Source organism: Phodopus roborovskii, unplaced genomic scaffold, assembly GCF_943737965.1.
Source record: "Phodopus roborovskii unplaced genomic scaffold, PHOROB, whole genome shotgun sequence".
Taxonomy (NCBI): Eukaryota; Metazoa; Chordata; class Mammalia; order Rodentia; family Cricetidae; genus Phodopus; species Phodopus roborovskii.
This window is the reverse complement of record NW_026125295.1, coordinates 19,109,448-19,181,232: the sequence shown is the minus strand read 5'-3', so window position 1 is coordinate 19,181,232 and position 71,785 is coordinate 19,109,448. Positions and strand designations below refer to the sequence as shown.

General features: G+C 48.3%; 1 protein-coding gene across 1 annotated transcript; it reads left to right on the top strand.

Moving 5' to 3' along the window:
* The first annotated feature begins 21,811 nt into the window (after nt 1–21,811).
* On the top strand, nt 21,812–53,587 carry Ky (kyphoscoliosis peptidase). The gene is made up of 11 exons (XM_051206211.1): nt 21,812–22,215; nt 24,654–24,716; nt 28,032–28,094; nt 34,202–34,276; nt 35,783–35,845; nt 37,840–37,922; nt 39,070–39,178; nt 40,445–40,562; nt 48,660–48,848; nt 49,836–50,026; nt 52,446–53,587. Exons 1-11 carry the CDS (start codon nt 22,080–22,082, stop codon nt 53,339–53,341), a joined length of 1,986 nt encoding a protein of 661 aa, XP_051062168.1. The 5' UTR covers nt 21,812–22,079; the 3' UTR covers nt 53,342–53,587.
* Nucleotides 53,588–71,785: the final 18,198 nt, after the last annotated feature.

Below are 71,785 nucleotides of genomic sequence, written 5' to 3'. Positions count from 1 at the left end.
TCAAGACCATCTTGGGTTTTTTAAATTTCCCAGTAGATCTTTGTCCTACTTATATGATACTGGTTGCTTTCCTTGTATTGAACTAACCTTGCATTCCTAGAATAAATCACATTTGGTCCTAATGCTTCATCCTTTCTCTATATGACTAGATTTGATTTGTCTGACTTTGTTGTTATTTGCCAGCACAAGCTGTCTATAGCAAACAAGATTTTTCCAGTGAGAAAGAAACATTATAGCAAAAGTCAGAAACTGACTCATATTGACCCTAAATTATGTATTATCTCACCATAAACCAATTACTGTGCCCAATAGGATGAGGTTTGCTGACTAGTTCAGACCTGGACATAGGATCAGTCCCCATAAAAGCTTGATCAGAGTGAGAGGTGGAATACCAGCCCCCCCCAGAAAAGAATGGTAGAGTTTTATTTAGTTTGCCAAAATGATGATTGATAGATGGTGGTGGCAGAAAGTAATCAGTGTCCACCACAGAATGAAACTAACCAGTTGAAGGGGCATCTTATGGGAGAAACAGAATGCTGGGTCTGTGCAAAAGTCTATGAGTGATAGACATGAGGTCACCTACTGGAGGTTGATGGGGGAAACGTTAAATTGAAAACATAGAAGGAAAGAAAAGAAGTAGCTAGAAGGACACAGAAGGTGGTGGGGTGATCTCAAAAGGTCCTGGACCCAAAAACACTGGACTGTGCCTTGCTGTATTCCCCAGGCTGGCTACAGCACTAGGTCTTCTGGGGATGGTGAAGGGGAGTTTTAATGAATCTTGTGAGCTAGTAAAACAGCCAATCAGATGGGCCAGGAAACACTTTGCAGCCTAAAGGAAGCAGAAACCATGCAGGGCCAATTGGCAGGAAGAGGGTGGGATGTTGGGAGTATTTTATGAGGCCGGGAGACAAATGTGGATGTTGAACTGTACTGGAGTCCTCAGAGAGAGACTGTTCTAAGGAAAAATAAATTGAAACTGCTACAGCTAACAGGGACCAAGAATAATCTAGTACATAATATATTAATAACAGTTACTTAATATTAGACTTTGGGTATGGACGAAGTCAGTGATCTTACTTCCAAAGAACTCCTGAAGAGTTATGGAGGGACATGGTTAGCCTCACTGAGTGGAGCTTAGTCAAAGCACTGGGACAGGGCCTGGAAGGTCCTGCCAAGGATTACAGCATCATCTTAAGAGCAGAGGGGAACTATTAGACCTGTATAAGCCAGGGCATGGCAGATTAGAGCTGCATTGCTAAAACATCCCTTCCTCCCAGGAGAATACATTGGGAAGGAAGCTGCTACATTGTCCTGGCAATGGCCAGTTGGAGACTTGAGCCAAAGAAAGTATAAACTGCAGTCACAGAGAGCTTGAGCAGGTGGGGAGCCAACTCAGGAAAGAATAGAGCGAGATGAAGACTGAGAGCCAGTGCAGGAGAAGGCAAGGGAAGGATGATGTAATGGCTAACATTGACTGTTGATAGGATGAGATATAGAGTCATCCAGAAAACAAACCTCTGGGCATGTCTGCAAAGGCATTTACAGAGGGCTTTAGATGAGGAGAGATAATGGATTCTGAACACAGGCAGCACAATCCCATAGGCTGTGGTCTCTGATTGAACTAAAAGGATAAATCAAGTTGATTATGAGTCTTCCTCTCTCTCTGCTTCCTGACTGTGGATGGAATGTAACCAGCTGCCTCATGTTCCTACTGCCATGACTCACCACTACAATGGACAACACCCCTCCACCAACATGCGTTATCCACCCCCACCACCTCAATGGATTACACAACCCTATCACCATGATGGACTACACCCCTCAACCACCACAATGGACTATTCACCCCCAACCATCACAATGGACTACACACCCCCACCACAATGGATTACACCCCCTACACAACCATGATGGACTACACTCTCGAACCATGAGCCACAGTCAACCCTTCCTTTCTTGTGTTACTTTTATCAGGTGTTTGGTCACAGTAATATGGAAAATAACTAATCCAGGAAGGAAGAAAAGTATCTTAGGCAGTAATTAGAAGCTCCCAAAATAAGGGTGATTCAAAGAAGAGGGGTCTGGTGGTGTAGACAGCCATATTTTACCAGATTTCTAGCGGTCTGCCTTACCACCTTCTTCAAAGGCACAATTCAAAGAGTTGGTACGAATATAACTAGGAAGAAATTGACATAATCACAATTTAGTGGTCACATCCTCCTTGGCCTTAATTTCAAGTCATACCTGTCATAGAATCTGAGCAACCAAAGGTTCCCTGTCATTCAGGGGAACAGCGTTCACAGTCATGGTCAGTCAACCAGGAAAGGCTTGCCCCGCACCAGAGCTGTGCTAAGCATTCCCTGTGTGAAATCTCAGGTGGCCCTCAGAAGTGGGGGGGGGGGGATAATGTCACTCTTACCATTACTTTTTAGAGACAGGAAGATCTCAGATGTGACACAGTAGACAGATGGTAGCAAGTGAATGACAGTATAGATTGACTCTAGTATGCCACAACTTAATCCCTTGTGTATACAGTAGGCTTCGGGCTTAAGGGGGGGGGGGTGATCATTAAAAAAAAAAGCCTTCTCTCTTTCCAATAAACTGCAATGAACTACAGCTGCACAAGGTTCTGAGAAGTGGCAGTTGCATGCACAGGAACTACCGCAGAAGTCTAGAGCTGGGGGCATTGTTAGAACTGGAAGGTAGGGAAAGGGGTGCACGATGCCTCCCTTTGCACAGTCTACAGCCTTTGTGATGAACTCTCTGCATCTGCAGGTGCCAGCACTGGACTGAGTGAGAAAGGGCCATTAGCATCCAGGCAAAGTCGGAGAAGAGGCTCTGGGGCCATATCCCCTATTGCTGAGTTATTTATTTCCTAAGGATAGAGTCACAGAAAGAGGGAGTCTTTGCCTTCAGCTGCGTACCCACTGGTGACCCCACTAGACTCCAATAAATAATCCCAATCTAACCGTCTCACAGAAAGCCTTGGTTAAACTAAATGGACGGCACAACAAAACTAAAAGTCCCAAACCTGGGGGAAGACAAGAAGGAGGAAGGGGAGGTAGACAGAGTTCATAGAAGTGAGTAACAGGAATGCAGTGTGTGAAATTGTCAAGGCACTTAATATAAAACAAAAATCATGTCAATGGTCCACCTACAGTTTTACTCATTTGACAAGTTGTCTATCATTGGAAGTATCCATTTAGTGACATGTCTGACCAGCCAGGTCATCACTGACCTGGGCATATCTGCATTCACACACAACTTTCCTCAGAGGACAACACCCCATTCCACAGATTGCCACCTATGGTAAACAACAGCATAGGGGAACAGGAACCCCCATATCCCAAGAACCAAGGGGAAGGCTCTCAGCTCCACTCTGGAAGCATCTGCAGGCTTGCTGCACACAGGAGACCCATGCTCAGTTTCTGTCTGAAAACTCCCATGAAGTCAGTCTAGATTTTCTTTTTCCTTTGCACAAGTACTATTTTCATTATAAAATATTTCAAACACACCAAGAAGTACAGTTGATAATATAACAAATACCCATGTGCCCGCTGCTGGAATTGAACAAAGGTCAACTTTTTTTTTCAATATTTGCTTCAGATCTTTTTTGGAGAAAGTAAAATATTACAGATGTATTGATGATCTCTATGAATCTCTCTCCAAGTCCTCCCTCTCTGAATTTACCCTCTGAAGTTGTTGTGGGAGATTTTTTTGTGTGTGTTGTTGCTCCAAGACCACCGATGGAGTGGATCATAGAGTTTTCTGGAGGACTCAGAGGAAGGTAGAGGGATACAAAGATAGTAAAGAGGGGCTTAAAGGATGTGAGGGTTTTCTTTGATCCAGGAAAGCAGAGAAGAGGGTCAACTGATTATTTTCCTTCAGTCCATGGATCACTCAGGTTTATTCCCTAATATTTGACTCCTGGTCTTTATTTATTAATAAAACAATAAAGGAAGTCACAATATGAAGTAACAGCTGATTCTACTTATTTGTTTAAACTATTCTACAGACATAAATATCTGTAGACCACAGTATTGTTTTACATGTTTTAAAATGGCTTTCTAAATAATATAACTCTCCAACATCCCTCTAATCCTAGTTTATTCATTCAGTTTTTGTATATTTATGAATATGGGTTCTGCAGACCTGATCCATCCATGGTAACTGCTTTATAGTATTCCCATATGGAAAGACACCATGACTTATATAATCATATGCTGTAATGGCTACTATACTGTTTGGCTTTTTAGCAACTTGTCACAAGAAGAGTAGTCTGGGGAAAGAAACCTCAATTGAGAAAATGTCTCCATCAGATTGCCTATAGGTGAGTCCAGAGGGCATTTTCTTTACTAATAATGATAGTCAAGGCCAAGCTAATTGGAGGTGGTGTCACTCCTGGGCAGATGATCCCAGGGCGCACAAGAAAGCAGGCTGACCAATCCAGTAGACAGCATTCCTCCATGCCTTTGCTTCAGTTCCCGAGGCCATGTTCCTACTTTCAATCTTGGCTTCCTTCCACGGCTGACTGTGAACTGTAAGCCCAACAAGCAAGTGCTTCCTTCCAATTGGATTTTCTCAGTGCATTATTGCAGCAATGGAGGCAAACTAGGACAGTTGTGTTCTAGCTTGTAATCTTCTCAGTTCCAACTCAGTACATGATCTGAGCTGGTCATGGGGTATGAATATTTCAACCTTATTAAATATTACCAAGTTGCTTTCTAAACTGTTGGCAATGTTCTTGTGTTAGTTACTTTTCTCATTGTTTTGACCATATACCTCACAAAAGTAACTTCAGGAAGGAAGGGTTCACGTTGGCCTGTAGTCTGAGAGCATGGTCCATTACAGCCAGGGGCTGGCAGCAGGAGCAGGAAGTGACTGTTCAGTTTGCATCTAGAATCCCAAAGCAGATAGAGAGGAGCGGTGGTACTCCATCCACTTCCTCCCTCTTTATCCAGTCCAGGACCAAAGCTTTGAGATGGGGATAGTGCCACCTACATTCATGGGTTTCCCTCCTCCATTAAACCCCTCTGGACATGCCCACACGGGAACAGGATGTGTCTGTCTATAGCAATCCTGTCGCTGGTAATCACTGAAAACCTTTTCTTGTGATCAGAAATAATCCTACAGATCCCAAATTCCATCTTTTTTAACAAACGCTGGTTCTATTTTTAGCTTAGATTTTTATTCATCCAACTCTCCAGGCAATCTCACCCCACAGAAGCCACGGAACAATGACTAAGGAAACTTACCCTTATTGAAATCATCAGCCTCATCAATAAGTAACACAAAGCTAGTCACAGTTCACCTGGCATAGCGTTTGTGCTATGAGAAACATTTAATATCCACATTACACAGAAGCTGATCAATCAGAACAGCACCTGTCAACTGCCCAGGGTAGCTAAACCATGACAATCTGATGAAATTCTACCTGGCCCGAGGGCCTGCTGGTTATTGCCACGCTGTCACACATTGGGATTGTGTGGCCACAAAGTGTTGAGGTTGAAGTAAGTAGAAAGTCAAGTTAGGGTACCACCCCAATATGGCATTTGACCAGAACCCAAAAAACAGACTGACAAATAAGAGAGAAAGGTACTTCTCCAAACCTGTGACCCTTGGCCTACACCACTCTACATCACTCTTGTTTCTTACTGTTTTGGGATGTAGGACAAATCATTTGATGTGCAATGGTGCGGGTGAGGTGAAGACACTAGAGATGGTACAGGCGAAGGTGATGAAGGCAGTGCTGGTGACTGATGGCAAAGGAGGTAGTGGGGATAACTGTCCTGGATAGTCTTGTCAACTTGACACAAGCTAGAGTCATCTGAGATGAGGGGAGCTCAATTGAGAAAACGCTTCCATAAGACTGGGCTGTAGGCAAGCCTGGAGAGCATTTTCCTAACTGGTGATTGATAACGGAGGGCTCAGCCCATTGTGGGTGGGGCCACCCCTGGGCTGGTGGTCCTGGGTTCTATCAGAAAGTAGATTGAGCAAACCATAATGAGCAAGCCAGTAAGCAGCACTCCTCCATGACCTCCACACCCGCTCCTACATCCAGGTCCCTGCCCTGAGTGAGTTCCTGTCCTGACTTCCTTTGATGATGAACAGTGATGTGGAAGTAGAGGCCAAGTGACCCCTTTCCTCCCCAAGTTGCTTTGGTCCTGGTGTTTCACCGCAGCAATAGTGACCCTAACTAAGACAATGGCAAAAGTGCAGGTGTAAGTGATGCTGGTTATGGAAACGAGGCTGTTGAAGGTGCGAGTGATGGAGATGAAGGTGGTGGAGATGTTGGAGGTCAAGGAAATTATGGGAGTGATGGGAGTGCTACAAGAGGTGGGGGAGGTTATGGAGAAGGAGATCATCGAGATGCTAGAGGTGGTAGAGCTGATGGGTGGAGTGGTTCATGTGACAGCAGGGATAAAGGTGGAGAAACGAGGGTGGAGATGATGGAGGTTATGAGAAAGGAGGTGGTGGAGTTTGGAGGTAGCAGAGACAATGGCTGTTGGGCAGTGAAATAGTGGCCTCTACATGGCAATAATGTACTTTATCAAGGAGAAGCCAACTTTAGGGGAAACAGAGACTATCGCTGTGTCCCTTGGCTACCAGGAGGGACCAGTAACAACATGGAGCCACGGTGTCCTTAATGTCTCCTGGGTAAACATCCACCACTGTTTCAAGGGTAGATGCTTGTCCTGGCTAGTTTTATGTCAACTTGACACAAGCTAAAGTGATCAGAGAGGTGGTAACCTCAACTAAGAATGAGAAAATGCCTCCATAAGATTCAGCTACAGGTAAGTCTATATGACATTTTCTTAATTAGTGATGGATAGGGGAGAGCCCAAATCATTATGTGTGTCGCCATCCCTGGGCTGGTCATCCTGGGTTCTATAAGAAAGCAGGCTGAGCAAGTCATGAGGAGTAAGCCAGTAAGCAACACTTCTCCGTGGCCTCTGCAACAGCTCCTGCCTCCAGGTTCCTGCCCTGCTTGAGTTCCTGTCCTCTCTTCCCTTGATGAACTGTGATGTAGAAGAATAAGTTAAATAAACCCTTTCCTTCTCAAGTTGCTTTGGTCATGGTGTTTTGTCAAAGAAACAGAAACCCAAGCTAAGACAATGCTTCATAAGTTGTGTTTTTTGTTTGTTTGTTTGTTTTCAGGAACCCACCACATGAAGAAGAAACAGCCATCACCCTCGAAGCTGTGGTGCACTTGACCTTGGCATTGTTTCTCCTGCTATGTCTACTCAGTGTGCTCATGCCCACTGAAAGGCAGCCCCCTTCTCTCCCTCCCTCCCTCCTCTTCCTCCTCTCTCCTCTCTTTTTCTCGCCTCTCTCCTATCTCTCTCTCTCCTCTCTCTCTCTTCCAGATCAGCAACCATCCCTCCATTTCTCTCAGAAAGTTAAGCTTTCTGAGGCCCTAGTAAGAAGGACACTTACAAAGTCTATTCTAGCAGCTCACAGAACAACTTTAGTTTGGGGTTAACTGGAAGGTGACTGCCTGGGAAAGCTAGCTGGGTTTTGATTCTTAGCCTGGGGTGGCATGGAGCCCTTTATAGAGGGAAGGTGCACAGGGTTTAGGGTCAGATAGACCTGAATTCTGCTATCCACCTTCTGTGGAATCTTGGACGTGTTACTGGTGATCTCTGGACCTCATTGCTTCACCTCTAAAGTTGGATCAATAACGATCCTCAGTCTGCATAGGAGACTGAAACACAGCAATATTCAGCAGAGGACAGCAAACATGTGCTGTCACTGACCTACTCTGTCTATCAAGGCCCCTCAACTACGTATAGTACTGGACTGAGTCATGACCTCTAAGGTGATACCCCATCCACCTGTCAAAGGGCAGAGAAGGCAACCCCAACCCATTCTGGTGGTTTCAGGTGAATGAAACAAATGATGCAGGAAGCTTCCTGGTGAATAAAGGAAGTTTGCTCAGAGCTGTCTTTGCCCTGGCTCTGTCCTAACACCTCAACTACCCAGGGGCCTCACAGAATGGGATGAGAGGACTGGAGGAAGGAAGAGCCAATCCTGGTGGGCCCGTGAAGTGCTCCTGTGAATGACTGGTGCTACCCTCCTGTAGAACCTTCTGGAAGTGAGTCGGACCCATAGGTTCCTGGCCTCTGCCCGACTAGACAATCAGATCTAGAACACATCCTGGGCATGAGGACCTGCCCCATGGTGACTCTGTGGTCCACTAACACCTGACTGTCACTGCCTGGATGCTGGAGCCGGGGACAGAGGAGCCCCAGGCAGAGGAGCCATGTAACATATTCTCTCAGAGTCAAGCAGAAGCGATTAGGTTCAGGAACACCCTTTCCACCAGAGGGCATGCTGAGAGCAGGGCTTTCACCTAGCCCACCCCAGAAAGCAGCCTATTTTCTGGCCACCTGTCTCAGAGGATGCTTGGCCTCTCTGTCCTCACTGTCTCTGCCCCTTATCTCAAGACCCTCTCCTATCTCCATCTCTGTCTCCATGTCTGGTGCTCTGAGTCTATCTGTCTCTCTCCTTACTCCTGTTTCAGGGGCACTGTCCTTTCTTCCTCCTCCTGTCTGCTCTCTCTCTCTCTCTTTCTCCCTCCCTTCCTCCTTCCCTCCCTCCCCCCTCCCTGGCCCTATCCATGGAACAGCCTCTCTGCTCTGTGTATCTGTCTTTTATCCTGTGTCTCTGAGTCTTGCTGCCCCTGCATCTGCCTCTCTGTCCCTCCGCATCTCCTTCCCTGGAGGTTTCCAGACTGGTAGTTGGGAACAGATAGCTATTAAGCTTTGGCCAGTGGCCCGAGTCATCACTGAGGCTCCTCCCTCGGTGGCAGCTTGTCAGAGACCACCTGGGGAGTGCAAATTGTCCTGCCACAAACAAGTCACTGTCACCAGTGATTCAGGGCCTGGCCCTGTCCAATCTCGGCCTGCCTTGGGTAACCCTGTGAGAGGCCAGCTCCCTGCCTTGCTTGCGCAATGGCTGCTTCTGGGGCCAGAAGCCAGAAGCCAGAAGTGGGCTAAAGAAGGGCAGTGGGGAGACTTGCACCCAGTAGGCCTTGCCAGACCCAGAGGAAGCACCTGGAGGCATTGGTCATCTGTGATCCATGTCACAGTAGTTGAGATGTCCTGGGCCTGTATCCTATTGCCCCTCTCCCTTATCGGAAGATAGAAGTTGAAACCAGGCTGCTCAGTGTAGCCTGGCCCCCTGTTGGATTTCTCCTGGACCTGCATGGTGGAGCCAGAACGGCCTTGTTTAGGTGCACTGAGGGCAAGCCCTAAAGAGCACTCCGGTGTCCAATGAGAAGCCAATATTCCCACACCCCATGGCCCTAACTGTGCCATACCATTCATTCTCCCTTCCTCCTTTTTAGGGTCAGACCCAAGGCAACCTGAGGGCATCTCTGCAGTGGGTGAGGGAAAGGGTGAGGTACCCTGGCAGCCTTCTTTCACTAAGTGGGCCACAATCCGAGTACCATCTACTTTTCTATGAGGAAATGTGGGCCCAGAGAAGCAAAATGACTCTTTCAACATTTCAAGTATCCAAAGGGACCTGAAGTTCAGATAGCCTAACTACACCCATGTAGGTACACACACACCCACGCACGTGCACAAGCACGCGCACGTGCGTGTGCACACACACACACCACAAGCATACGCATGCATGTACATACTCCACAGATGAATGACCATAAACCAACCCCTAATATATACCACAAAGTAGTTCCCTAAAACATAAATAGACAGGATCGCCTTCAGAAGGCTCTCTGCACAAATACCTGGCACACTTCCCGCGCCCTAGTACACCTGAGACACCAAAGTGAGATGCTTGTGTGTGGCCTGCATTCAACCCAGTAGATTCACTGAGAGTGAGTTGAACAGCTAGTCCTGCCCCGGGTGCAGGGACAGTCTGATGCTGCCTGTGCCCTATGCCGTACAGAGTAGATACCCCATTGCCTCATCTGCCACATTCTGTCTAGGCAGTGTGTAAGATGCTCCTGGGCTACATGGGGAGGCTGAGGCTACAACTGGCCTGGAAGTACAGGCATTGCAACCGTGTCATCCCTGGGTAGTCTCTTAGGATACAAACAAAAACTCCAACCAGGAGCCCACCTGATCCAGAGCAGCAAATGGACTAGTCAGGAGAACTGGGCTGACACAGCCTAGCAAGTACAAGCTGCAAGAGGCCAAGCAGGCCAGCATGCAGGTTCCAGAGGGAAGGCTTGAATCCTGCAGTTGCCATGCACCCACACCCTCCAGGCTGCCTACGCTACAGCAGCCAGAGGCGGTTGGGCCTGGGAGCTCTTCCCCAACCCTGTCCTCCCCTGTCCCCACCCAAGCCACCCCTCCTCCTGGTTGGAGGAAGGACAGGATGGCAGGATGCAGTGGGTGAAAACCGGGCTCATGTTTCGCTGCTCTCTTCCTGGCAGGGATTACATGGTGAGCGAGAAGGACAGCTGAGCTGGCAGGTGGGTGGCCGGCCATGCTGAGGGGCAAGCTGGGGAGGAAGGACTGGGCGGTTGAGGTAACTCAGACCTGAAGCAGCTTCTTTCTCCATTGCCACATCTCCCCTCCTGGCTACCCAGAGGGTATGTACATCAGGGATATCCAAAGACCAAGAAACTGCTTAAGCACAGGCACCCCTCTTGTACCTTGAATTCTGCTCGCTGAATGGAGAAATGCAAACTGCATAGTTTTTCTCTTTTTTTTTTTTTTTTTTTTTTTCAATAGACAAAAAGTCTGGCCTCAGAGAAGTGAAGAGCCATGAGTTGGGGATGGGGAATAGCAGACCTGCAGTGGGTGAGACGTATACAATTCTAGAGTCTCTAGTTAGCACTGACCCTCCTACCTCTCCCAGCCTCTACCACTGCTCTGGAAGAACCATCTGTACAGCTATCAAGAGGCATCTGTCTACACAAATGCAGTTGTGCCTCAACCCCACATGGCCTTCACCCTGCTATGGTCCCAAAGCCACTTACCTGACCATTTACAAATGCTCAGCTTTAGGACAGAGATTGTCGATCAATGATTCTTAGATACTTAGTAGGATGACTGGAGACGGTTAGGTAGGATCCAGCAATGAAGAACAGGTGTGGACCTAGAAAACAGAGGAATAGTGTGCCAGCAGAGAGCAGTGACCTGCGCTCGGGTCTGGGCAGAGCCCTGGGGGAGGCCTTAGTGGGTGGGAAGTAGGAGGAAGCCCTTCTCATTCCCACCTCACCCCCAGGAGGGCATCCTAGCAAGGCCCAGGTCTGGCCCAGCGTCAGCTGGTAAATTCCGGCCAGAGAGAGTCTAACTGATCCCTGCAACTGATGCAACCACCAAGGGGCGCTCCAAATCCCTGGGGAACAGGTACAATCTGGCACCAGCCTCCCCCTGCTGTCCCTGCTCTCAAGCCTCCTTCTCACATGGTGGTGTTTGAGCCAGTAGACTCGTGGTTCCTTTCTACATCTACCTCTAGGCAGCACAATCCAGAAGTTCCTACAAAGTGGCATGTTTTCCATCTGCCCTAGAGTCCTTTGTTTCAAACCCTTGTTCTGGTGTCCTGTACTAGCAAGCTGACCAACCCAGTGCTGTTCTCCTTACTTGTGTGTCTATCCCACAGGTGACATCTCTGAGCTCTGGTTCCATGAGGGCAATAAGGTAGCTACGTTGAAAGTTTGTTGACATGACCAAGACCAGTAAAAGCACAGGGCCCAGCATAGAATGGGCCCTGGAGCATGTGTCTCATCTTCTGGTAGCTATAACAAAATACCATTATTGTCTATGCATTAAAAAAAAATCTCATAGTTTTGGAAACTGAGAAGTCATAGATCAAGACCCCAGAAAATTTAGCATCTGGAAGGCCTACTTACTGATTTGGAGCTGGTACTTTCTTCCCACGTCCTTACCTGGTTGTCTGGGGTAGTTTTATAAGGATACTAATACTATCCATAACCTAATCATCTTTCCAAAGACCTACCTGCTATTACTCTCACATTGAAGAATAGGATTTCAATGTTTATTGGGGTGGGAGGAACACAAACGATCAGGTCGTGACTAACACTCTTCCCCAACCTGCCTGCCTGCCTTCCTCCTCCCCCACACCTCAATCCTTCCAGAAAGTCCCAAGCGTCTTAATTGATCCTCACTCATCTCCCTCTGTTTCACTCCATCCAGATTCTCAATGAGCCTCTGAGGTTCCTCTAAACTGTTGCCTTCCTAAGTGGATCTACACGCTATTTTCTAGGTCAACTACAGAGATGGACCCATTCATCCCTGTGCTCCAACACAGGCCTAGAACATGGTGTCTGGTTCCAGATGTAGTAGAAGAGTTATGACTGGATGAGGATGGAGGACAGATGGGTGAATGATGACTGGGCGGGCGAATGGACCTTGTTTGGTAGAATGAATAGCAGGGTGGGACTGGCAGATAGGTTGAGGATCAATGTCTATGTAGAGATGTAGGGATGGGTGAATAAACAGCTAAGTGAAAAGGATCGATGTGAATATGTGGTACTCAAGTATTGGAAAGGATGGATAGGCAGATGTACAGATGGCTGCAGTCACATGCCAAGTTGGCTTGGGGCCAAGGCAAGGTTACAAGGAACTCTCTTCAATACTTTCACCCCAATTATTGTTCACATTCTGTCTGCCATTGCTGTCAAACCACAGCCATGGGTGGTGCAAACTAATGGTAGTGGGTGTTGGAGGCTGCATCCATTTGTAGTTTTACCCAAGCCCTCACTTATTAAGCCCTGCCCCAGGCTCCATGCTCTGCAGAGTGAATGCATGGGTGGAGAGCACACTTGCCTTTCCTATCCACCTGCCCAGCCTCACCCTCAGAAGTTGCCACAGAGAAGGAGGACTGACTGTACCGGCAGAGATTTTGCTGTCCTCACGCTCAACACCGAAGTCTGGATGCCAGCCAACCACTCTCCTCCCAGGGCAAGCTTGTATTCCAACCACATGGTGGTTCAGCTGGGCTGACACTGCTATGTGGCCCTCAGTAAATTCAGAGCTCCTTGACAGCAGGAATGGTATCATCCTCACTGCCCAGTCCACTCATACAGTCCTTGACACGGAGTTGGCAGGGGAAATGTTTGTAGGCTAAAGAAAATGAACAGGCATCCTAGATACAGCTGGCTGTTGCTACGAGAAAGCAGTGGCAGGCACTCATCCACACTAAGAAGGTGCACGCCAGCTCTCCCTCTGTCCAGATGGGTAGACGACCTTACCCAGTCCCTGGACCTCTTTGACCCTCCATCTCTTCATCCTTCATCCGAGAACTCACAGTAATGGATGGTAGCACTCAGCTATTGCCTGATGCTTGTTTGAACCACACAGGGAACTTCTGGTGTTAGTCTTTGGAAGGCTCTTAGCCCGAACCAGTGACCCTCCCCCAATAGTTCCTGCCCCAGCTCTTCCCCACCAGGGCAGAGCAGGGCCTCTATGCATGGACTGATGGGTTGCAGGCAGTGAGTATCCCCCTCCTCCCCCCGTTTCCAGCTTTCTGCAGCCTGGGCTATCTGTAATCACCCTGACCCCAATCTTTCCATGTGAATTATGTAAAGAGAGTTTTCTAAAATACGAGGCCTATGAAAAGTTCCAATATTTCCTTTCCACTCCTCATGTCATCTTTCCCAACTTAATAAGGACCGTGGCTTATTAGCTGTTCCCATCCAGCCCATCCTGTCCTGCGCCTGCACACGTGAGACTAAAAATACCCATGGCTCCTATTAGACACTCTGCTCCAGGGACAGGCCAAGCCTGAGTCTGCACTGACACTCAAAGCTGCCTCTCCCAGCCCTGGGATCCAGGCCACTGGGCTGTTTTTCCCCAGCGGCACCCTCCTGGCTGGCCCCTGGGGGTGGACAGAATTGATCAAAAGGCTGCTGCCTAGGTTTGTTTGGAGCTCTGTGAACTCTCCACAACCTTTGCCTCTGCCTGACTCGTCTGCCTATTAGACAACGTCCCCCTGCCCAGTGAGTGGTTCTTTCTCAAGGAACTATCACCACCCTCAACATCTCATCTCCCCAGGCCCTACTGATGTCAGTCCAAACCTCAGCCTTCCCCTGAAAAAAAACACAGGGGTCTCCTTTAACTAAAAGCATACAACAGCAGGTGTGTTTGGCTTAATGGGAAAACCAGGCTTCTCCAGAAGCTGTGTTTGAGGAGACCCAAGCTTGCCTCTGTGTGTGTGTGTGTGTGTGTGTGTGTGTGTGTGTGTATGCATGATTGTGGAGGTCAGAGGTCAACTCCAGTTGTCTTCCTCATGCTTGTACAGCAAAAACTTGCTGACTTAACCATCTCCCCAGTCTCCCAAGCCAATCTCTTCGACCTTTATTTTTCTCTCAGTAAAATGAACACAAATCCACCAGTCCAAGTGCTAGCTATCGCGAGACAGAATGAGAATATCCACAGAAATAAGAGCACAAGATCTGAGCTCTAACACAGACCTGACGCTGAAACAGGAACAAAGGGTGGATGAGGTCTCTTATCCACAAGGAACATGCAAGGGACATGTCAATAACTTGGTGATGCATGCTTGGCAAAGCTGAAGAGGCAATCTCTCCTTCCCCCAGCTTTCATGAGCTACTGGATCTCTCCCTTGGCATTGGCCAAGATATTTTAGAAAGGGTGGTGAGAGACAAATTGATTTTCATCATCTCTATCCCAGGGAAATGGCCAAGACTGTCACAGAGCAGGACGCCAACAGTCAAAGTACTTGAAGTTTGGATCAGAGTGCTTCCCACATTTGCCCATGAATGTGTGTGACAAGATGGAGCTTTAAAGAGGTATGGACATAAAAAATACAAAGAGCCAATTAAGGGGGTCACGGAAAGTTAGGCTGACATGAGAAATGGCTAAGACAGGCTGGGGAGGCAGACACCAGAAAGGTCTAGAGTGGGAAAAAAAATAGAAAGGGTGGGAATTAAATATATATATATATATATATATATATATATATATATATATATATATATATGCTTTGGCTCTTAGCCACAGCAAGGATGGGGGTGTATGAACAGGACTAAGCAGTTCTCTGAATGAAGCTCTCCCCAATCTGTGCTTCAGAAGGTTCTGCCAGCTGCTCAGGAAGGCACCTTTAGAGACACCTGTCCTCATTTAACCTCACTCTCTGTGCCCTGAAAGTCCATGAGAACAACTCAGAGGAGCAACTGCCCTGAGAGGCTCAGCGATACCACCAAGCTAAAGGGAGATGGCTCATCCTGTTGGAAGCCTTCATTCTGTCCAATTTAACTCAAACATTCACTGAGCACCTCCAGTGTGCAGCATGCAGAGACACAGTGTGTGGGGAAAACAGAAGGCTGGGGAGGGAGTGACGCAATGACTTGGTCCTCAGAAAGTTTAAAGAGGTTTGGCAAGCACTTTGCAGAGAGTTTACTGTAACAGAAGAAAGACCTTGTATAGAAAAAAGAGTGTCCTTCCTTCCAACTAGTGTTTAAATGTCTGCACCATTCCAGTAGGAAACATGTGAGCCTTGAAGTTACACACACACACACACACACACACACACACACACACACACACACACACGTAAAGTTGGGCTGGGGAGGTGGCTCAGTTGGTTAACCTTGCAACAGAGGACTTGAGTTCAATCCTTGGAACCTACATAAAAGAAGCTAAACAACGTGACTCATGTTTGTAATCCCTGCAAAAGAGGGCTTGCTGGCTATCCAGCTTGCCTACTTGGTGAGTTCCAGGCCAGTGGGAGACTATGGCAAAAAAATTAAAAGAAGAAGAAAATAAATGGTCACCCTCTGGCCTCCATATGCATGCCTCTAGGCAAGGGTACACACACATGTACCTGCACATAAACACACACAAATATGCACACACACCAAGTTTATTCTCAGAGGTAATAAAATGTGGATTAAAATCTATAACATGCATTAATTATCCTAATGTTAAAATCATATGTATTGACAGCATTCAGTGCATGTGACCGGAGGTTGACATACACGGCTAGTGAGTTTGTAAGTAGACACAATCTTTTTGGAAAGTCATTTGACAGTGTATGTATCTCAAGCCTTAAAATAGTCATAACCTTTTGAGTCAGTGATCCCACTCCCAGGACTCTATTCTAAGGAAGTAGCCAGCTCTGTGGCCAAAGGTGTAGGCACACAGGCATTTACCATGACATCACTCCGGGTGAGAGGATTATGTGAAACAAGCCCAACTCCTAACGCTGGGCAGAGGAAACAGTTGTAATCACTGATTAGCATTTTAAATTGGCTTTGAGAAGGTTCAGTGTGTCTACTGAAAGAGGAAAAATCATGACACCAAACTACATGTTACCAGCCTGCTGTTATTTTTAAGGGATTTATATTTGGTTTACTATATATTGCAGAGGAAACGGTAAATAACAGAACACATAACTGCGATAGTGCCTAAATGGCAGGACTTAGGTGATGTTTCTTTCTTGTCCAGTCTTCTGAATTTTCCATCCTGCTCATGAGTTTGGAAGAACTCATGGACTTTCTGTTGCTGGAAGAATACCATGACCCATCCAGAGAGGTCACCACGCTCTAAGAACTTGGCCTGGTCACCTTTCCTGTGTCCTCTCACTTCCGGTTGCCCTTCCCTGGTACATCCACGGAGAAAATGTTCCTGCTAAAAGCCCATTCCGTACAGACACACCCCTGACATCTCCAGGAAAGAGAGAAGGTTTCCTCTAGGAAACCCAAGGGAGGAGGGTTCAAATTGGAAGTGCCAAAGAGCTCCTCTTTCTAAGGACAAATAGCAGCAATATGAGGCAGGACACAGGAAACACTCCTCTTAGGTGAGAAAGGATTAGCCAGGCGTAAGCTCCCAGCCCCCACTCCATCTCCAAGGCAGCCCCAGCTCAGGGCCTGGAACTCAGCAGACAACTGACAAATCCACCTTCAAGCAAAGGGGTAGAAGCAGTATGGGGACAGCTGGACAGGCCTGCATGCCAAACTGGGAAGATAAAGTTGACAACAAGGCAACAGCATGCATTGTTTGTCAAGAGCGCTGTGGTCTGAGAAATATAGTAAGTGATTTCATCGTTGTATGAGCATCATGCAGAATATTTAATCAACAGAACTGGGAAAGGCATAACAGGGCTTCTAAACATTTCCCTCTTGTGACACCTTTTCACCCAAAAAAAGTTTAATGCAATCTCAGGTATATAAAATAATGCAAATCAAGCATTTACTGATAATAAACCATAAAGAAATTAACCTGAAAACAATTCATTGTTATATGAATAATTTTGCCATTTATTGAAGACGAAGGCAAAGCTACATACTAATCACATGCCTGTTATTTTTTTACAAAAAATTAAACTGTGTCTGAGCATTTGATACTGCAGAACATATGCCATCTTCAGTGTTTCTTCAGAGTTGACCACTGTTTGGATTTTATAATCATCAGTGCCAAGATCACAGCTTTATTTAAACAAGAAGGACCAAACAGCAGAAAAACATTTAGGGTTAGTTCAGAAATTGTTGGAAGATTCATCCTAATCCCAAACTGAAATTCACTGAATCATTTTTTAAATGAAATTCCTGTCAGCAACTCAAGCAGCAATTTTTCAAATCAAATATTCTGACACCACAATACAGTAGAAAGGTAAACTAATTTGATGCTTATATCCTGGGGGGAAATATTTAAAAGTCTTTATTTTCCATAAATAAACTGTTATGTTTCTATATGTGCTGAAATTTTTGTACATACAGTGAAACACTGTAATTTATACCTTACAATATAGTCTTGGGTCTGAGCCAAGGTCTCTAGAGCAGCACTGGATAGTGTCTCTTGATGTGATGGCACACACGGTGCTAAGTGTGCATGTTGTATATTCAGAACCATGCCTTCAGTGGAGTCCCATAATGCATTAAGGGTGAGCAGAGCCAGAAATACCTCAGACTAATTACATGTTTGATTTTGAGCTAATTTTGGGTCACTGCACATTTAGAAATATCTTATTGTTGCCAAGTTTCTTACAACTCACACATTTGTGGGCTCACCACCCACTTAAGACACTTTGGTGTAGCCTACTACCTATTTCAGCTAGATGATATCAATAAATAGATATGTAAATACATTATTGGTACTTAGAGAGATAGAGATACGGGTACATACATATAGTAGCCTATTGTCTCTAGGGTCATGATGAACAAATAAACACTGGACTGAATCAAACACAAGAAAAAACACAGTAGTGGAGCAAGAATGTTTTTGCTTTTTATATATGACAGCATTATGGCATTTTCAAACAAAGTCAAATTTCTTTTAGAGCAAACTTTTTTATATAAATAAGAGTACACCCTAACAAGAAAAATATAGTGTAGGGAAGAAAGAGGGTAAGTATAGTGTAAATACATGAATGAGTAAAATAATCGCTTACTATCATCAAGTCTATACTTTGCATAAATATATTGCTATGGTTACCGGCAGATAATAGGTTTGCCTACAGCAGCATCAATAGAAATACGTGTGTGCTGTGTTGTGTCACAATTGTTATAATAGTGATCATGTCCCTAGGGCAGTTGAAGTTTTTCTGTTCCATCACAATCTCGTGAGACCTCCCTCGTGCATGTGGTGCATCATTCTGTTGAAACGTTGCTTATTCAATGCACACTGAATTCTGAATGCTCAGTGTCACGTGAATTCTGAAATTTCCAATTCACTGTAATTTAGATAATTAAGGATTTACCCTAAAATGGAAGTAGCCTCTATTTTGCCTGACCTAAGACAAGAGTATAGGTGGGAATAAAAATCTTGGGAGCCCGCTATTCAATATGGTATCGGGATGGAGGGGTGCTTTATGGAGGAAAACCTAAGAGCAGAAAGGCTATGGGGGTTTTTAACATGTCAGTGATGGTCTGGGCTGCAGGAGGCTGGTCCAGGGTGTGAATTTCAGGCTGGCTTTTTGTCTTGAAGGTTCAACTGAAGTCAGGATTTGAGCAGATGGAATAGAACCCCTGCCTAAATGCTGCATTGGTAGCTTTCGTCTTTCTCTCCTGCTTGCCTCATCCATCCCTACACCCCTCCCCTGGTTGATACATTCTAATGTCTCAATTACCTCAACTTCTCCATGAGCCCTCCCTTTCTGTCCAAGAACAGGTCATCAGAAAAGAAAACACAAGCGAGTCTACCCAGGCCAAGGGGTAGAATTCAAGCAGGGAGAGAGAAAAGAACACTTCAGTCCTCCCTCTAAGCTCCAGGCAAGGAGCAGCTTTGCAGGCCACAGAAGCTGGGTCTTGGCACTAAGAACCATGAGAACAGGACCAAGTGCCTGGCAGCATCAGGACCTGAAGTCAAGGTGACCCTATTTCAGGCATTTTCTCTAAGGCAAGACTCTCACTGCAACTCTGGGAACATGCACCGACATCTGGATGCATTCTAGGCCATCAAGATCGGGAAGGAGGTGCTCCTGGCATCTAATAGGATGCTGCAAAATATCCTACGATACATAGTATGGCTTCTGACAACAAGGAAAATTCTGGCCCAAATCTCTAGTCATAAGGATGAAAGGTGAGCTCTGCTCCAAAGACTTGGGTTTCACATAGAGACAGCAGGAACACACACACACACACACACACACACACACACACACACACACACACACACACACAATCTGCCTATACCTCTGGCTGGTGTACTTCAGCTAACCATCCTCCCCATAAATGGCTCTGGAAGAAGGCATTAAACTGTGTCTTTAAGAGAGACACTTTGCAGCATGACAGTGAGGGTGTGGTGTGAAAATGTAACCCTAAGCAAAGGGTTAGACCCCTGTATGTCATACCACTGGCCCCCTTCTGGCAACAAGGGGAGCTGCTAAGAGGGTCTGCTCTCAGATAGCATTCCTGTATTCGTTAATTTTCTCATCTTTGGAACAAAATACCTGCCAGAGGCAGTCTAGACGAAGAGGGATTCATTTTTGGTCCGTTTTGTGGTGAGGAAACCATAGCAGAGTTCTTAGTGGTAGGAGAGGCTTCCGCCCCTGGTGTTGAGAGGATGGCGGCTTGCTCACGTCTCAGTGGCCAGCCAAAATGGAGAGAACTCAGACTGGAAATAGAACTGGCTCCAACCAGTGACCTCCAACTAGGTGCACCTCCTGAAGGGTCCACACCGCCTCACAGCATCAACTGAGGGCCAAATCCCTCAACAATGAGCAGGTGGGGACCATTTCACATCCCAACCACAATGTTGTCTCTGGAAGGACTTAGGCCATGCTAGGAGACAGGGGAGAGTACAGAACTTCAGGTCCTCATGTCTGCCTGAACAACGTCAAAGACACAGAAGGTTTGCATTGTCCAGTCCTTTCTTCCTAGGCAGTGTGTGTGTGAGTGTGTGTGTGAGTGTGTGTGAGTATGTGTGTGCGAGTATGTGTGTGTGAGTATGTGTGTGCGAGTATGTGTGTGTGAGTGTGTGAGTATGTGTGAGTGTGTGTGAGTGTGTGTGTGAGTGTGAGAGTGTGTGTGAGTGTGTGTGTGAGTGAGTGTGTGTGAGTGTGTGTGTGAGTGTGTGTGTGTGTATGTGTGCTGACACACATAAAACTAGGGAACAGGACTCACTTTAGCAGAATGAAACCTGTCCATCAAGACACTCAGCTGTCTAGCAACACCAGTTCAACATTGTGGGACGCCAATGACAGACACCCAGTTGGAAAGGAGACAGCGGTGACCCAGTGGGGCATCGGCTCTCACACACACCAATCTGTGAGCCACAGACATTGGGGAAAGAGCTTCAAACTCTAAGGGTGTGACTAAGTGCTCTCCAACGCTCCATCACTGACATGGCACTCCACCTGTACTTTTCCTCCCTTTAAAATGAAATAAGAATGACAGCTCCTATTTTGCAGGCCACTTACTACGTGCCAGGAACCTTACAGGAACATCATTCTCACAGAAGCACTGGGAGGCTTTTTGTTACCCCCCCCCCATGATACCCTGATGATTCAAAGTCCCGTGGCCAGCAAGTGGTGGCACTAAAGCCAGAACTCAGCTTGTATGATAGGGGCTGTTACAAGGGCAAGGGGAAGAGCTCTCAGGAGCTGCGGACCAAGGTGTGGTCACAGACCAAGGCCTCCATGCAGAGGCCATACAGGCATCACCTGTATAAACACAAATTAGGGGATTGTCTCCCACCTGGTTGAAACACAGTGCCAAAGGTTCCCAGGCAGAAACCCATGTAAACACTCTTCAGACCTCCGCCAAATGCCCTGTCACTGTTGGCTGGGTAGGCCAGGCCTGGCTAAAAATAGAAGGGTTCTCAGGTCCAGTTCCCTAATAGCCACAGGCAGCTCCCAACTCCCTGGTCTCTCTCTCTCTCTCTCTCTCTCTCTCTCTCTCTCTCTCTCTCTCTCTCTCTCTCTCTCTCTCTCTCTCTCTCTCTCCCCTTCTCAGGCAAGAACTAATCTTCCTGAAGAAATGGAAATTTTGAAAACCTCCATCTCAGACAAGATATGATTAGTTTGATGCCCAGTGGACATGACCCGTGAAATGGCCATCAATGGGAGATGGGGGCCTCAGAATAACACCTCAACCTATGAAAAGAGGTATCAACATCCATAACCCGCCAAAGGGAACAGAGGGGTCGAGGCTAAAACCGTGGCCAACATCTACACAGCCTGCAATTCAACCTTCAGCTCCGTGTCTTTTTTTTTTTTTTTTTTTTTTTTTTTTTTTTTTTTCCCAAAACTAAGCCAGCTCTGATCTGAAGTTTCAGGGTTGGCCGGCGACTCCTTAGATGGGGGAGATGAGGCAATACCCAGGCCAGCAGAAGGGAGAACTTTGCTGGAGTCCACGACCTGCACTTCCTTTGCACGGGCCAGGAGGGTCAAAACGCCTGCAAAGTGTGGCCTGGGTGCACTTAAGGGCCCAGCCCGGGGATTTCCTTTCAAAGGTGACTTAGAGGCACTTCAAGAGGGTAGCGCCCTCCCAGGCGGGTCCTAATGGTAAATTTGGCAGAGTCAGCGAAACACGGCGCCGGGCGGACCTGGCGGCCGGGCAGCGCCCTCTCCCGCGCCCGCGCCCTCTCCCGCGCCAGGCAGCGGCGAGCACGGGGCCATTTGCAGCACAGGCAACCTAGCGAGCAGCCGCGGCGCCCAGCCGGGAGGGAGGTGGCACCATGGAGCTGAAGAAGGACAGCAACGCCGTGGCCATCGACATGCTGCTCATCGTGCACTCCGAGAAGCGGCGCGCGGCCCAAGCCACGCACTTGGACTCTCAAACGGACTCGGGCGCGCTGCTGCAAAACCGAGGAGGTAATGCACCTGGCCCAGGATCCCGGGGCATCTCAGCCACCAAGTCCCGGGGTCTGCCCGCCGGGGGGCGCCCCGAACGAGGCCAGCCTAACCCTCTCCCCCACCGCTGCTTGAACCTGGGCGCCGGTGTCCCTTGGCAACGCGCAGCGCTGTGTTTGTCCCAGGTTGACTCCCCAAGCAGGCCTAAGGGTGCTCTGTCATATCGGAAGCCCTTTGCTCCCATTATTCCCTGAAGGATGCAAACCACGTTGGAAAACGCTCCACAGGAAGAAGCTAAGGCCTTAGGCTGATCACAGGTAGCAGAAGCCTAGTAATCACGCAGCACCATAGAGCACCAGGAACCCCAGAGGACCTTTGTATTGAGTCAGACTTTGAGATAACTCAGAGCCTCAGTTTCCCCCTTTCTTAAGTCACTTTTCCAGCCTCCAACAAAGATAAGGCATGGATGGGTAAAGGGAACATGGGCTGGGGGGGAGGGTGGAGTGGGGTTTGAAGTCTCCTGACCGCACTTGAGTTTCGCTTCAATTTTACTTGTTCTGGGAAAATGAAAACTGACTAGTGAATGCTTATAGGGTGAGTGCAGAAAGCAGGATCCGCCCCTATTCACCATCTACACAGCTTGAATAGAGTATACATGGTGACAAATGGAGGTTCAGGGAATCCCTGAGAAGCGTGGGGGCTCGTGGCACTGGTCTTGGAGGTAGTCTCTGAGGCCGTGTTAAGAGTCTCCAAAGCGAACCCTGCACCATTTCTTTAGGAGAAATGCATGACAAAAATGACCGTTGCCCCCCACTCTCTCTTCAGCTCCGGAGGTCCTTGGGACGCCTCCTGCTACAGCGTTTTGTCTTTCCTGCCCCCAAAGCTTCTGTGTACATGGGACACCCACTGTCCACCCGCCTGGTCTGTTAGGGCAGTGGTTCTATAGACAGCGTTGACCCACCAGTGCTACGGGCTGCTGCAGGGATGCGGCTCCTGGAGAGCTGGGAAAGGGGCAGGAAAGACCGGAAGCTGAGAGTGTTCATAGCAATCAGTGTAGTGGGCCTGCGGGGACAGGAGCTGCTTAGCTTAGTCAAGTCTCCTGTTCTTTGTGCTGCTCCTGGGAGAAAGGGGTAAGACCCGCTTTCGGGGAGTAAGAAAATGTCCTCTGCTTCTTGATGGAAATGAGATGGCTGCTGCTGCGTGTAACACAATACAAAACACCGCTCCCCGTGTGTAGGGAGTGAGGCCCAGTTCCAAGTCAGGGTACTCCATCCCCACTGCCCAGTAGAGTCCTCTTGCATCCTAGAGGGTGAAGAGAGAAGCCCCGAAGTGTTGGATATCAAAACTGCCCTCCCGGTACCAGAAGCCTACCCAAAATGCCCATGACTCCAGACCAGTACACATACTTTGGTCCTGACTGGGGGGTAAAGCACCCCTACGTGAAAGTCACCGGTACTGTTCAACATTTTCCCAGTGATGGCTTCTTGAAAATGCTGTGCAGTGGAGAGAACTGAGTCCCCTATTCCACACCAAAATGGAAAAGGGGGACGGTGTATAGTCTCCAAGGTCTGCCACCCACTGACAGCCTAGGTTGTTCTGACCATCGTATATCCACACTTTGGGACAAAGCCTAGGGGGACAAAAGCATTGAATCATACCACTTGTTCTTAGGCCTTGCACAAATGTTCAAGAACCCAAAAAAGTGAAAGGTTAGAGAGCCAGGCTGGAGACTGAGCTTCACGGAACACTGTCATCAAGTGCGTGCCACAGAGTGGGTCTTGTGATGACAGACACCTCTGCAGCCACCAAGCTCCATCAGACACTCTTCCCACACCAGAAATCTGTTTCCCTGCAGTGGCTCCCACTGCCCAGGTACACATCAGTTCTGTGCCGGGCACTCAGCCGCTCAGCAGTCACTTCCAGCCACTGCCACGGGGAGAGCTTCCCTCCCTTCTGCATTGCATCGTCACTAGAACCGAGCACAGGTGCGGTGGATAGGCCATACTCTAGCTGCAAGGGAGGCTGGGAAAGAAGGCAACTGTGCCTCCCATAGGGACAGGCGGTCTTTGTTCCATGCTCTCTCACCCTACTTCAAGACTGTCCACATACAGAATTGGGCAGGCAAAACAGATAGAAAACAATGCTTTTGTGCTTATGTGTTGGAGGTATGGGAATGGGTATTGCACATCTATATGGCAAAAATTCCTCCTGGAAAGCCCTGATAGCCAATCCCACCATCACTAAAACCTACCATTCTAACCTATTAAAAATATTTTTAATTGAAGAATTGCGTTCATTTCCTCAAATGTGTCACGTTCAGGGGCAGCCTATCTCAGACCCTGAGAGAACTGTCTTGTGTAAGTAGGACAGATGGGTCTGTAAGTAGTACAGTGATGCATGGCGCCTGCCCTAGGGCTCCCTCCACAACATGTCTCACACCAATCCTTATTACCTCACAGGGTTCCAAGGTGTCAGAAACGGAATCCGGAAATGGCAAGAACTGGAGAGAAACGGCTTTCAGGGTAAATCTCGTTTGCTTCCTAATTTCTATTCAGTCTCTATAATGCAATTCCCGGAAAAATAACCTGAAGGGCTGGGCTGTGTTCATTTGGGAAACCAGCCCTAACATCTAACCAGTGAGCAAACATGGCTGCTTGCAGCTCAGCCAGGCCTTTAGGCTACTGTGAGCCTGGAAAGCTCTCCCTGGCATCAGGAGTCCTGCTTTTCTGGAGGCTGCAGCTGGGGAACAACGTGGTGAACTTCGGCACCCATTTGTTTGCTGGCTGGGCTATCATAGAGGATTTGGCTGGGCTTGAGGTAGTGAGGGTTATGTGTGTTCCCACCAGAGGCAAGGTTTCTCATGTCACAAAGATCACCCAGCTTTAAAATGTTTTTGTGTTTATTTGCTTGTTTTTGTTTTTGTTTTTTTCTGAACAGACTAGAATAGTTGCCTTCCTTAAAACAGTATTACTTGAGGCCTGGGCAGAGCCAGGATGCTGTAGACCCCTACTGCCCTGAGCTCCAAAATATGATAAGAAGTTGGCTTCCAAGGCCTCTTCTCTCTGGGTCAAAGCAGCGCCCTATCCTGGTGGCACAGAACCTCTCTGGAACATGAAGGATGGGCCAATTACAGTGGGCCTTATTTTGTGTTCCTCTGACATTGATTACCCTGGGCTTTCAGGGGGTGGGGCATCAATGGTAATGTGCATGATGGGAACACAGAACTCTGATAGGAACCAGACCTCCACTCCCAGAACCCAGCCATCAAATACCCCACCCTCCACAAATGGGGAAACAAGAATACAACTGAATAAGAGCGAATAACTCTGCTTTGCCAGGCTTCAGACAATGGCAAAAAGGAAAATCAAAATACAAAACCTTAACTCATCTATATGCTCATTCCTCCAACAGCTATCTTTAACATTTACCTTGTGCCAGGCACAAGTTTAAGTGTTGGAAATTAAACAGTTAACAAGTGAGTCAGAATCCTGTCCTTGTGGGACTGGGTTCATATGATTATAATTCCCCTGTGTCCCTTACCTTGTTCATGGGAAGGAGTCATCTCTGAGATCCTTACACACCCACTAAAGAAACATCCTTCTGTGTCCTGGCTAATGGATCTATGCAAAGGCTTCCTTAACTGAAGCTAAGCTATAGGGAAAGACTCCACTTGGAGTGGTGAAGGTTGACATCATACCAGCAAAGTTATGTCGTGGGACAATGAAAAGCCTAAGAACGAGACTCCAGAAACTCTCAGCCATAGGAATGGCCACTCAGAGCATGCACACATGCATGCTAGGTCCATGTGTGAGTTCATGAGAGAGCAAAGTGAGCCACCAGTGGATGCAAAGAGAATATCCTTGTGTGTTGTGGCTCTCTCTTGCTTTGCATGAGTCATCTGACAACCATTTTAGGGCCTTTCAGGAAAGACTGAAGTCATTCTACTTTGAGCATCTTCATGGCTGGATGGGAGGTTAGTGAAAAGACATAACAAAATAGAAACCAATGCAGTAGTTCTCAAGACAGTTATAAAAAGACTCTGGGGGTCTTTGTATCAGTCCACCAAGGGTGATTTAAATAGTTCTTGCAAAAAAATCTCAGGATTGATGATTTGGTATAAATATGGGGCTGTCAAGAGCATCTATGGAAGTCCTAAATCCAGGAAACATGATGATTCCACCATCCTACCAATATGTATAGTTTTAATACATGGAAATAGAAGTTGTTCTTTATGTGGTTCTTGATGCCAAGATTCAGGACACTAGCATTGACCTTGTCTCATATGTGCCTTGTTGGTACCCCCAACCACCCCTTTCTGCTAACCAACAGTCTTTCCAGCCCTGGCAATTGGAGGAATTCCATCTCAGAATGAAGTGACCCAGTGGCATGTGCTGACAGAGAGTGAACCAATGTGCCTGAACATGGTGTTGATCCAAAAGGGCACATTGGTCCTCTTGTTGGTGAGAGGAAGCGTGGGGAGCCTGGAACACTCCAAACTTTTGGGAGCAGCAGGTGTTTGGGCTGAGCCACCCCTCTCCATAGCTTGCCCAGCAACTGGCTTCCCATGCTGTGATTGGCTGCTCTCCTTGGTCCTGGCTGAAGTCTGCCTAGCAGCACAGTGTCTGGTGCCCTACAGCTAGAGAGAAACCACTTGTGCAGCCCTGACTATAAATACCGCACAGGAGCTGTGCCAGCCAATCACCCTCCTTGAGGATTCCCTTCCCAGCTCCTGTTCCCTCATGGAGGTACAGCCAGCCATGCCCACAGAAGACAGCCTCCCTGTCCTCGCCTAAGTGGCCTGGAGCTCCAACCCAGCAATGCCACATCACCCCCATCTCAGCACACAATGGCAGTGGGTCTGGCTTCAGCTAGTCAACCATGCTCTGGAAGCCTTGGTGACCTGGCTCAGCCTGACCCTGGGAGAAGGTTGGAGCATGCAGGTTCTCCGAGGCAAGCCCCTGCAGTGCTTCACTAACCCACCTTGAGCAGCTTCTGCTAGGAGCAGTCATGAGAAGCACTGAGTGGCCTATATGATTGTCTGTATTGCTGAGGACAAGAAACTTAGAGACATGCTGGTTCCCGGGCTGAATCACTGGGTCCCCTGAAGTGAGGCTCACTATAGGCTACATGGAGATGATGTAAGGGGAATAGCAGTAAGGAACTTCCTTCTGCCATAATCCTGGCCCTTCCCCAGACTCTTCCTACATCCAGGAAGAGAAGTTCAGGAGCTGCCTCAGTAAGAACGGTCCACAGCCACAAAGCAGCCATAATAAATTCATGCCTAGGAGAGGCGAAAGACATGGGTTCCCATGCTGCCCATGCAAGAGCTAGCATCTCTCTTCAGCAACCTGACCCTACTGAGCTACAAGGACATGGGGTACAGAGAAGGCAAACATTTTGAGTGTCCTGAAATGTTGGTGAAACTAATCCAAACTGAGTATCCTCCTATCTTCAAGGCTAGAGGCAGGTCGCTGCCTTTGTTCCTCAGAAGGAAGAAGGGAGGTGAGCTAGGAGTTGGGGAACTTAGAGTTCAAGTTCCATGTTGGAACATCCCAGCCCACTCCACAGAAAGGTGTGGTGATCAGTCAGGCATCTGTGTGTGTGGTTTCATAGACCTCTTGGAGTGAATCCCAGCCTGGGAAAGGTTCCTGAATCAGGGGTGTGCACTCGTGGACTCCCAGGAGTATAGCTGTGTTAGCCCACAGGTGTGCACACCGTGGCAGTATGCACCAACATACAGCTATCTTGGGACACCCAGCTCCCTCTGTCCCCCAGTGAGGGAACATTATACCATGGTCACGGCGGTCGTTGACACCTTCTTTGCCTTTCCTAAATAGGAAACTTGCCCGAGAAGCAGTGCCTTCAGCAGCCTCAGGTCATCACTTCCTATGACAACCAAGGTAAGAGACTGATCATTAACTGCCATATCTCCTGTGAGTGTGTGCCTGGCTCTGCTGACCCTGTCAGAGAACACGGGATACAGAGATCAGGGCTTAGGGAGCAGATCCTCTCTGATCCATGGAGGTTGGAGCATCCTTTTGCCTCCCAGTATCTCAGAGGAAGAACTGAGAAGCTGTGTAGTCAAAGCCTACCCCCCCCCCATTTAAGAAGTGAAGCCCCTGGGTCGGGAACCCCATCACCATCAATACCATTGTCGCTGCTGCAGCTAACATTCACTAGTGCTAAGCATGTGTCTGGGACTCTGCCAACCCATAGACACATGGAATTATCAAAGTAACCCGAACTGGGTGACAGTCCCACTGCTTTACTGATGAGGGGACCAAGGCTTAGGATGGTTATCCAGCAACAGTCAAGGCCAGCTCACTGGTACCCTACCCTCCAACCCCAGCAAGCTGTTAACCTTCACACAGCTGGGCTTCCTCAGCTCCCTGGAAACTGATCTCCCCGCTGGCTCCCAGTATCCCAAGTCCTCCCATGTCCTCAGTCACAAAGGGTCCTTGACCTCTGCTGAAGCTGAGCCTGCTGAAACATGTCACTTGGTGCTGAGCCAGCCGCAGCAAGGAGAAGCAACCTGGTCCTTCCTTGAGCCCTCTCCTGAAGCACACATACTGATACAGGCCATGATGCGTCTCTGAAACTGGCTTGGCCGCACAAGGCTCCTGGCAGAGACACCTTGCTAGAAAGGCCATGAATAGGTGGCCATTATCTCATGTGGGGAACAAAACAAAGGCCCCCACCTGCCAAGATAAGTCCTAGAGAGAGGGAAAAGACTTGAAGGAGAAATTAAAGTGGGAGGGATGCTGGGGGGTGGGCTGTAGATCAGTCACCTGTAGCTCATTGGCTAAGAACAGCAAGATCTTTGCCTCAAGCTTCTGGGAGTTGGAAGTCCAGAGTCAGACTGCCTGGGTAAAAGGCAGGTGTCAGCAGGCTGGGGCCTTTAAAGCTCCGGAGGGAATCCATCCCTTGCCTCCTGCTCCTACAGTCTGCCAGCATTCCTTCCTTGCCTTTATGACTCTCATTCCTGTCTCTGCTTCCATTAACACATCGCCTTCTCTCCTTATAAGCAGGCAGCTCTCCCTCTTATAAAGTTTTATGTGGTCACATTTAAGGCTCAACCAGATAGCCCAGAATAATCACTCTGAGATCTATAGTTAAGGCGCATCTGCAAAAATCCCCCTGGCAGTCAGAGAGCCTGCGTGGATATCCTGAAAATTCATGATAAGGGACAATTGTAAACAGAATAGACAGAGCTGGGATGTAGCTTACTGGTTCGACTAGCATGTATGCATGAGGATTTTTGGTCTGATCTCCAGCACACCCCCTCCCCCCCACACAAGGAGAAAAGAGCGGGTGAACAATAATTGAGACTTATCATCTGACCGCCAAAAGAGGCGATGAGACAAAGGCAAAGGCATCTGGGGAGAGTTTTTAGCTGGGAGCCATGGCATGGAGGCACCAACAGGCAGGCATGTGTCTGGTGGGTGTGGAGAGTGGGTGGCTGTGGCCAAGGGAAAGAAGAAAAACCCCGTTAAGAGCAAGACCCCGTCAACCCCACAACAGCTTTACTGACAGATACAGCGCAGCATGGACCAGAGGTGGGACATGAGGTGTGTGCCAGACGTGAAGGTCGCCATCATTCAGGACTGCTCATTTCTTCCCCTCAGCCACATTCCATGGAAGGTTGCCACCTCTCAAAACTGAGGTCCACTGTATGGATAGAAAAATGGAGAAACTAAGGCACAGAGTCATCCAAACTGTTTGCCTGAAGTTATGCAACTAGATAAAAACAAGTCAGATACAGGTAGTTGAACATGTCTGTGTACCTCTCAAAGCCACATAACTTCTGTACAGCACTGCTCCCCAGACAGGACAGGGACCTCTCTAGTAGATTGAATACAACCTCCGTGCCCCACCCCAGGAAGAAATGCAAGGCTCCGGTTGAGAGCAGTTCAGCTTCCCCCCCCAACCCCAGCAACTTGTGCAGCTGCAGATTGTATACAGCAGATGATTTAAAAAAAAAAAAAGACCTTGGAAACATGGATCTTAGTACAAAGGGACTCTAGAAGATGGCTCTACCATGGACATGTGAGTGAGTTGGATGACAGGAAAGAGATTGCCAGGAGACATTGTGACTTCAGGCCCTCAGGGTTATGGCTGAGGAGTCGGTTTTGAAATCATACCCACCACGCTTGTTCCCAGCTTGCATAGCTGACTGCCATCTACTACATCCTGGGTGCATACAGCATGTGTCTCTTAAGATGCTGCTGTACATGATTTGTTTGATGGTGCCTTTAATAGGACGGATGCTTTAGCTACGATTTTCTGACTGTGTTACAGACGAGTATATCCAAGTATGTATGTCCAGGCTGTATGCATATAAGCATGTATAGAAAGACACAATGGCTCTGCAATGGTGTCTAACGTAAGTCCCAGGACTCCTCCACACACCTGTCTACCCCTGTGTGTATGTGTGTATACTCACACCCATGCACTCATGCTTGCCTAGCAGCATTTATTTGTTCATTGATCAGTGCTCAAGGCAACCTCTTGCAATCAGTCAGAGTTGATGAACAACACAAAACCCACTTAGCATGCCCACATTCCGTATTCTGAGTAAATTAAGTCTTTAGACAAATACCAATTGAAACCTGGAGCCATTAGGAGAGGTGTCATGTGGGAGATGTCACCTGACTGGGTAAATGGCAGGGCCAGGACAGTGCCCACATAGAATCTGTACCCTGTATGCTTTTGAGAGAGAAAGGAAAGAGAGCCAGCAACGTTTAAAAAAGGGCCAGCCTGGGAGCCACTTCATAGGGCTAGCAAAAAAAAAAAAAAAAAAAAAAAAAAAAAACCCTAAAGTGCTTTTACTAAATTCCCAAGGCTGCAGCTTTAGGAGGTTATTTGGATGGCAAATGAATTGCTGAGAAGGATGCATTGAGGGAGGCCAGCCAAGCCACCCAAAGTCCCAGGAAGGATCTTGTCAGTTGTATGGTGGAGAAGGTTGGTTGTTTAGTGGTCAGGGTCAGTGTGACTGGCATCTGTTTGTGATTTAGCTGACTTGAAGTCTGCCCTAGACCATGCTTCTCTATGATGAGCGCTGGGACATGTTAATGCTCGTTACTAAAATCTGAGTTTTATTTGATCTAAAAGTGAGGTGGGTGTACTCTCTCCCTCTCTGTCTATCTTGACACAGGGTGAGGACCCCAGGTCATTTCTGAGGTGTCCAGGGATGTCTCTCAGATGCTCTCCTCACTCTTGGGGAGCGGGCACATAACTCCAGAACAGGGATGAGAGCTTGACTGCATTCAGCAGCACAGCCTAGGGACAGCCAGGTCCTGGACAGGAGATAGAAAAAGATTTGCAGGAGGAAGAGGGGGTCCAAACAAAAGGAGCTGCTGGACTACACCCCCCCAATAAACATGAGGTCTCAGGAGGGCCACAACAGGGGTTTGTTTCATAGCCCAATCATTCTTAACAAAGAAACATGGCTGGACGGGGAGTGGCTGGATGTACCTAAGTTAGGAGAAATGTGAGAAGAGATTCATTGTTGAGTCCCGGGCCAAAGAGCTGTTCCCCTTCACAGCTCCTTTAAGGTTATAGAGGTTGTTTCAGCCCTAAACTCTGAAATACCCAGCATCTTCATCACAAGACCAGTGTTCACTGGCAGTGAATGTGCTAGATACAGCATTTTAAAGATGAGTGTAGGGCCGGAGAGATGGCTTAGAGGCACTTGCCCCACAGTCATGAGGACTAGAGTTCAGATCACAGATCACAAGCCAGGCATCCTCTCAAATGCCTGTAACCCAGCTCTGAGATTGGCAGAGACCAGGGGCTCCCTGGGACTTGCTGCTTTTCAGCCTATATGAAACACAAGCCCCAGGTTCAGGGAGAGACCCTGCCTCAAAGAAATGGGTGGGGAGAGATGGAGGACACCTGATGTCCTCTCTCAGTCTTTACACACACACATAAATGCACATGTACTTGCATACATACCCACACAGATACACACATTAACTAATTGATTAGTTAATTAATAATTAAATATTTTAAAATGAATGTTAAGCCTTTTGATCTGGATAGAACATTCTATTTTTGGCCTCTGTCATGCAAAGCAGGTTTTAATAGTACGTAGGATAATCAATATTGTTTTCCTACAAGAGAAAATAATGGCAATATATTTAACAAAGGACTAATAAAAGGAACTCTTACAAAATCATTGAGTGAAACATAATAAATCAGTAATATATATGTGTGTGTATATACACACATGTGTATATATATGTATATACATATATGTATATATAATCAGCACACAAAACACAAATTAAATAGCAAATAAAATACTTTTAGGGGGATGGTATGGGGGGGTTGGGGGACATGGGAGCATAGGAAGGAGGGAGGGAGGGAGAGGGAACTGGGATCAATATGTAAAATAAGAAAACTAATAAATATATATAAATATTTTTTAAACCCACTACACTGAAAACTAAAGAAATGTATAAAACAATAAGGCACCTTTTGTTAATAAAAATCTGAAGGGTTTATGAAAGCAAGTGCCAATGAGCTTAGCAGGCATGTTTGTGTTATCCACCACCACAGGGCTCAGCTGCTAGTGGCATTGGTGGCTTCCAAGCCTGCAGGTCTTCTGGAAGATCGCTGTCCATGCCATCCCCAGCTGATCTGGGCTCTTGGCTGGGCTGGAGTATGTGCTGGCTGTCAGCTGGTGGGCTGGCTGGAGACCAGCTGGTTTCAGATAGCCTCACCTGAGCAGCCCTGCTCTGCTCCCTGTGGCCTCTCACCCATAGTCTGGTACACACACAGCGCTGTAGCAGGAAAGCGGAGAGTGCAAGCAAGCATTGCAAAGCCTCTCCAGGGCTCAACTCAGACCTTGAATGGTAACATGGCTTCTAGCACATGCTAATTGGCCATACTAACTCTTGAAGTCTGTCCACATTCAACGGGTAAGACAAAACCCTTCTCATTGGGAAAAAGGCGAAGTGTGAGCAGTTTTGCCACCAACCACAGCCAGAATGACGGGGGAGGGAGCATCACCCCCTTTGGTGGGATCATAAACCAATGGGACCATCCGTGGGAAAGTTGGCCAGTGTCAAATGAAAGCCTTACAAAATCCCCCTTCTCTTCAATAAGTGTTGAAGAATTCACTCACAGGGACGGATTTGAAAGTGTTAACGATGTCTGAACCCTGATGTTCACATCATCGTTTATCATAGCAAAGCGCTTGGGAACTGCGGGGTACCTACCGCACACAGGGAGCCTTAGTGAATGAATACTCTGTGAACGTGTGACACGGTGTGTATTCCACTGCCAGGGGTGACCTTCTCCCCAGCCTCACGGAGGCCACACCAGCCTCAGACTGTGCTATTTAATACTATTCTATGGTGGTTGGTTTTTGTCTTATTAGTCCCTTCGATCACTGAGAGAGGAGCTCGGAAACCTCCGACTATAATAAGTCAAATGTGGGTTGTCATGGGACTGACTTTGGCTAGTACCTTTTCTTCCCCAAATTGAGATCTTCCTGGGTGTTCTGCTGAGCAGTTTTAAGTGGTGGACTTTGAGCCTGCTGTCTGTGTGCGCAATGCCACAGCCTTTGCAGGGCCTCCCTGTCCTCATGTGTCATGCGGTGGCCTTTGCAGAGTCTGTCTGCCTGCCTGCATGTGTCATGCAGCGGTCAGTTCAGAGTAAGGACGTTGGTCTTCCCAGTGTTCTATGGTATGGTGCATGGGGTGAGACCTGTGACGTAGGGCTCAGAGGTGACCGTGGGAGCTTATCTGTAACTTTAAGGAATTACACCCGGCAGTCTGCCGGGTCAAGACCACTTCCTATTCCTCTAGCCCAAAAGCTGGGGTCTTTTCAATCTGTGAGGTGACAGTTGCACTAGCAGGGGTAGAGAGTGCATTATCTGCGTAGTCAACAGAAAGCTCTAAAACGGTGTGTGTTCAGTTGTTTGAACATCTGCCGTGGCTGGTGTGCCCTCCCTGGCAACATTTGGCTGAAGATGTCACCTCCCCACCCCCGCCCCTTGCAGGTACTCAGCTGACTGTGGAAATCCACCCCCAAGATGCCATGCCCCAGCTGCTCAAGAAGTTCTCTTTGGCAAAACGTAAGTACGTGTACAGGGCTGCCCAGTAGAGGGCTGGCAGGGAGAGTGGGGGAGGAAGAGTCTGGCCTGGACGTCCATCTTCTGTGTCTCTGTGACAGGGCCTAGCTGATGCAGCATGCAACTAATGGTGCATTCCCTCCCCAGACTGTTGCTACCACTGCTTTAATATGCCATCTGTGGGCTGCCCAAACTGTGGCAGGCATGGTGCTAAGTACTTCCCATGCCTCAGCCTGTGACCTTTATGCATATGTTAGTATCCATCCCAAGTTTTTCAAGCTAGCAAAGTGAGGCTTGGAAAGGAGATGTGACTATCCAAGAAAGTTACCTAACCAAGAGATTAAAAACCCAGGCCCAAGTCTAAAGCCTCTGGCTTTAGCTATCGTGTGTGGCAGTTGTCAGAATATGTGGGCAGGCAGGAACACAATGACCCTCCATCCCTGCTCTATCTTTACCCTGACTCTTGGGATGATGGGCGGGGTGGGGCTCATGAGGAAAGCAGGCAAAGGAGGGGAGGCTGCAAGAGCCTCAAGTCCCTCCCATGTCCACTTAATGAGCCAAAGCTCCCCCCCCCAAGCTGTCCTTGCAGTCCTCAGAAGTCAGGCACCCAGGAAGGCAGTTAAACGGCTCCAGGGCCCATGTATGGTTTCACTTAACCTTCCTTTGGGTTTTTTTTTGTTTTGTTTTTGTTTTTTATCTGTTTGTTTTTTCATGTAGAAAGGGAAGAAAATAAGTAAATCTCCCTTGCAGGATTATTCTCAGTTCCCAGTAAGAGCTAGCTACTCTGAACCCTGTGGTGCCATCTGAAGATGGGGGTGGGGGGAGGTTTCCAAGAAAGAAAAAAAAGAACCTATTTCTGGGAATGGCAAGCACCTTCTCAACTTTCAGTTCTTATATTTACAGCCTTAATTGGCTTCTAAGGGCAGAAGCCACCTGCCTTGGCGAACCCACCCCCAACCTCACATGGTTTCATTAGAGACCACATCCTTCTGACCTGGTTTGGAACCAGTGGCAAAAGCTCCTTTGCTGCTTTCCCAGGCACTTTCCAGTTGGCTGACATTCCATCTCAACCTCCCAGAATTCACAGCATCAAGCCACTTCCTCTGAGGGGTACATGACCTTCTGGGCCCTGAGGTCCATACCCACGATCTTCTGTGCCTCTGTTATCATTCTTGCCCATAGTCAGTTCTTGTCTTGGGTGATCTGGAAGGAGCCAGTCCATAATCTCAGTGTCTGTAGCTAGCTATCTTCCAAGATGGCAGATGTGGAGTAGGGGTAGACTACTGGACCACAGCTGCATGTGGGCCTGACGGAGGGTATAAAGCATTGAGATCAAAGACCATAGATTTCAGTCGCTGTTTCCGGTCTCTCCTCTGCCCCCGTGGACCTCATGGAAGGTCTGGAAACAGAGCAGTGGTGGGTGGGGATGGGAATGTGAGGGAAAGCCAGGGCTGCTGCCTAGGGAACCAAATTCCTTCTGACCTATCTCTGACCTTTGGGATGTTACAGGTTTACAAGGTGATAAAAATGGAAACATGAGACCCCGGCAGCCTGGAGGGAAAGATGCCCATGGTGAGTCCCAGGCCTTCTCTGGGGCCTCTTGAGAAAGCAGTGAGTTGGTCACTTGGTCCAGTCTGCAGCCAATTGGTACTGGCTTACTGGATCATCAAGTGTCTGAAACAGTCTGCGAATTTGGGAGAAAGAGAGTCATGATTGACTAGTAATGTCTGCCATGGACACAGGTGTAGAAGGGAAAGCTGTAATGTCAGATATCATCCCAGTGCTCAAAACTAACCCTTCTGATTACAGAGCAGCTCACTGTAGGAGGCACTAAAATCAGAGTTCAGGTGATGATAACTTGGAGTTGGGAATGTTGCTCAGCTGGTAGAATGCCTACCTAGCACAATGAAGCTTGGGGGTTCAGTCCTCAGAACCAGATCCATTGGGTATGCTGGCACATACTCCTGGATTGCTAGCACTTGGAGGTAGGGGAAGGAAAATGAAAAGTTCAAGGTCATCTCTACCACATAGAGAGAACAAACCTGAACCAGAGACCCTGTCTGAAAGAAGAGGAAGAGAAAGAGAAATGTTAACCTTAGATGGAGGTCTTGGAATACAGCTCAGTGGTAGAAAGCTTACCTGTCACCATGTGCAAGGTTCTGAGTTCAATCCCCACTGTCACCGAAAAAAATTGCAAACAAATGAATAAAATATGGTGTCAAATGTCCATAAGTTGGGGAGCACATGAACAGCAGTTTAAGGCAGAGAAAGGAACACTGAAGGGGGTGATGTGAAATGGTAGGTGGCCTGGATTGGAACCCTGTTTTTCCTCTGGGCCTCAGTTTCCCCCTTGGTATGCCAGATGCTGACAATGGCTCCATGCATGTCTGCCTATTTTTCTTCTAAAACCAGAATGAGTTAATTAATGCTACTGGTGTTTTAAATCTCTTCATACAAAATCCTATTTTCCTATTGGAAACTTACATAATCTGCTCAGAAGGTAGATTTAATGAGGCATGAATCAGCGTGGCTATTTTGAATATAAAATATCAAATATTGAAAAATGGAACCAGGGAAGGAGGAAATAATAAAATAGAATTTTAAACCTCATTTTAGAAAGAAATGCCATCCTAAACAGGGGCAAGGAAGAGCTACACTGAGTGGCAGCCAGCACGGTGTGAAAGTCCACTTGATACCCACTTGTCACTCCAGGGCTGTTGTCGGACAGTGATGCAAGCCTCTCTGAAGAGAACTCTGAGTCTTGGGGCACCCAGCAGGAGATGGCCAGTTATCTCCTTCTGGTGGGGTGGCTAAAGTGTGGCTGCCTTTGGACCACATTAGCTGGTTCACAGTTATCTGCAATAAGATGTTCTAGATCCAACTCCAAGGGTAAACATGAGCCTGGATGATATCAGCTCCTGAGCCCCAGATCTACCTCCCAGCACTGCCTGGGGCTCTCCTGTGTCCCGTGGGCAAGCCTAGATAGGTGCTGGCCATAAACCAACATCAGTGTCCAGTTTCTCTCTTCCTTTCTACCCTGGTGGCCTGATTCAAATTCTGATCTTCTACAGGGAGCCTCCTATGGGTCCCAGGTGATCAGCCTTGCCAGGCTTTCTTATACCCAGCATTCCTTGAGGTACCTTACACCCAGCACATGGCCATGGGACCCTCCCTGACTGAGAATACCAGGATCCAGCAACATTGCTTGAATACTACTTACAGAAAGTTTAAAAAAAAAAACTAAATACCAGAGAGAGAGAGAGAGAGAGAGAGAGAGAGAGAGAGAGAGAGAGATTCCATCAGCATTTGTCTGGGAACAGTTGTGTTAACCAAGTGCTTAATCTTCAGGGTCTTCAAAATAGTCTCAAGTTCCTTGTGGATGACAGTAGGGGTCATCACAGTTCCCAAACCACTTTGTCCAAAGGAACTCTTCTAGGAGGTACAGCTCTTGGAATCATGGAATAAGAAAGGTTAAACAGTCACAGATCTTCCAAGTGATCACAAGGCTTGGGCTCACAGCCTTTCTCAGTGGGTTCCCTGCTGACCTGGTTTCCCTGTGTTTCCAGCTTACCCCTGGGACAGATCCAGCTTGAAATCCATGCCCCTGGACCTGTGGCTCTTTGAGAAACTTGATGCCTCTGCCTCACAGGTAGGAGAACTGGCCCCCTAGCTAAGTACCCTAAAGGTTACCTAGTCAGGATAACAAACCTACCTCCAGGCCCCTCTTGAACACATCCTGAGTAAGTCAGATGGATGGTCTATGACTGTCCCTTCACAGCGTACATTTCTTACTTTCCTATGACTGTGATCAGCTGACAAAGGCAAGTTAAAAGAGGAAGGATTTGCTTAGGCTCACAATTTAAGGAGGTGGCAGGGAGGGCATTGGGAGTGTGAGCATCACAGGGATAAACACATTGCAACCCCAGGCAGGAAGAGAACAGACTGGATATTGATCTGGCTATAAAACCTCAAGGCCTGCCATCCGGTGACCTACTTCCTGCAGCAAAGCTCTGCCTCAAAGTTGAGACCTTCTAAAAGAATAATGCCATCTGGGGACCGAGTGTTTAGATATGTAACCCTATGAGGGATATTTCGCGTTAGACCACAGCAGTATGAGTGAGTGTTGCATTAAATACGTAGGTGGTGGTATCTTAGCTGCTTTTCCATTGCTGTGATAAACACGTTGACCAAATTCACCTTGGGCTGAAAAGGGTTTATTTCATCTTAAAACCTGTAGTCCATCATCCTGGGACACCGGGACAGGAACTCAAAGCAGGAAGCCTAGAAGGAGGAGCTGATGCAGAGGCCATGGAGAGCACTGCGTACCGGCTTGCTCAGCTTGCTTTCTTGTAGCACCCAGGAGCACCAGCCCAGAGGTGGCACTACTACCCTCAGAAAGCTGGGCCCTCACAAATCAATCGTCAGTTAAGAAAGTGCACCACCAGCCTGTCTACAGGCGATCTGGTGGGGCTATTTTCTCAATCCAGGTTTCCCCTTCCCAAATAACTCTAGCTTGTGTCAAGTTGACATAAAACTAGCCAGCACAGATGTGTTTTAGTAAATATTAACCATAGCTACTCAGATGCCCACCTGGCTGGCCCCAGATGGAAAGAGAGAAGCTGAGGTGGCTCTAGGGCCTGAAATTCAACTGGCCAGCACATGTGCCCTGTCCAGCTCCCCCCAGACAGCCTCTGACCTCCCCGGGTCCTGCTCCAGCTTCCTGCCTGGAGGAAGAGTGGCTGGCCAGACTCCCATACTCCCCAGTCCCCAAAGCAGTCTGCTCTTTGTGCTCACAGGTGACAGTCAAGAGTGGCCTGGATGAGCTGGTGAGTGACTTGCTCCAGGAAGCCCACAGCGATCTGGAAAAGGTCCGAGCCATCTGGATCTGGATCTGCCATCACATAGGTACACCACCAGGGGGCAGCACTGGGAGCCCTGGATGTCTCTTCCCTCAGATTCCTGCTTCTGTGTGAGGAGAGTTAGATCAGGGAGAAGTGTTCCCTAGTGCCAGAAGTAACCAAAGACTAACCAAAGAAGGTAAAACCACCCTCTAGACCTGGGCCTTCACCCGAAAGCTGCCTTCCCTGGGCCCTGGATTCCTAGTGCGCCTGCTCTGCAGAGATGAGACCCTGGGACAGGCCTCCTCCAAGAAGGGTGGCCCCAGACTGAGGAGAGAACAGCTGTTTGAAGAGCAGTAACAACACCAGAAGGTCCTAAAACAGTGCCAGGACGGGCGGGTGCTCGCTTCCTGATGTCACATCCATGTCCTCAGCCACTAGTTTCCACCTTCTCCCGCGGTTCCCAGAGCCATCCCAGGGACCTCGGCCTCGGCAGCTGCCTACTGCTCTCCATAGACAGACTTGGGAACCTCGCCAGGTCCTGCCAAGCCATAGAAGGTGCTGAGTCCTGCAAAGGGGAGATGGTGACCATCAAGTAGTGGGATGGACCCTTAGTCCTTTGACACAGAGAGCAGTGTTCCACCCTGACATGGAGAACAGTGCTCCACCCTGACATGGAGAACAGTGCTCCACCCTGACATGGAGAGCAGTGCTCCACCCTGACATGGAGAGCAGTGCTCCACCCTGACATGGAGAGCAGTGCTCCACCCTGACATGGAGAACAGTGCTCCACCCTGACATGGAGAGCAGTGTTCCACTCTGACATGGAGAGCAGTGCTCCACCCTGACATGGAGAACAGTGCTCCACCCTGACATGGAGAAAGGTGTTCCACCCGGATTCCTTGTGGCTCTTTTGTCTTCCAGCCAGAGCTTAGAAAATGTGTTCACCTACCCAAGGTCTGAACCTGAGGGAGACAAGGTCTCATTCTGTAGCCCTGACTAGCCTGAAACTCTCTATGTACATAGGCTGGCCTTGAACTCAGAGATCTGCCCACCTCTGCCCTGTGAGTGTGGAGATTAAAGGTCTTCACCATGAGGCCCAGGTAGCCCCCCTGCTTTGGCCCCAATCCCCCCTTTGCCACCTACACAAAGGGTGGCGTATCCCGAATCTGGCTAGGTTGGGGTTCTGTTTGCATTCATACCACTTTTTCCTCCTGAGTGCAGCTGAGGACGGAGGCCATGCTGTGGGCTCTGTGGCTTTCCCTTCCTCCCTGAGCCAGCCTCAGCCACCTGGGAGCCCTGTGCGCTCACAGCCCATTCCTCTGTCCCCCAGAGTACGATGTTGAGGCTGCCCAGGAGAAGGACCGCCAAGCCTTCAAACCCACCGACATCCTGAGGACTCAGAAGACCAACTGCGATGGCTATGCTGGCCTCTTTGAGAGGATGTGCAGGTATGAAAGGCAGCCTAGGACAGGCTGAAGTCCCGGGGGCTGTCACCCAACGATGTCCTTCTCTTTCTTCTGACGCCCTCTGTGCCTCTGCCCCTATGCCAGGCCTGGGGCTTGAGTTTGCAAACTCTGCCTGGGAATCCAAGTGAGTCCTGAAAAGGTCAATCTCTCCCTTTTTAACACCAGCGTAATTGACTTTGGACCATCTGCCGGGCTTCGCCATGCATTAACATAATGGCAGATGAATGCACAAAGATAATTTGGTTATAAAAGGCCCCTTTTCTGCCTTCTCCCTTCACTGTACAGCTGAAGGTTAAAAGCAGGGCAGGCCTGAAGGCAAGAGGACAGCGGCTGCTAATGCCAAAGGGACAATGAAAGGCTGTCCTTTGGGGAAGGGGAGGGATCTCTACATGAAGATAGAGTAGTCTGCCTGGAAAGGTCCATTGGTGGGAAAGCTTGGTAACCAGGTAGTAAGTAGTCCTGTGTCTTTGGGCCCCTTCTCAGAGCTATGGGCTTAGCTGCAGGCCTAAACAAGATCACGTTAATTTCCAGTAACTTCTAGACAGTGTCAAGGAGCCATACTGATCCCCGTGTCTCCCTATGCTCTCTTTTCTGGAGTCTCCTGGGTTCCCTGTGGGGGTCCCTGGAAAATGAGGGAATGGCTGTGTCTGCTAATGTGTGTGTTATATTAGGCTTTCATTTCAGAGCCTTTTACTTCTTTTGATGCTGAGGAATCAAAGCCAGGGCCTTTCTCATGGAAAGTAGATAATCTACCACCAACCTATGGTGTTTGTGACAGTCTAGCTATGTAGTTCAGGCTGGCTTTGAACTCACCCTGGGGTGAACTAAGTGATGGGATTATAGGTATACAGTTGCTATAGGTATACAGCAACTGGTCTGACAATAACTTATAACTTTAAAAAAGCTCTACTATATTTATTTATGTCTTTATCTCAGGGGGAGGGGCATATATATGCCAAAGCATTCTTGTGAAGGTCAGAGGATTTCTCTCCTTGTAGCATGGGGGTAGTGAATTCAGGTCATTGAGCTTGGTGGCAAGTGATTTTACCCACTGAGCCATCTTGTCAGCCCCTTAATAACTTTGTTCAAATTTTTAAAAAAGATGGCTCACTATACATAATCTGCAAAATTGCACAAAACAAGGAAAAGAAGACTAAGTGACCCTGTACCCCTCACGTGGCCATCACCAATGCCTTTGTCCCTTCCCAGGCTCGCTCTTAGCACAGTTATTCTCTGTGCTCCCTTCCTCCCTTTTTGCCTCTGTGAACATCCAGCTCCAAATCATGCACATAGTAGGTATTTACAGAGTGATGAGAAGTGGGAGGACATGCCTAGCAAACTATGTGCCTTCTTTTAAATAACACAACACCACTAGTACATTTTCAGTGCCTGCCTGGCGTGTGTCAGAACATGGTTGTTTTCGTAGGAATTTGTAGATTTGAAAACACTCGGGTTTCACTTTTATCGTATTCATTCTTTCACAGTTTCATACATATATGATGTGCTTTGGTCGGATCTCCCATGGTCCCCTCTTATCCTCCTCCCTCTCCCTCAAGTTGAACCCCTTCCTCCCAAAAGGCTGCCTTCCTACTTCCACATCTTTGGGGACCACTGTATTTAGTTAGGGTTGTCTGCATGAGTGGGAGCTACTTAGATAAACAAGGGCGATTTACCACTGAAAAATGGTACTCTCCCTCCCCCAGCAACCATTAACTACCTATAGCTTCGCTTTCTGCCGCATGAGCCCCTCTGGCATCCCTGATTGAATGTCATGGGCCTGTCCCAGCAGCACTGGAGTCCTACAGGTAGCCTAGCTACTGAGAGTCCTGACAAGCACCCTTCTGGCTCACTGTAGAAATGCCACTGGGACAGCCAGAAAGACCTGGGCTCCCATCCCTAACTGACCACTTCCGGGTTTTCCAGGCCTCAGTTTGCTTATCTGTGCCACAACAGGACTGTTAGGGAAAGGGAACGCGCTATTTGGAGACGCTGCTCAGCTGAATTTGGAATTGCTGGGGTTTGGTTTGTTTTGTTTTGTTTTTTTACTTGCCCCATCTTTTATAAGTATAGGAACATTTTTGTGGAACTTTCCTCCAAACTCTGCCAGCCCACCCACATAGGTTCAGAAAACTGACGCTTGCCTTGATTGAAACTGTCAGCTCTCTGACCTGGTCCAGATGCTTAACAATGGCCACATCCTGCCCTGCAGCTGATCATTAAAATACACCCCAACATTTTGCATCAGTTATAGACTCAACCAAGCAGTTGCCATGCACAAAATCCCTGGCACTTCAGGGATGCTTAACAATAGCTCCCAGTTCTGTGAATTCCCTTAACTGATGCTTTAAAGATCAGGAACCCATTCATGCATGACTCCCCTAACCCCTTCGCCCCTGAAATACCTGCCAAACATTTGGCAAATTCATTAGCTGATTCCTTAATAACTGTAGACATGCAATCCACAGTTGCTGACTTAGTCTGCTGGGCTGTCAGGGTGGCCTCTTAGAGAGAGCTGTACTCAGGGGCCAGCACTGTTCCTGCCCAATCATTTGCCTCTCACAAGGCCTTGTTAAAGACTGATTTAATAAAGTGCTTTGGTAAGGACCTAGATATTTTCAGGCATAAGTCGTTCCCCCTTCGTCTTTCCTGAGTTTCCAATGTGATGTGTTTTGTTAGTCCTGTTCCTTGCCTGTGTGACTTGTTGGTCCTGTTTCTTTCTGACTTTTCTATCATTGAGTATTAAGTCTCTCTTTAGCCTCCATTGCCCACAGCCTTAATTGATTTCTGCCTAATCTCCTTGCAGGGGCCAAGGTTAATTCCCCAGGCTCCTGCCACAGAGTCAGCCTGCAGTAAATTCTCTCCCTCTGTAATCACAGCCCTAGCATCACAGCTAGCAGATTTTCCAGAGATTTGAGATAACCAGGAGTTTATTACCAGTCTGGGGCTTTGACACTGAGCAGGCTGGTTGTCACCAATCATATGTCAGCAGCATTTCCATCCACCCATCTTCTAGTGTCACAGAGAGCAAGGACAGAAACATGCCTGTTCAGACGGCTGCTGCTGGTCAATATGACCATCGTCTGAGCCTCTTGGGAAATGTGGATCTCCGGGAGCTGAGTAGTCTTTTTTCCTCTTTTTCCATCAGTGTCAGAGAGTGATTCCAGACTTGTGTGCATGCTAACTAGCTCTGAGAACTCTATCACTGAAGTGCATCTCCAATCCTCCATTCAGTTTTTATTTGGAGACAGCATCTGAGTTACCCAGGCTGACCTTCAACTCACTCTGTAACTCAGGCAGTTTTCCTCCCTCAATCTCCTGAGTAGCTAGGACTACAGGCCTACACCCCCAGGCATGGTTTGAACAGTTTAATTATTGCCAGTTCTAGCTCTGTCACATAAGACCTCTGAAAGAGACATTGAAAACCCCCCTTCCTTATAGATACAATGGCGGAGGATGAGAACCTGAATTCTATTACTATAGCAAATCAGCAAATCATCTTTTAATTTTGCTGTGTACCACCAAAAGCCTTACAAATTAAAACAGAATCTTGGTCTGCAGAAGTCCTGGTGTAATTGAAAAGCTCTCAGACGCTGCCTCAAGATTGCTGCGCCCCAGGTTCACTTTAGCCATTATCTGGCTGTGTGTCCCCAAGCCGGGGAACATCTTTCTCTGAACCACTGTTAGGCAGGAAAGCTGAGGTCATATCTCATGAAGCCAGAGGTGGATAGATGTGTAGCAAGGATAGAGAGATGTGTAAGCTTGTACAAAATCAAGTACACACGTTGTGAGAGATGCCATTGCTTATGTTCTTCTGCAGTATAGAAATCACACTTTTTCAACAGGACAATGAAGAAAAAGCATGTGTCATTCGCCATGGTCAGAAACTGCAATGTGTAGAGTATCCCTGCCTGCCCAGACCTTCACCCACACTGCCAGTAGGGCCTGGCCATTCACGGGCTATAGCCGCATCACACAGTTCCTGTGGTAGGGCCTGGACCATGTCTATATCAAACGACCGTTGTGGTCTTGGCCCACCACCTCTTCAGTCAGTACCCAGGGTCACACCCCAGCAAGCTGGTATGCTCAAATCTTTGGTAAGTGACAAGGAAATGCAATCATGGAAGCTAAAGCAGCTCCAGAAGCCAGCCAAGGCCACCAGGTAGCGCTGCCTCCCATTTGCCTGCACCTCTGCCCAGTGCATATTCATCAGGCCCCAGTGGATGGCCAAGTGTGCTTCTGGAACCTCCCAGCAATGGTTGGCTCCCTGGGCCCTGATGCTGGCTGGGGCTGGGCTACAGCTTTCTCCTGGTATGCTGGGTGTCTCCGGAGACTTGCTCATGAGTCCTGCATGCAAGTTGGCTTTGCAACTTCAGACGCACATGCTCCCTGTGCTGATGCGCTGACACAGGTAGTTAGGACTGTCAAAAGGGAAAGGCTCTACACCCTGAGGCTGTTAAATAGACGGCTCTGAACCGTGTTTGGTGCTAGCTAATCAAGCTATTCAGCTGGTGGAAACATTCCTCACCCTTGATGACTCCTTCAATAGTTCTCCCAGCCTGGGAATTCCCAGAGCTTGGCTTTCAGTCTGGGGTCTCAGTGACTGTTCCCAGAGCCTCCTCCTTTACAAACATGAGCTCTTCCAAGGCAGCTGCTGAGCCTCAGCTTGGAACAATCTCTCACTAGGTTTGTGCTGCGCCCCCGTACCCACTCCTGTGCTTGGCACACCATTTATACGGCCAGTGGTCTCTCGATGACATGAAAGGGTCACGGATCATGGTCTGACCAGCAACCAGAGAGGCTGGATGCAAAACTACTAGTTTTACAATCATTGTTTTATACATGTGAGTTATGTTACTTCATAGAAAAGCCATGGATTGTTGACAGCACTTTACATTGTGACTTCTGTTCAATTCATCTTGCACATGGCTGCCAGATAATAAAATATCTCCATGCCATACTCCAGCAATGCATAAACTTACAGCTGAGTTCATTTTTCATCATAGTTCTGCCACAGGCATTTCCCCAAGGCCCTTCCTCCCTCTCTTCAGCCTGTCAGAGGAGAATTGCCCCCCAGAGATCTCTTAATGCCAACCATCCTTTTTGCCCATAATGAGCCTAGTAGGGTCACTACAGGTGACTGTTAGAGGTAGGAATGGAGTCCTGATTTCCTGGCTGCACCCTGTGGCCACCCGTGCCAGCTTGGAGCAATATGGGTACGTGTTATTGTTGTCCTTTCTTCCTCCTGTTGGGCAAGGCCTTTCCTTGCTTCTTCAAATCTTCCCTCCCCTTCTTCTCCTGATAGAAGCGTATCCCTAGCACACTCTTTAAAACAGGCTTCTCTCAGGACGAGGTCCAGACTGCCTTAGAGGGTGCCCAGTGTACTCCAGCACCTAGAGATGGTGTGGATACTAAATGCCCCTCCTTCCTTCCTCCCCTCCTCCCTCCCTCTCTCCCACCTTCCCTTCCTTCATCCTGGTGCTCTGAGCAGAGATCAAAAGTACCATGGAACAATCCAGAACCCAGCAATTCCTCTCACCACTTGCCCTTACTGTGAAATGAACCATTTCAAACACAGTGGGCTCTCAGGGTTTCCCTTTACCTTCCACAGCAGACTAGAACTTACATACACAACATTCTGAGAAAAATGAGAGATAATTCACTGAAGGATATAGTGTAAGTTGTATGTATACATTTTCCCAATTCTAAAAGTAACAGAATCATTATTTTAAAATGATTTCAAAATTTGTACAGTACTGGAGATTGAAGCTTGGGTCTCATGCATGCAAGGCAATCAATCACTCTGCCCTTGAACTACAGAACCCCTCCCCCAAAATAATTAAGATGCAGAGGACTTATAAAGAAACAAAAGCACCCATAATTGTATTACCAAGAGATCAAGGCTCTTTCCTGCCCTCTGCCCTCATTTTCCATGTATACACACATTTCACTCAGAGAGACTTCTGCGGTGGCTTCCTGCCCTGGGAACCTTCTGTTCTGGAACTCATTTTTGGACATCACCAGCAGAAAATCCTGCCATCAGGGTCTAGCTACTCTTGATGTTTGTCAACAGGTTGCCCCCAAGTGCTCCTGAAGCATTTTTCACAGGAAGGACCCAGCTGCTACAATCTCGTGAGATTACCTGGGAAGCCCTGGGGGCCTGAACTTTCTTTTTGACACTGGAGCAGGAGGACAGGAGCCACCAAATGTCATCCCCTTAGGAGTCTCAGTGTGTGTGGTCTCAGCATGGCTCTGCGGGTAGAGGAAGGCTGAAGCAGATGTGGGAACGTGCCACCTTTCTCTGCACGTGAAGCAATGTGAGGAGTGAGAATCTCTTCATTTTCATGAAACCACATTTACCCAGTGACTCAACAAATGATGTGTCAATATTCAATATTCAATGTGGCGTTCTCCTGAGTACTAGCTGAATGTTCATCTTCATGGGGAAGCCTCTCCCTGTCCTCACAGCAAATGCATAATCATCTTTCCACATTACTGGGAGGCCCTGTTGTTTAAAGGGATTGGGGGATTCAGACCTGATGTACCCAGAGGGTGCCCCACTGAACAGGACCTGCTACCTGGAGCCCGCATCAGAGAGATGCCCAGGGTCAGCACTGTGTGGAGGGTAGGGCAGTTGTTGAGGCAAAAGGGTTCTACTGAAGAGTCGCTTTGGACATCCAGGACTCTGTAGGCTTGTGCATTTATTATACTGGTTTGGTGGGAGGGGGGTGCAAGAAAAGTGTTGGGGCAGTGCAACTTTCCCTAATTCACAGAGGCAACATCAGATCGTTGGCAGCCCTAGGACCAGCAGCTTCAAGTAGTCAGACTGGCACTGTCCATTCTTCTGTAGCCATGTTCGGGGAGAAGCTGTTAAAGAGGAGGGGCACTGAGTGTTGGGGCCTTCAGGGACCTTGATGATTCTTCCTTGGAGTGTTGGCTACAGCCCAGACCTGATTTTATGTCTCCAAAAGTGACTAGCACCCATTTCCCCACAGTCCGAGTTCCCCCAAAGTGGTGCCTGCTTTGCTGTTAGCAATAGGGATACCCTGTCAAGAAGACCATAGAACCATGGCTAGCCGGTCAATATTTCCACTCCTCACAGAACAGATAGAGACTTCAAAATGGTGACTGTCTTAGTTAAGGTTACTATAGCTGTGATGAAACACCATGACCAAAGCAACTTGGGGAGGAAAGGATTTATTCAGCTTACTATTCCATCTCACAGTTATCATCAAAGGAAGTCAGAATAGGACCTCACATAGGGCAGGAACCTATAGGTAAGAGCTGATGCAGAGGCCATGGAGGGGTGCTGCTTACTGGCTTGCTCATTATGGCTTGCTCAGCCTGCTTTCTGATAGAACCCAGGACCACCAGCCCAGGGATGGCACCACCACATCAGTCTGGACCTTCCCCATCAATCACTAATTAAGAAAATGCCCAACAGGCTTGCCTACAGCCCAATCTTATAGAGGCATTTCCTCAACTGAGGCTTGCTCCTCTACTGACTCAAGTTAGTGTCAAGTTGACATAAAGCTAGCCAGTACAGTGGCCCAGGCAGTCACCAGTGAAAGACATAAATACATGGTACTTTCTGTTCCCTGCTCATAAAAGCCAAAACTGATGGTCAGGTATTCCGGCAGCCAGTCCATTCTCCTTGGTTAGTTCTAGATACACCAGTCTGCCTGCCCTTCCTGTCCCCATGCAGACAAGCTTGGGGGAGCACAGGTAGGCATCCATCTCAGCTACCCCCTACCCCACCACCAGCACTCTCCGAGGTGTGCTGGCTTTCCCAGCCTCTGTGTACGGCTCTTTCGTGTTGGTCTTCTTCCAAGAACATCTCAGCTTCCCCTGTGTTCTTGAGGCTGCCCTCGCTCTTGTCCTCATTTTCCCTCCTGAGGAGCTAGCTGTGCACCAGATCATGTCAAGCAGGCCCTGGGGAGACACTTCAGAAGTGAGCTGAAGTGGCTCAGGGGAGAAGCTAGCAGCCAGTCTGCTCAGGCAGGGCCTGCCAGCCAGCACTATGGCTTCCTGTCCCCACGCCCAGCACTCGAGCTCCTTCTCAGACCCATGTCCCACCCCCAGGATCGCTGGTGTGCAGTGTGTCACCGTGCCTGGCTACTCCAAGGGCTTTGGCTACCAGACTGGGCAAAGCTTCTCTGGAGAGTTCGACCATGCCTGGAATGCTGTGTACCTTGAGGGCCGTTGGCACTTGCTGGACAGCACCTGGGGCAGTGGCCTGGTGGACACTACCACCTCTAAATTTACGTTTCTGTAAGTACGAGGCTCATCTTTCTGGTGAGACCAAGGGTCTGGTCTGTGTGTGGAGGGTGGGGGGCACAGGATGAAGGAGGGAGGCATCTGAGGGAAGGGAAGGGCCAAGTGAAAGGGGATGGTTAGACAACCTTGCCTAGCTACAGTCACCTCACCTTCCATGACTAGATCTCTCCTCAGACTCCCCATGGTTCCTTTTAGCTAAACCCAGGAGCCCCTCAGGTTTGCCCCGTGCCATATATGAGGAGGGGAGGGGCTAAGGAGCCTCACTGCCCACAGCTTTGTGCCCAGACGCTCCGTCTCCTCCTCCCACTTCCTGTTCTCTGGAGAGGAGGAAGGAAGAAGAGTTGGTGGACAGAGAGTTGAGCTGCAGGTGGAGCTGAGCCACCCTGGGCCCCCATAGTACAGGCTGGACTATGGTCATCCTTCAAGGCTTGACCAGCCCTGTCCTCTCTGATGTGTGCAAGTGAAATCCTGGCAATCACACACTTACTCTACACACATCGGTTACTCTCAACGGTGCCCTCACAAGGCAGAGCAAAGCCTCCCCGGACCCGGCTGAGTCTCTTTCCTTCTCTCTGTCTCCACCTCCGACCAGCCCCAAGAAGCCTCAGAAGCCCCCGCCACTGCACAGCCCCCAGGCACAGGGACAAGAAGGGTCTAGAGATACCAGAGCACTGCCATCTTGTTGCCCACCTATTGTCTCTCACTGTCCACACCTGCTCTAAGGGTCATGCTTTTGCTCCTTTCAAACTACATTTGGGCATTAAATGCAGAGGGAGCCATCCTTTCCACCCCGCCCTACCCCTAACATCCTAAGGCTCTGAGAGCAGGCCACAAGTTCATGCTGTGGCCTTGTCTCAGAAGGAGCCTTGGATCCTGTGTGGCCCCAGGGTCTGCACACAGCTGTTGAAGAGATGCCCAGATGTGACGGTGGTCAGGCCTACTATTACACATGGTTCCTAACCAGGTCATTCTCCACTCCAGCTATAACGAATTCTACTTCCTCACCCACCCTGCCCTGTTCATCGAGGACCACTTCCCAGACAACAAAAACTGGCAACTGTTGAAGCCGCCTCAGTCTCTGAGGCAGTTTGAGAACAACATGTACCACAAGAGTGAATTCTACAACAAGGGCATGCTGAGTGCCCACCCAGAGACGTCCATGATCCGAACAGGTAAGGAGACGGAAGTGCACAGCCAGGGTACCAGTAGTGACCAAAGCCACTCCCACTAGAGGCAACCAAGAAAAACAGGCCACCAAGCTTAGCATCTCCAGTCACTGGCCAGAATGGACGCTTGTCATCCCCTGACACCCCACGGGGACCATAGCAGGTGGATGTTTGCACATTCTGAAAAGCAAGACCTGATCCCGGAACCACAGTCATGGATCTCAAAGGGCTCTCCCTATATGCCTGTTTCCCATGACTCTTTGAGAGTCCAGAGCCTGGTTCTGGGATTGACACACAGTAGAACTCAGAAAGGCTGGTCAGCCCACTTCCCCCTTCTCATCGGAGCCCTGCCCTACCTGTCAGCACCAGCTCTGCCACCAGGGGCCCTCCATGCATCCCAGACATGAGTCCTAGAGGCAACCAACTAGGGTGGCCTGAGGGGTGATGGCACTGACCCCACCCTACACTTCCAGGTGATGGAGTAAGGGCATAGGGCAAAGGGTGCAGCCGGGGAGCAGGCACCTCTTGCCCTATGTGCTTCCCTTTGGATTTCTTGACCTGGATTCAGAGCTCCTGAAGCCTCCGGCAAGTAACAGACATGTGGCAGCTCCAGCTACTGGAACAACAGCAAACAGCTACTCATTTCCTGTACCTGAGGCTGCTAGAGGTCTGTGGTCTCTATTGTGAGGCATTAAACCACAAGAAAGACTCAAGCAGACCACAACACAATCGTAGTCATGTCGCTGAGCTGAGTTTGCCTTTTTGGGAGGCAGAAAAATGTAAACACCAGATTTCTTAATTTATAGTAGTCTAAAACGCAGTTCCATATTCATGGTACATACGGAAAGAATATTTCTTGGTGGTTGTGAGTTGCCTTAAGAATAGAGACGGCAGAGAAGCAGGAGAGGGAAGCTGGGGTGGAAAGCAACAAGGAAGGGAAGGATGAGAGCCTGGGGGGGGAGGGATCAGTGGGTGCAGGAGGCAGGGAGGAGGCAGGGCAGATAGACAGGTGCCAGGCATGGTTCCTCCAGAAGGCCTTTGGGGTCCCCAGTACTTCACCTCCTCTGAGATGCTCAGACACTTCTGCCAAGGCCTCTCTAGAATAGTCACCAGGCTCTCCCCAAAGAGCCCGCAGCCTAGGCAAAGGCAGGGGATGGAAAAGTGCTTCCATGATTCTTTCTGAAAATGGTGGGTTCTCTGAAAGGGTCCCCCGGTCCCCTCCAGCATGTCCAGCTCACCTGAGGACTGGAGCAGGCTCTCTTTGGCCTGGTCTTTAGGGTGAGCCCTTGCCAAGTGTGGAGTGGAGGATTAATAGTGAACTTGAACCACACAGCCTTCTCTTTTGCCAGCCTCCATCCATGAACAGGGCTGGAGAAGTTGCTGGGTTAAGGGATGGGGTGGCCAGCTTCTACCAGAAGGCAGGGCCAGGCTCTCAGGGCAGCCACTTTCCTGGGGAGCCAGGGGAGCCCAGATAGAAAAAAAAGCCCTCATGAACTGCAAAAGCCAGGAGAAAAATCAATGACCCAGACAAAGGAATACAAACGTGCAGGTCAAGGTAGAGCTGGAGTGAGAGCGGCTGGATAGATGCACCGTGCCAAAGCCCATTCCACAAACACAGCTAGGGCAACTGCACCCCTGTGTGAGAAGCAGGTGTGGGGGAGGGGAGGACGGGAAATACCCTATTAACACTCCCGGACACCACTCTCCAGAGGGAAGCCCTTCCAGCTGGTTAAGGTAATGCGTTCATGTGACAGCTGTTGACACTGTAAAGATCACTACCTGTGAGTGATACAAAAGCAATGCTTAAGAGTTGCAGGGCTGGAGAGACAGCTCGGTGTTTAAGAGAGCTTGGTGCTCTTCCAGAGGACCTGAGTTCTGTCCCCAGCACCCACATCCTCTAGTCGGCTCACAGTCTGTCACTTGTAACCCTAGCTGCAAGAGGCTCCAGTGTCATCTTCTGGCTCTCACAGGCACCCACAAACATGCAGCATGCAGGCAAAGACATGCAAATATGCACATAAAAAGTAAGTCTTTAAAAGGAGAGATAGTTGTAGGAGATGGCACCCTTTCTGACCTTTGAGCCCTTTCCCTGCTCTGGAATCTGGTAAAATACCCAGACAGGTTTTGCCTGATATAAATCAAATGGGATAATAAAAGAAAGGGACACACATGGTTGGAGCAGGGTTTTTCTTGGGCCCCTTCCCCCTCCCAGTTATCATCCATTTCAAAAACATTCACCTAGATGAAGCAGAAGAATACCCATATTCAGTGACATCACATTGGTAAACTCAAGACTGGTAGACACATTTTACACCACAGATGTGGACACACACTGTAAGTGACATCTTCCCCTGAGAGCTAGTTGATATGCATTCACCAGCACACACTGGACCCATGTCATCTGACCCAGACTTCCTCTCCACAGTGAATGGGAAAGCCACGGTCACCATCGAGAGCTGCGCCCCAACACTGTTCATGTTCATGCTCAATGGCAAGCAGGAGCATGGGCTACTGAGCCTCAGGAAGAACGGGATGAAGCTGGAGGTGTACCCTCCAACCATGGGTACCCACAAGCTGCAGATCTTTGCCAAAGGCAACTCTGAAATCTATAGCTCAGTGCTTGAGTACACACTCAAGTGCAACTTCGTGGACCACTCTGTCCGGCTGCCCGCTGAGCTTCACCAGCCGGTGGGCCCCAGCTGGTTCTCGGAGCAGATGGGCATCACGAAGCCCTCCCACCCTGACCCCATCATCCACACCACTGACGGTCGCTGTTCCATCAGCTTTAGTGTGGAGGAGGGCATCAGTGTCCTGGCATCCCTCCATGGAGACGATGGCCCCATCACTGAGGAGACGCAACTGCGCTACATCTTCCAGCTGAACAGAGAGAAGAGGACAGAGCTGAAAGTCCAGCTGCCCCACGCGGGCAAGTTTGCCCTTAAAATCTTCGTGAAGAAGAGGCAAGAACAAGGCAACTTCGTCTTTGTCTTCAACTACCTCCTGTGCTGCTCAAACACCAAGGTGAACTGGCCTATGTTCCCCGAGAGCTTCGGCAACTGGGGGCAGGGCAATGAGCTGCTGGAGCCCCTCTCGGGTGTGCTCCCTGCCAACCGCAACATACCCTTCAAACTGAAGCTGCATGGCATCGCCAAAGCCCTGGTGAAAGGGCAGGATACATGGCCCCTGACCCTTAACCCCGAGGGATACTGGGAGGGTAACTGCAACACGGCTGGCTGCCAAGAAATCTACGTCATGGTGCTAGAGAATGCTAACCACAACTTCTACTCTTACATCCTGAAATACAAAGTCAATGACCAGTGAGGGGCTGCAAACCCACAGCCTCCCAGGGCTAAGGCCAGCCCCACCCAGGGAGGGCCCAAGCCAAGTGCAGAGAGCCTGGGACACCACTAACGTGCATGAAATCACTTCTAGGCCTCTGCCTCTGGCTCCCTGCTCTGCCACAGGCATTGAGGAATTTGTATTGCTGAGGGCTTCACTCAGTGTGGTTGTGGATGAAGGGACAGAGGCAAAGGCCCTTTAGAAGGAAAAGGTGCTATGTAAACCCGAGGTCTTGTGAAGTGTACGCCCACACCTGTGCCTGCTCTTGTGTTAGTGCCGTGTTGTAGAATTGGGTGGGGAAGCAGAGATGTTGCCCATGCTCAAAGCTTTCCACATGATGCCTGGAGAATGATGCTTGAGGCTGAATCCATCAGAGAGACCAGTCACCCAAGGAATACACTGTTCCTCCACTCCTGGACCCCGGGGAGAGCTGGGCCTGCTCATTTTCCGTATCCCTAGTGCTTCTTCCGTAGCCACTTCATGCTCTTCAAGAGTGTTCGAAAAGGGAGACATGGAAAAGAAGCCAGCTGACCATCAGCCAACTACAGGCTGTTCTCTCCCAATCCCTGTGAGTCTCCAGAATGTGACAAGGGCAGAAAACAGCCACGTGTACATGGGATGTCCTGGGTGGGGAAAGGGGATGGAGTGGTGTCTTTAGAAATCTGAACACCCACAGTTAAGGGTGAAGATCCCTGTGTACCTACCAGAGTTCAGCCCAGGGCCTGAGGATGCTCTCCCAGTAAGAGCCCAGGCCCCTCACCAGTTTTTCACAGGAGCCTCAAATGCCTACAGAACCAGTCAGGAGCCTGGCTGATGACCATGAATGGAGACTTAAGTCCTGGGCAGACAGATGAGTCCCAGAGCAGAACCAGGGACAGTTTATGATAATGGAATCCTGTTGTTTCCAGGACCTTACAAGCAAAAACAGCTGATGGGATCAGCACCACTTGCCCCTGGAGGGAATGCTTGTGCCTGTCTCTGGGAAGAAGCCCTAGCATGACCGTTTTCCCTCCTGTCTTTCTCTAAGATGACAACTCCTGCCCTGAGTTCAACCTTCTGTTGGGAACAGTTGAGGGCCTCTTGCTTGCTCGGGCCTGTCCTAAAAAGCCTCAGCAGCCTAGCTGGCCATCAGTAGCACCTGAGGCTGGTGTTTCCATGGCAACGGCTGAGGGAAAGGCAGGCTGCAGCTAGCAGGAAGGCCTGAGAGAGGCCCCTAGAGAACACTAAGATACTGCCCCAGTGCACAGATACACTCACTCCAGCATGGTCCTCACCAAACTTCTGGGTTCTAGCAGTCGGTTTGCTCTGCCTAGCCCAGAGCCCCTGTCCCTCACTTCTGAGAGCCACTCTACATGTCGTCAGGCTCAGATGCAGCCAGAGCCAGCCCGGGATACTCATAACTCTGCATAGCCTTGTGTTAGATTCTGGGATTGTAGGGCTTAACATGAAGGACTCAACCATAGCCATCCAGACCTCTGGGTGGGTGGTCTGCCGGGTGGGGCCTACCTGAAAATCCAGAATCCCAGAACGTCAGTCCTTCATCCCTTTCAGTCCCCTCACCATGCACCTGGCACCAGGCTGGGTAGCCTCACTTGTGACTAGCCTGGCTGCTTGGGGGCTGAGCCACCTTGGCTTGTGTCCCGGGTCCTCTTTACCTGTCAGCACCTTGTCGTTCACTCCTGGAAAACGCACAAAAGCCAGGGAGGCATCACCACTACACCCCACTACAAGGTGCAGTGCAAACGGTGGAGTTTGCACAGCATGAAAACAGCCTTTCCTCGCCTTTTATTCTGTGAGCAGAAAGAAGTGTGCTGTGTTTTAACAAAATAAAATAAATGCTCCCGCGATTCCTGACACAAACTAGACACAGCCCTCACTGCCGCTGCTGGTCCTGCAGAAGACAATACCCATGTTTTTAAAACAGTATAATTAATTCACCCGGGAGCTTGTAGAGGATGCTACCCCCCACACACACTACACACACACACACACACACACACACACACACACACACACACACAACAGGAGCTGTCCTCAGCACTAGAGACCCAGGCCGGCCTCTCCCAGCCTGAGTGAGTCATCCACACGCCCCTCCCTCCTCATTTAACCAGGCAGCCCCTTTGTCAAGGCAGCTGTAGGAGCACTCAGAAAAACGCCTGCATTTCTTTCCACTGAAGTAAAGATACATGAAACTAAATCCAATCCTCATGAATTTTTACACGCATGCTGCTCAGGTTGGAAATTTGGAGGTTGCGTTTTTGAAGGTTTTTTATTCAAATCCCCCTCTTTGTCTCCCGGTCCACGAGTCCCGGTGGCCGATCGAATGGCACGGGCGCCCCCTGGTGGTCTATGTGAGAAGTTGCCGCCGCTGCAAACACCCAACTGGATCCATGATTGTGTAAAATCACTAGGTGCTTCCTTGGCCCTCTTGGATATGCCGAGGTCAGCGTTGCCATGCAGACTGTGAGAACAGCCTGGAGAGACTTCCTGGCTGGCGTGGTGAGAAAACACAGAATGTGATAAGAATTAAGAGTGTTTTGCCAAGAAATCTTTTCCTGAGACAGAAACCCTGGACACAAGCCTGCCTGGCTGAGGTCGCTTTTATCACATTCATTGCTGTACCAATGACAGGCTGAAACTGATCAAACCCAGCATTTTGCCAGGCAAACCCCAGGATGGGTGCCAGGGTGCAGAAGGACGGGGCGTGGTGGGGCAAAGGGGTGCAATTAACCTCTTTTCAGATTGCTTCAGAAGTGCCACCGGCTCAGCTGGACTGCTGCTCTCCGTCTGATTGTGAATATTTTGAGTTCTCCATATGTTTCATTGTCCCACCAGGATGGACTTCTCAAGGCCCGCTGAGATTAAAGAGACTGTAAATAGATTAACTGAAGCATGAAGGATTTGAGCTAGATATAAAGAGCCATTTCCTGTTGTGAAGCAGGAGGGACACATTGCCAATAAAGTCTGCAAAATTCTCAAAGGACTTGAAAAGGAGAAAAGTTTCCCCAGTGTTCTGGAGTTTTCGTTCCCATGCTTGCTGAAGTGGTTGGGCTGTCTCTCCACTGATTCTTGAATCACACTGGTTGGCCCACACTAAATGTGGGGTTAATGGTGTGACCACATGGCTGCGATTATCAGATTTCTTTATCTGAGGGCTGTCACTTCTTTTCATTTAGATCTAAAGCTGCAGAGGTGACTGTATCTTCTAACGTGTGCGTGGAATTGTGTGGGTCGCTGGCTGTTGAAGATGCTCTCCTCACATTGTTGCTGGGGTTGTTTTTCAATAAAATTTATATTCATTTTTATCCAACAATGTAATTATCGATCCATCCTTATCGCTGCTCTCACAAGGAGGAAAGAAAAAAAACAAGAAAAAACACTTTCATGTTCAAAGGATGCTTTTAAAAAAGAAATCAATGTCCCTGCCATTTGAATGCGATGGCGAGATGCAAATGGGATGTTGGGCAAATAGCTACTCCACATTAAAGAAAACATAATTAGGTCAGCCCCAGCCCTCTGTGGCTCATGTGCCTTTGAAGAATCTAAAGCTGTGTTTCTTTCATTGAATCTTGTTTAACTTGAACATCTTAAAGTCAGTCCACATTTCTTTTTATAGTGGGAGAAGAAAAATGTGCCAAAAATTTGCCTGTCAACCTACTTTTTGGCTCTTGAATATATAATGTATTTCTTGATATTCATATACATCCAAGAAACTTTCCAGGTTGCCTAAACTGATTACTCATAAATTAGACATTTAGGGGACTAAAAGAAAAAAAAATGAAAATCCAGACACCTCTGAGAAACTGCTGTAACCATGGAAACCATTCTCATAGCTGTAGTGTGAAGGACAAAAAGATTTGTGTTCCCAAATCTGGGCTTATCGCATCCCTCATTGCTAGACACAAAAAAAATGAAATACTTGGTCCTTGTGGTGGGGGTTCACAGTGGACTGTGGTCCGTGGGCATGACAACTCTTTAATGATATGCGAAGGAAAAGTCAGAACAAATAGTCTTCAGGTCTTCCAGTCAGTAGGACTAACTCTTGAATTATTGGAACAGGTTAGAAGTTTCCACCCAGGGGCTGGAAGACATTGACCTCCAGTGTTCCTCCCAGCCCAGAGATTTTTCGAAGCTGTGTCTCAGGGAACAGACGATGATGGCAGGAACCAGACTGGATTGGCAGTTAAACAATAACTGAAGGACCCTGCTGTGTTAAGAGCAGCCCCCCCTAAGCCCTTAGCACACTGCATTGCAGGCCTTTCTCTTTCCTGAGGGCAAGGGGATGCACAGAGCCTAGCAGATGGACCACAGGAAAACAGCAGCCCGACAGATGTCGGTTCTCTATGATTTGCAAACAAAACTAAAGATGACTAAGAGCCCCCTGGGACAGTCCTCCCTTGGACATGTCCCTAGATGCCTCCTTCCTTTCACCTTGTTCTCAGACCTCAGTTCAGAAAAAAAAAAAAAAAGTATTCCTAAACCACCAAAATTCCCAAGGAAGATGCATAGAGATGTCCCATGACTCCTTCATCCTCTAGGATAAGATCTGGTCCATCTAGAGGCTTCTCGGGTCTTATCTCATCTACCTTTGTATCCACTGAGAGTGTTCAGGCCCCCACACTCCCTCGGCACCACTGTTTGATCCTCTGTGGGCCAAGATGAGCCCTGCTGATGCTGTTACTGTCTACACCAACCTGGAATCTGAACCCTGACCCCACTGAGCCGTGTTAAGTGGTTTTCGTGAGAACCTTCCCAAAGAAGCTCACTGTCTCTGGAGAAGGCATTTGGTGGGCAAGGCAAGTTTTCAAACAAAAATTGGTCTTAAGTCTGAAATCCTACCGCCTGGAACATACTTGATCCCACTTGATCTCACAAGCTGTGCTGAGCCAGACCTGGTTAATACTTGGATGGGAAACAAAGGCTGATTTTAATAAGAGAATCAAGAGAGTGCCCAGTCACCTCTTTCCCCTCCAGAGACAGCGTGCCAAAAGCTTCATTCCCAGGACAGGGTAGAGACAGTTCTCACCATAGTCAGAGAGAGGGGCTGACGAGGGTCCACAGAGGGAAATCTCCCCACGGCTGAAGCAGCAGTGAGCAGTAGCTGTAGATCAGGCCACACAGCAGTGGCTCACAGGCTGCCTCCCTGTGGTCCTCCTGGACCAGCAACAATACTGATCACATATTTAGGAGAACCAGTCAGAGTCGGCACTGAATGCTAAGAATACAGTGTCCTGGAACCGATGCCCTGCAACTTAAAAGGCCAGCAGTCGGGACCAGACGGACAGACAGACAGCACCTCAGACTGAGGTGGGATGTAGCAGGAAGCCCCTGAGCAAAGGTCCCCTGGGGAGTCTCCAGATGCCAGGGTTGTGGCGCTAGCCCTTAGAATAGTCAACAGGAGACATCACAATCCACATTCTCCCTACCCTGCTTTTGCACAGATGTTCCCTATTGTGCTAACACTCTTCCCTTCCTCTCTCCTGGAAAAAGCCTGGTCCTCAGCCATCCTCTGTGTTCACACCACATTTGTGACTCAGAACTCTGCATGAGTCAGTGATCAGAGACTATCGGGGGTTCCAGTGGGCTGCAAGCTCTTTTTTTTTTTTTAATACACTTTTATTGAAAAATTATTTTTCATGCAATATATTCTGGTTACATTTCCCCCTCCTCCCAGATCCTCCCAACTGCCTCATCCACCCACTTCCACACCCCCTTTCTTCCCACTTTTCAGAAAGCAAACAAGATTGGAAAAAAAAAAAGAATTAAAGAAACACACACACACTTACACACACAAACAATAAAAATACAAAATTGGAAACCATGATATACAAGCAGACCAGTAAGACAAAAAAATACCCAAAACAAGATGAGACAAAAAGTCTACAAAAATACCATTAAGTTTGTTTTGTGTTGTCCGTCTACTGCTGGGCCTCTGGGGCCTAATCTTAAGTGCGGTTAATGTACCCAGTAGGATTCCACTGGAGAAAACTAATTTTTCTTTTGTGAGTGGCTATCAATTGCAGATGGCTCCTTGGTTAGGTATCCATTTCCCCTTCTCAGTACTGTGAGTTCTTGGAACACAAGCTTTGGGGTTTTTTTTGGGGGGGGGGGAGGGCACTGATTAGGTGTTTGATAGATGCTCAGTAAGTATTTCCTTGGAAAGACTGAGAAGGGATCTGAGCGGAGGTGAGCAGCCTCCCAGCTTCCAGCGGTCATTCCCAGACCATTTGTAGAAGGTTTTCATTTTCCCAGGACTGCCACAGCCTGGATGGTGAGAAAGACAGCCCAAGATTCTCAGGGGAGGATCCCAACCCAGGGGAGAGGAACAGCTGACTTTGGGAGGACTTGGGGTGGTCAGTAGTGACCTTCACAGACACAAGCCACCCTTTTTTATCAAGATCATCTACCTCAATTTATCCTTGAGGTTCTAGAGAGACAAATACTGAGCTTGGTCTACAGAGTGAGTTCCAGGACAGCCAAGGCTACACAGGGAAACCCTATCTCGATAGATAGATAGATAGATAGATAGATAGATAGATAGATAGATAGATAGATAAAGAGGGCATATGTTTAATCTGTGGAATGTCACTTGAATGCAAGATTTCTATGTAACAAGAGAAAGGTGACCACCTTCTCAGTGAAGGTAGGCTCAGGGACTCCTCAGCTGTGAATGACCGTGAAGTTTCTGTTCCAGTATCTAACAGTGGCCTGGTCCGTTTAAAGGAGATCTGTAACCTGAGCCTGATGCTCCTGTTTGACCTGAAGTAGCACAAACACACTAAGGCTCCCATTAATTGCATCCTCACCTACCCAAACAGAGCTCAGCCAACAAACCTAACTGCAGGAGATTCTCTCAGGCCCCAGGAGAGCCTATTATGTTATGAAAAAAAGCTGCAAAATGGCCAGTTTTACTAATTGGGACTAAAAGGCACAATATTTTCTACTGGCAAAGCAGGAGTATGCTAGACTGTCACAGAAGAACTCGTTATCCCTCTCCCTGCCCCTCCCCATATCCCTCTCTGCATATGTATGTGGTATGCATTTGTGTATGTGTGTTCACATGTGTGGGGACACACTTAGGGGTGTGCACATGTGTGTACATACATGTGAAAGCCACCAGTGAGCATTAAGAGTCTTCCTCAACCACTCTCTACTTTATCGAGGCAGGCTGTCTCAATTGACCCCAGAGCTCATTGATCAGCTATTGTAGATAGCCAGCTTGCCTGGGGAATCCCCCAGTCCTGTCTCCCCACTTCTGGGATTACAGGTGCCTCCTCAGCTTTTACAAGGGTCCTGGGTATTTGAACTCTGATCTTCAAGCTTACTCTTTATCTTCTCATCTTCTCATCCCTGCTCATGGATTTTCTTTTAACAGGGTTGCTCTTGGGGTTGAGTGGAAAATCAACAAAAAAGTAAAGTTTGGTTGACTTGGTGGCAAAGGGAAGCAGTGACGGTCTGGGTGTGAAAGAGATAATCTGAACAGGTCCACAAAGATCTTCAGGACTCAGGAGATGATTCGGAGCAGGCTTGCTATGCAAACAGGAGCCAAGTTTGATCCCCAACATCCTTGGAAAAGGCCCAGGTGAAGGGGCATCAAGGAGGTAGAGATGGATAGATCTCAGGAGCTTTATCAGCCAGTGAACCTAGCCCAGCTGGCAAGCCTCAGGTCCCAGTGAGAAACTTTATCTTAACGAAAAAGTAAATAACACCTGAGGCTGACTTCCTGGTACATGCATGCACACACATCTATACGTACTCTCATAGGTAGTGTACACATGCAAACACGCAGACACGTTTCCCCTCTTGAGCGGACTCTTTAGACATTTGAACATCACTGACTAGGTTTATAAGAACTCTGGGGTTCCCTCTGGGTGAGTAGGAAAGAGCCTCATGGTGACCAGGATCTGTGATCACTGGTCACCATGAGGGAAGGGCACTCCACATATTCACCAACCCTGACTAATGGCCAAACAGGAGCTAAGACCAAAAGAGTGAAGATTTTTATCAGCCTCATGGGGAATGCTAACTCCCAATAAGTCAGCCCACTGCCCAAGAGCCAGCTAGAAGCCAGACAATAGGTCCCTGGATGCTCTGGCAGGCTCTTCACACCCTTGGGCTGTGGGCAGAATCCACATAGCATCCCCACTTAGGGTATATCACTCCAGAGAGAAATTGGAACACTAGAGCCAAACTCACTGGCTACTGTATCTCAGATTAAGCGCTGCCCTGCATCCAGAGTAAGCAGTGATCTGAAGTGAGTATTTACTGGTCATTTCAAAATGACATAGTAGACCACTGAGTTGTTTACATGGCTGTTGGCCAAAGAAGGCTGTTAACAGCATCCTAAATAGTCATTTCCTCCTTACTATTTGAGAAGCAGGTGTGCTGCCTTGCCCTGTGCTGCTCCCATGGGAACGAATCTTCACAGGGGGAGAGAGCTTGCCACCTGGCTCATGGTGCTTACCTCTAAGACACAAATGGGGGCTTGGGCAACCAATCAATTGATGGATCCCAGGGACCCCTTCTCGGGAAATGCACCCGCCTGGTGCTTTGCTGACATTGCCGATGACTGCCTCCGTGACACAAGGAATTAGCCATCGTGTTACCCTGGCTAGCAGGGGACCCAGGCAGTGACAACCCCTGTGGGGTAATGGGATTGCAGAGTGGGTTAGGGGAGAGGGACATAAAGGCAGTCACAGCCAGGAATGGCCGACAACAGCTGTGCTGTGTGGCACAGAACGATGTGGTGAGAGACTGGGTCTTGTTTAGGGTATGAGCAGAGAGTGACAGCATGTACTGTAATCCCAGCATGGTCAAGGGGGAAGTAGGAGGAACTGGAGGCCAACCTGGACTCTGTGGACAGATAGCTATATCCTGTCTCTTAAGGGAGGAGGAGGAAGAGAGATGAGACATGGCTAAAGGTGACTGCAGGATAGCAAACTTCCCACTGAATGCTTTGCCGGCATATTTTTATGTATGTGAACGCCAAAGAAACCTGAAAACTGATGTTGGCCATTTTGTTACCTTAGAAGAACATGAATTGAAGGTCCATGAGATGACTCAGTGGGTGAGTGCGCCTGCTGTGGGAGCCTGGTGACCCGAGTCCAATCCCTGAGACCCACGTGGTAGAAGGAGAGGACAGACACCTGATGGTTGTCCTCTAAACCCCACATACATCCTGTGTGGCTTGTGCACCTGCACTGACACACTTCATAAACACACACACACCTAACAGCAATCAATAAGTAAAAATCCTAAATGGGATGAAGTCATTCCGCTGGAGGCACTTGGAGGCCGCCGACATTCCTCCACGACCTCAGCAGCCCCATTCCTGGAGGGGGCATACATAGGTAGCATGCACCCTTTGTACACGGTGTCATGAGATGCTGATGGCGTGCCCTACCTCCCAGGATGAACCCCAGGAGCAAAGTGGCATTAACCTGTTGTGGGAGGTAATCCCCTCAGGCGATAAAAGCCCCACTTGCCGCTTTGAAAGCTCAGCCAGAATGTAAAAGTCCATTTTGAAAAGACGCCAGTGATCGTCTTTCCAGGAAGATGGCCTCTTAGCTATCGCTCTCGCCTGACTGAAAGCCTCCTTGTGCCATCAGGAGCCATTAACAGATGATTGAAGCCTCAGGTAACCCTCTATAAACATTGATTTAACTCAGTGAAGAGTTTTTGGTTCCTCTTTACCCAGCACTGGCTGGCCTGGGCTATGGCTCAGGCTCTGTTTGCCAACAGGCAGGAATGCATGAAGGTGAAGGGTGTACACCCCAGAGTGGGCCATTCTGCCCCTGCCACCAGTTCAGCCACCTCCCACCTGGCCTGGCAAGGTCCAGCCCCTCCCTGGCTGTTTTCTCGTCAGAGAAGTGAGGGAAAGCATCGCACCTCCTGCATGCAAGTTCTCAGGACTGAATGAGTCAACAACTCATGAAATGGCCAGCAAACCCCTAGCATAGTAAGTATGCAGGCCTCTAACATAGTGTCTTAGTCAGGGCTTCTATTGCTGCGGTAAAACACCATGACCAAGAGCAAGTTGGAATAGAAAGGGATTGTTCAATTTATGCTTGCACAGTTCATCATCAAAGGAAGTCAGGACCGGAACTCAAGGAGGGCAGGAACCTGGAAGCAGGAGCTGATGCAGAGGCCATGGGGGAGGAGGGGTCTACTTATTGGCTTACTCAGCATAGCATACTCAGCCTGCTTTCTTATAGGGCCAGGACCACTAGCCCTGGAATGGCACCACCCACAATGGGCTGGCCCACCCCCATCCATCACTAAATTAAAAAAGGTCCTATAGGCTTGCCTATAGCCCAATCTTACAGAGGCATTTCTTAATTGAGGTTCCCTCCTCCCATGACTTTAGCTTGTGTCAAGCTAACATAAAACTATCTAGCATGATTGACTCCTTGTTACCTTGTTATATTAAACCACAACCTTTCCTTTCCCATTCATCCCCAAGATCTCACGTTTAAAACATAAACGAATTTAAAAGTCCCACAGCTTTTACACATTAAGAGTTCAGACCCTTTAAAATGTCCAGTCTCTTTAAAAAGCCAAATCTCTTTCAAAAGTTTGAAATCTCTCAATTTTAGCCTCCTGTAAAAAAAAAAAAATCAAAATTAAGTTAAATGCTTCCTTATTTCAAGGGAAGAACCAGGGCATGGTCACAATCTGAGCAAAGCAAAACCAAACTCCGACGGTGAAAATGACTCAATGTCCTGTGTCTGGGATCCACTCACCATCTTCTGGGCGCCTCCAAAGGGCACTCTTTGGCTCCACCCTCTGCAGCACACACAGATTTGCTGCTAGATTAAGGCCAGCTCCTCTCCACAGCTGCTGCTGTCCTTGGCGGTCATCCCACGGTACTGGCAGCACGGAAACGCTGGGGTCTCTTGCTACAACTGGACTGCACTTTCACCAACAGCCTCTTCCTGCGCTCTCTTCAGGGACTCCCGCCCTGCCACACGGTGCCAAGCCTCAGCTGCTGTCCATCACCCCTTCACGCCTTCAAAACCAGCACCACCTGGGTGACTCTTACACTACCGAATTAGGCTCCCCCCGTACAAGGTACAACCTTGGCCACCTCTGGAACACAGCCCGTGTGCTGACCCTGAGGAAACACCTCCAGAAGATTCCACCTCAATGATAATAGTCACTTACTAATCATAGCCCTCAGCAAGCCAGAACTACAAATTTTTAACTCAAATGGCCCAATAGAGCCTTTGCTTTCCTCTGAAACTTCACAAGCCAGACCTCCATCATTTGTGCAGTTCTAGTCATTCTTACCTTCCAAGCTCCTACAGAACATCCCACTGAGATGTCAACACAAAGGGCTTTTCTAGATGAAAGTCCTCCCACAGTCCTCCCAAACACATGGCCAGGTCTGTCACGGTAATATGCTGCTGGTACCAACTTATCTTAGTTGAGGTTCCTATTGCTGTGATGAAGCACCACGACCAAGTGCAAGTTGAGACAGAAGTTCAGCTTAAGCTTCCCCATCACAGCTCATCATCAAAGGGAGTCAGGACCACAACTCAAGCAGGGCAGGAACCTGGAGGCAGGAGATGATGCAGAAACCACGGCTTGCTCCCCATGGCTTGCTCAGCCTGCTTTCTTATAGATCCCAGGACCACCAGCCCAGGGGCGGCTCCACCTACAAGGAGCCCTCCCCCATCAACGACTAATTAAGAAAATGCCCTATAGGCTTGTCTACAACTTATCTTTTTTCCCCCTCAACTTTAATGATTCTCCATGGATTTTCCATCACGCATCCTGATCCTACTTATGTCCCCAACACCTCACTTCCACCCTATGCCCATACAACACCCCCAAAAACAAAATAAAATTTTAAATTTTAAATAAAAGGGGAAGGATCTCATCTTGGAAGCTGTAGTGAGTCACACTGTTTACTCTTTAGTCCATTCATCTCTCCCTGGAAGTGTTGAATGCTTTGAGTCATTGGTCTGGTTGGAGGCCTCTGGCTTCTGCTACACCATTGATAATGGGCCCTCACTGGGCCTCCTCTTGGATGTCCTGTGTTGTGAAGAACCTGCAGCTTAGGATCTGCAGAATCGGCCCCTTCCCAGGCCCCAGCAGTTCATGGATGTGGTGGATGTTGGGGTGGGCTCACTCGTAGCCCTAATTCTGGGCCTGGGTGGTAGCTGGGTTGGTCAGGCCGCCAACTTTCATTGTCACACCCTGGTAATCTCTCCAGCACTGCCTCAGCTAGCTTGGCCAATGTAGCCTGCAGCAAGGGATGGGGCCAGTTCTTCTGTCCTCAGGTCCCCAGATCCAGCCCACTCACACAGCAGAGCCAGCTCTAGTGTTCTGCCCAGGTGAGGTACAGAGCCCTCTTTCCCAGTCGCAGGGGACGGGGTCAGCTCCCCCCCCCCTTCACACCCTCAGAGCTGGCCCACCTGTGCCCAACAGGGTCAGCTCCCGTGTGCCGTCCAGGCAGGGTGCTGGGCCCGCTTTCTTGAGTGCTGCAGCTGGTGAGCGGCAGGCCTAGCCCTCTCATGACCCTGGGCCAGCTCTTTTGCCTACTGCAGGTAGCAAGGGGCAGGTTGGGGAGGGCATCTTTCCCTCATCCATGCCACCACGTGGCAGACGAGGGAGGAGGGGTCAGCTCTCCGGCTCCCATGCCCTCAGAGTCAGCTCACCTGTACAGACAGTAAGTTCTGCTCTAGTGTGCTATCCTGATAAATTGCATGCCTGTAGTATTGCATGCCTGTAGTGAGAAGCAGGACCATCTTTCCTGAGTGCAGGGTTGGAGCTCTCCTGCAGCAGGATCCAGCGAGGGGCAGGACTATCCATCCCAGAGTCAGCAAAGGGTGAGGCTGGCTCAGCAGTCCTCGGATTTCCATGGACCCAGACATGGCTCTTGGCAGCACCTCAGACCCAGGTGTCACCATGACCCTGGTGGCAGTACAGGCCACTCAAATCAGTACAGCCCTAGTGGCAGCATGGCCCTCGGACACCAACATGGTCCCAGGTGGCTGACCAGACCCTGGTCATCCACATGGCAATAGGAGCCATGGACATTAGCTCAGCCTGGCTGCTGTAAGGCCATAGACCCAGACATGGCCCCCGGCAGCAGCCCTGGCCCAGATGCCACCATGGCCCCAGGTCAGAGTACAGGCCACTCTGAACAGTATGGCCCTAGCAACAGCTTGGCCCTCATACACCCATCTGACCACTGTTTGCAGCCCAGACCCCAGGGCATTCATGTGGTCTCTGGTGGCCTTATGGGCCACTGACATCAATACAGACCCTGGCTGCAGTAGAACCACAGCCCCAGACACGACACCTTGACCCCGGGTGACAGCGCTGGCAACTCAAATCAACATGGCCCAGGTGACAGCACAGCCTGCCCCTGGACAACATCATGGTCACAGGCAGTGGCTTAGGCCGTGGACATCTGTGTGGCCTTTGGTGACAACATGGGCCTCTGGATATCAACACAGCCCCTGACTGTGAAAGGATCGTGGACCCAGACATGATCCTCAGCAGCAGCCTGGGCAAGGATGTCACCATAGCCCCAGATTAGCATGGCCCCCGTGTCCGCATGGCCCTCACACACCATCATGGTCCTATGTAGCAGCCCAGCTATAGGTCTCTACAGGGTCCTCAGTGGCAACAGGAGCCACAGACATCAACATAGGCCCTTCAGCTGCTTCTGAACCTAAAACCAAGACTTGGTTGGTCCTCGGCAATTAGCCCAGGCCTGGACATCCCCCTGGACTGGGGTGGCTGGCAGGCCATTCACATTGGCCTGTTCCTCAGCACACTCACCTCTTCAAATAGGCCTCTCTCCCCAGCCCATGAACAGTTCTGCCTCTCTCTCATTTTCCCACCCTGTATTCAGTAAGGAAAATATGTCATCACAATGCACGATATGTCGATATTTATATTATAATAATGCAAATGTGATATTTACATTACCATAATGTAAATGCTGTATGCTGATGTGTTAGACAGTTTGGATGTCTGGTGACTCTCCCACCCCATTCTTCTTTCCCCAGCTCATCTCTGAAGGGCACAGAGCTCTATGTCCTGTGGAAACAGTAGGTCACACTAGTCGGGTGTGTGTGTGATTAGCTAGCTATTTCTGGGTGTGTATTGCCATAGTTTAGATGCTCTGGTAAACGGTCTCAATCTTTATGTTCATTTTCTCGTTGTTTGTCTCTAGCCTGTAAAATGCATTTATTCTTATGCACCGATTTTGTAGCCAGTGAGCGTCCTAAATTGCCTTATCAACCGTTCACAGTTCAATAAGGAGGCCCTGTTGGGCTTTCTGCACACAGCATCACACTGCCTGAGAGGACTTCTTTTCCCCTCTTCTCTCATTCCGTTTCTTCCCCTTGTCTGATTGTTCCGGATAGACGTGATGAAGACAGTAGGTGTCTGTTCCACGCTTCCTATCTCAGGGTGTGTTCAATATTTAACCTGGTTAGAGTAAGGCAATGCAAAACTTGTATGTCTAGAATAAATTCAGTCAGGCTACAATATATCATCATTCTTATACATCACACAGTATGGTTTGATTTTGAGACAAGGTCTCATTCTGTAGCTTTGGCTGGTCTAGAAATCACCATGTCAATTAGGCTGGCCTTGAGCTTACAGCAATCCTTCTGCCTCTGCTTCTTGAGTGCTAGGAGTACAGTCATGGGCCACCATGCCTGTCTTCTGTCATGGGATCTGATTGGATGATGATTCCATTAGGATTTTTAATCTACACTCACAGGAAAGATTGGCTGGCAGTTGCCCATTTTGCAAGGCCCTTGTTGGACCCTGTGGAGGTTAGGATACCCTTGAAATCGACTAGAGAATTGCTAGAGAGCTGGTGAGGGCTTTTTTCCTCCTTAAATGTTTGGAAGCAGTTGTTGTTGAAACCACTGGAACCTGTGGTTTTCTTTGTGGGAAGATTTTCAATTAAAAATCAATGTCTTTAAATTGCAGAAGACCTTTCATATTCTGTTTCTCTATGTATCTGTTTTGATAGGCTATGTTTTTGAAGGATCATCCAGTGGACTTAAACTGTTCTTTTCATTGCACTTTTTATACCCTTTTTAGTGTCCATGGGATCAGATGAAATCCGGTTGTATTATTATTATCATTATTATTATTATTATCATCCCAGCTATTACTGATGTGTGCCTTTTTTCCCTATTTGCTCTTCATTTGTCAGACCAAAATTTAGTCAATAGCCACACAACTAAATATGGGATGCAGATACCACTACTGAATGCCAGCTTCATTCCTTATTCCTTCTGGAGTACACCCGGGAGCTCTAGCTGGATCATATGAGAATTTCATTTTAGTGTTTTGTTTGATTGTTGGCTAAAGTTTTTCTTTTGTTTGTGTGTGTATGTGTGTGGAGAGAGAGAGAGAGAGAGAGAGAGAGAGAGAGAGAGAGAGAGAGAGAGAGATTGGGGTGGATGGGGACCATAGCACATGTGTTAAGTTCAGGGGACCACCTCAAGTGTCAGTCCTCGCTTCCTCCATGTTTGAGACAGGGTCTCTTTGATGTCTGTTGCTTGGTCTGTGAGATCCTGAGGATTCTCTATGTCCCACCCTCCCCGGCAGGAATGCCGGGATAATAAACACACTCTACCACTCCTGGCTTTTCATGGGTTCTGAGATCCAAATCCAGGTCTTCATGCTGCCATGTCAAAAGCTTTACCAATGAGCCATCTTCCCAGTCTGGCTTATTGTTTTTGAGAGAGGGTCAAGCTAATTACCTGGTTGGTCTCAGACTCACAGTCCTCCAGCTTCAGCATCCCAAGTGATGGGATTTTTTTACCACTCATCTGCAATGTGCCATAAACAGGCTATAATTTAGCTTTCTGAAGAAACTCCATGCTATTTCCACAGTGACCATGCTATTTTATTTTCCCACCAGCTGTGTGCAGGGTCATTTCTGCCTGAATTCTCGCTGGGATTTATTGTGTCTTCCAACACAGCCTCTGACTGGGGTCAGTTCGAATGTCAGTGTTGTTTAGCACTTACCTAATGACTGGAGATAATAAACATTTGTCCATATCTATAAGTCCACTTACATGCATGAATAAAAAATACATATACATACTTTATACACTGGGCTCTTTGAATTTTATAGTTATCTATTTAGTTCTTTTCTTGTGCATAATTGGATTGTTCTTTTCTTGTCACAAATGTTTGAGTTCTTGGTAAATTCTGGGTGTTAATCTTCTGCCAGATGAATATCCAACAGAGATTTTATTCCATCTTCCAAGCTCTCTCCACTCTTGTTTCCTTTGCTGAGCCGAGCTTTTTACTCTGATGAGAGCTCACTTACCAGTTCTTGTTATTACTTCCTGAGCTCTCGGGGTCCTATTCGGTTGAGTTGGTGTGGTAATTATACCTCTAAGCGTTTCCCCTGAGTTTTCTTCCAGTAGTTTCTATGTTCCCTCTCTTATATCAAGATCTTGTGTTAAACCTCAGAATCACTAGGAGTAAAAAAACAAACTCACAATTGCCCAATTAAAGCAAGCTGTATTTTGGGGTGCATTTTGGGGTGCACCAGCTGGCTGTCCCACCCTAAGTGTGGACTTGAGAAAGCAGCCCTTGCTGGCTTCTTGACATCCTTTCTATAGGAAAAATAAAGTGTTCATAGAGGTGAAGACAGCTGGCTGTTACACATTGTTAGAAAAATACAATGAAAGAGAAGGATCATATGATGTAAGGATATACATCATATGAATGGGGTCGCAAGCAGTTTACATGGGATCTACGAAACAGGAATTTAATCTATTACAAATAGAAATCTTATCTTACAAGGACTTAACTAACACAGGACAAACAGAAATTTACTCTTTAACTACAAACAGAACCCTAGACCTGCAAGGTATATTTTTCCTGTTTTGGTCTCTCGTTAACTTGCAAGGTGTATTGTTCCTATTTTGGTCTCACTTGGATGTTTTTAGTTGGTTTGGGAGCAGGGTGAGAGATAGGGGTCTAATTTCAATCATCCAAATGTGTATATCCAGTTTTCATAGCACCCTTTGTTGAACAGACTGTCTTCCCCACCCCACACCCCATGTTTTTTATACCTTTGTCATGGATCAAATGCTATAGCTATGTGGGTTTATTTCTGGATCATGCTGCATTTCTGCAGTCTGCCTGCGTGCTGGGTTTTGCACTGGTACCACACTGCCTTTGCTGCTGTGGCTCTATACTCAAGAGTCTACAGCACTGCTCTTTTCGCTCAGAACTGCCGTGGCAGGCAGTTTGTGGTCTTCTGTGCTTTCGTAAGACTCCAAGGAATACTTTCTATCCTGTGAAGAATAGTGTTGATACTTTGAATAGGAATTTTATTAAGTCTGCAGACTCCTTTTAGGAATCTGGCCATCTTAACACTATTAATTCTGCTGGGCCCATTTGCACGGATGATCACTCCATCTTCTACCAGTCTCTTCAGCTCCTCTCTCCGTTTTTAAAGTTTCATTATAGGGATCATTCATTTCCACATGCTTAGGCTTATTCCTGGCTCTGTTCTTGTTTGTTTTAGGCTATTCCTAATGGAATTATCTTCTTGATTTCTTTCTCTAACAGTTCATTATTGATGTCCAGAAAGGCTACTGATTGATGATTGATTGGTTGATCGAGTGGTTTGTTGGTTGGTTTGATTGATTCTTTGTCTTCACACGCATGTAAAGGGTGTCCTTTTCTTTTCTTTTCTTTTTTTTTAATAGCATCTTTCTCTGTAGGCTGTGTTGGGACTCACTATGTGGGCCAGGCTGACGCTGAACTCAGAGATCTTCCTGCCTTTGTCTCAGAAGCGATGGGGATAAAAGCCTAAGCCACCACATCCAGCTTATCAACTATCTTTTCTCAGGTGCCTTCAACTTTGATTTTTGAGATAGGGTCTCTCATTGGAACCTGGGGCTTACAGATTAGGTTATAGTGGCTGCAACTACCCCTCAGGTCATCCTGTCTCTATTTCCCCAGTGCCAGGATTACAAACACGTGCCCACCGCCTCCTGCTTTTCATGTGTATGGAGAGGTGGAGATCATTCACGCTTGTGCAGCAAGAACTTTAATGACTAAGCTGTGTTCCAAGCTACTGATCTGTGTGTTGTTGTGTATCCTAATGCTTTCTAACTCTGACAATTCGAAGAGATTTCTCATGAAGCCTCAGGGTTCTAAGCAGATGATTGTATTCTCTACAGCTGATAATTTCTTTTCTATTTGTATCTCTTTTTCTTTTAGTTGTTTGATTGTTCTAGCTAAAATTTCAAGTGCTGCACTGAGGAACTCTGGTGAGAGCGAGAATCCTTACCATCTTCTGCATTTAAGAGGAAACTGCTTCAGATTTTCCCCATTCAGTCAGATGTTGACTATGGGCTTGTAGGATGGAGATTTTAGTATGTTGAGTCACAATCTACCTATTTGTATAGGACTTTT

Coding starts and splice junctions, on each gene's coding strand:
- Ky (XM_051206211.1), top strand. CDS start 22,080: ATGGAGCTGAAGAAGGACAGCAACGCCGTGGCCATCGACATGCTGCTC. Junction 34,277..35,782: donor GAAGTTCTCTTTGGCAAAAC/GTAAGTACGTGT, acceptor GGGATGTTACAG/GTTTACAAGGTGATAAAAAT. Junction 40,563..48,659: donor CTCTTTGAGAGGATGTGCAG/GTATGAAAGGCA, acceptor TCCCACCCCCAG/GATCGCTGGTGTGCAGTGTG.